Source organism: Hemicordylus capensis, chromosome 8, assembly GCF_027244095.1.
Source record: "Hemicordylus capensis ecotype Gifberg chromosome 8, rHemCap1.1.pri, whole genome shotgun sequence".
Lineage (NCBI taxonomy): Eukaryota > Metazoa > Chordata > Lepidosauria > Squamata > Cordylidae > Hemicordylus > Hemicordylus capensis.
In genome coordinates this window covers 9,451,707-9,522,126 of record NC_069664.1, presented here as the reverse complement: position 1 = coordinate 9,522,126, position 70,420 = coordinate 9,451,707, and the positions used below count along the sequence as shown (strand labels likewise).

Genomic DNA, 70,420 nt, shown 5'->3' with positions numbered 1-70,420 from the left:
CTTCTCTTCTCCCCACCCAGTACCTTTTGCTAACAGCTCCGTACGTTTGGAGGGGTGGCGTAGCTGAGCAGAAGCCACATGTGCTGGACACCTTCAGGTCGGCAATGCTACTCCCTCGTCCGCACGTCCTGTGCCAGTGAGAACTTGTGTACCCCTCTGGGATGCCTGAGGTCCTTGCGGGAGCTGCACTTTGTCCTGCTGAGAACTCTTCTCCCCATCCCTTACTTGGAAGTTTTTCACACGGGGCTTTTAAAGCCCTTTAGCTTGTATCTCCTTCAGAATGGACGAGGGGCACCCGCCTATCGGCCAGATTTCCCTCAAGTCCCTGTGAGTTATCAGGGAGCACTTCACACACAATTTGGGTTCTTCACTGCGCATTAAGAGTGTAGCCCGATTTATTTCCGAGGTTAAAAAATCCACTTTTAGCATCGTTTTTTTGGGACAACTTTGAGTTTGCAGTATAGCCTCCCAATCAACTGCTGTGTGTAAAAGTCCTTGGTCACTCTTCTTCAGATGAGGTGTATTTATACAACCTATCAATGTATTTTACCCTAATTCTTTACTGTCATGTTGACTTTTAAATAAACTGTATTTATTAGGACCGGGGAGATCTGAGTTCAAATCCCCATTCAACCATGAAACTAGCTGGGTGACTCTGGGCCAGTCACTTCTCTCTCAGTCTAACCTACTTCACTCAAAAATGGGGAGATCTCTCACAATATATATATTCATATTCCAAGCAATACTCAAAGGAAACTTATCCCAATTTGTTGATTAGCCAGAGAGACAGTGTGCATGTCAGGGGTGATGTTTGGCTAGGAAGCTTTCCCATTACAAACTGCTGCTTCTTTTTGGTTTGGAGAGAGTGTTGCTAGTATGGAGGAGGAGCCATCCATTCAGTGGGGCTGCCTGAGACGTGGGGGAGAGGAAATGCCATCCTGAGGATCTGCCAAGAAGGACAGCGAATGAGGGTCTGAAGGCAAGCAAAGAAGGAACCTCGCTGAAGCTCAGCCCTGCATGGGACTCTGAGCACTGGGCACAGAAAGGGTGTGAGAGGAAAATGTACTATATAATCCTACTTTGCAGTTATACAGTACTTCTCCGGGTGTTCAAGCATTGCACATAGGTGATCTTGCAGTATTCCCTAACACAGCCCCGAATGTTGCTCTGACTCCCATGTTGTGGACGGGGCTGAGGGAATGGTTTCCTGAAGGCCCTCAAGTGAGCCCGGAGCAGGGGTAAGGTTTGAACCCAGGACTTTCTCTTTCAAAGCCTCAGAGCCTTCCATTCAACAGGGGTTTGCTCTCAGTATGCAGGTGGCAACTGGGAGACCTGAAGGCCTCACATGTGGAGCTTCCATTCAAATGCCAATGGGAGGTCCCATCACAAGCTCGCTTTCAAAATGCTTCCTCTTGAAGGTGAAGATGACTGAGGGTTGATGTCTGCAGGCATCCTGAGAAGATGGGTGCTCTACCAGGATGGGTGGCCAGAGTTTCCCATCACTCCAACTCTGGTCTGAGTGGCGGCCAGTGGTCTGATCCTCCTCCTCCTCCCGCCATGACATCATCCTTCATCATCACCTCCTGCTTCCGACATTCTTCTGGCCCCAACCAACAACCCCCAAGGTTACCGTAGCAACAGCTGTAAACAATCCATTCCTTAACGGAAGTTTGGTGGAGTAGGAGAAAATTTTGCTCGTTTTGGAGAAAATTTTCAGGAAGTTTAGTGGTGTTGGAGAGAATCTGGTGTTGTTGGAGAAAATTTTCAGGAGGCGTTGCCCCACTTTGGTTCAGTGCCCACTTCATCATGGCAGGTAGGAAAATGACCTTTGTTCAGGTCAAACATGTGACCAGAGTTAAGGTTACCTCCTTGTGGTTCAAGCGCCGCAAAGTTGTGAAATGGGAAACTGAGGCCGATGCCTTAACAGGCGTGCCCCGACGTGCTCAGTAAAAGATGCTGGGAAACGACACCATTTGTGCTTGCTTCCACTTGCCCTCCAGCACCCACACCTTTCCTTGGTCTTGGAGGCCCATGTCAAGATGGGGATGAGAGAGTGCCGGGCATGAGAAAAGATGCCCCCCAATGCCCTGGCCCCAGATGGCCTCATCGAGCATCTGAGCCTGACTGTATTGCTAGGAAAATCCCCCTGTGAGTTGACTGGTAGCTCTTTGTTGCTTATGTCATTCGTCTGCAGGATGGCTTCCACAGCTGGCAGGGGGTCTCTTCTATTGCCCTTCCTCATCCTGACTCCCCACAGAGGAGGTTTTATGGAGCAAGCCTGCAAATGAGAGCACCTTCCCAAGTGCGTCCTGACTTCAGGGTGAACTGATGCCCCCATACCTGGCTTGCCTCTCTTCTCTCAGGGACTGTAGAGTCAGAAGATGCTAAGAACTGTCCACAGCTCCACAGGCTATAGAGGAGGCTAGAGTCACGAATGTCTTCTATGGCCTGTGGTCCCTTCTGGTTCTGAGAGGACTAGATTGGACTGCTGTGTTTGCCAGCTCAGCTTCCACCGAGAGGTTGCTGAGTTGCCTAGTCAGATATTCCTGAAAGGAACCGTGTCCTGACAGCGGAGATGCCTGAGAAGGCAGGACAGGACCATGACAGTTTGGGGCATCTGTGCTGGTGCCAAGCACTCCATCCTCCCATCTTGAGGTGGGCCTCAAAGACCAGGGGGAAGTGTGGGTACGTGGAGGGCAGGTGGGAAGCGAGCACAATCGGTGACGTTGCACCACATCCTCACTGATCACGTGGCACGTCGGCCAATCGGGTCCAGCCACAATACCAGTCCTTAGGGGGATGCAGCCCCTCCCCCGGTGGCCTTGAAAGGGCTTAAGGAGGGGCAGGGGGAAGGCAGGAGCCAGGCTCTCTGGCTGGATGTGTGACGGGGTCACTGAGGTTTCTTCTTCCAGACATGGCCTCATGCTGTGGTGTATCTGAAGAGCGAATCTGCTTCGCAGCAGATTTGCAGCTGACTAATTTGGGGGATTAAATGGACCGTTCACATAGGGTCGGCTCCTCTCCGCATTCCCTGCGGATCTTTTTCCTGTGTGCGTTCCCACGGCTTCCTCCAGGTTTTTTCTCCAACCAATCACATCCCAGAGAAAGTGTAAGACCTTTTCCTTGTGAGTTTGACTGTCGACGTTCTGCAAGCTTGACTAGTCGCACAACAGAACGCTGTTCACCAGCAGGTGGGGCTCCTCTACTTCTTTTCCTTGGCTGCCTGCTGAAGCTTTCATGAGCCCTGGTTCGTTTCCTAGATCACATGATGGATTTACTGAGGAGCGCGGGAGTGGCTGCTGCTTTGACATTGGCATGCTGCTGATTTAGCTGCACTCTGTGTTGCCAGAAGGACTACTCTGCGCAAGGGGGCACCATTCCCTTTCTCCCCATTGTTCAACCCATCACTTCTGTGGATCCCTGTCCTTTCTGGGTTTCTGCCCATGGCTCCATTAGCCTTTGTGATACAGTGGCTAATGCCCTCTTTGGACTCTCCCTCCCACATTGCCCTGTGATGTTGCTGAACTACAACTCCCAACAGCCCCTGCTTTAGGAGGGGGAAAGGACACAACCCACCCCAGCCCAGCATTATGATTGCCCAGCAGTGGGCTTGAGTGAGGGGGAGAAGAGAGTTCGTATATCTCCCCCTTGCCATCCTCCCCACCACCACCCACTCCCGGTTTGTTTCCATGCCAGAATTTTATTTGCTGATGAGAGAAGCCTGTTCCCCCAGAGGGACCATTAGCACCTGGGAATCTCTTTGGCCTCACCTGCACAACTCCCATAGAGAAGGGGACTTGGTGGGTTTGGGGCTGGATGCATAAAAAGGAGGAGAAATGGAAGTGCTCTTAGAACCCAAACCGCCTCATCCTGTATTCCGTACTCAGAAGTGATTCTCGGTGGCTGACAGCCAGACTCAGTTACTCCTGAGCCCTCTTATTGAAACCAAGTATTCCTTATTATTTACATTTCTCGCCCGCCCTGTACCCCAAGGGCTCAGAGCAGGTTACAATCCAACCAATCTAAAACATAATTAAAACACAACATCATGAATTCAAAAATACAGTCAAGAGAATACTTGTTAAAAATGTTTTTAAAAATGTTAAAAAAATAATAAAATAATAATAATAAAATAAAAAATAATAAAAATAAAAATAAAAATAATTAAAAAAAAACATAATTAAAACACAACACCATAAAATGAAAAATACAGTCAAGAGAATACAGGGCCTGAGAGGGGAAGAACCGCTCCATCTTGACATTCAGAGGCTCTCCTGAGTAGCACTCTTCCGCAAGTGATTCTGGATGTCAGACACTGTGCTGAAGGGCACTTAGTCCATCTGTCACAAACCCTTCTCACCCCCTCCGCCACCCTGCAACGCTCACAATTGCAAATAGCTCCAAAGAGCATCAGGGCATATCAGGGGGAGGGAAAAAAGCCCCAGAAAATAGAGGATATTTTAACCCTGGACATAATTCGGGTTAAGCTAGGATGCACAGCACTAATTGGGGGGAAACCAGAATCGTATGTGAACTGGTCCCTGATAGCTCACTGCCACTTGGGGGGTAAATCCGGCTGAGATGTGAACTTGCACCCTCCAGGAGATGCAGGCTCAAAGCCGTGTGTGTCAAAGTCCCTGGGTCAAAGGATCCGAGGCTAGTTAGCCCTGGGAAGCCACAAGCTGGGGGTCTCCCTCCCTCATCGTCCATCGTCAACAACAAACTCCGCTCTGAAATGCCAAGGTTGGCTTTGGTCCAAAGGGGTCACGTCAGCCACCCAGAGATGTGAGACTGGGCAGCATATCGAGATGTGAAATCAATCCAAACAACGTCTCTTTCCTTTCCTTTCCAGGAGCAGAGGAGGGGAGACCTGGTGGGAGGAAGGCCATCACCTCCAGCAGCCGCGATGTGGCCCGGAAGCTGCTGCTGCCTCCCCTGGTGCCTCGGGCCACCCGTTCCCTTGATGGCCCAGCCCCTGTGGCTGGACCACCAACGGAACGGGTGAGGCCTCCAAAAAGAACTAAGAGGCCTCCCCAGGAAGCCCAAAGCACCCAGGGGGAGCCGGCACGGGAGGGCAGCCCACCAGCCCTCCCGCAGAGGATCAGGGCCACTCGGCGGGGGACCAAGGCCCCGGGTGGGAGCGTGCCTTCTGGGGAGAAACCCCTTCCCCACCTGGGGGAGGGGAGTCTCCCCAGAAGGAGGCTGGAGGCGGCGGCGGCAGCAGAGCGGGCAACAATACTCCAGCCCATCCCCAGGAGGAACCTGGACCTTGGGGAGCCTGGGAAGGACTTCTTCCCACTGGGGAAGGGCCGTCCTTCTGGCTTGTCCGGGGAGACGGTTCCTCCCCAGACTTCTTTAAAAAACCACCCCCGGAAGAAGGCCCTGACCGCGATGGGCCGGACTCTGCTGAAGCCCTTACCATCATCCTGGCATCCGCCAGAGGCTCAGCAGAGGCCCGACCTGTTGCCAGCGCTATCTATCCAAGCGCTGAGGCTCCCCAGGGCAGAGCCAGCCCCTTCCTCCTGGGGGACTCCGCCGCTCCCCTCCAGCTCTGTGGCCCGTCCACCGCCACCACGCTCCTGCCCAAAGACACGCCCTGGGGGAGAGAGACCACCACATGCTCCTCCCCTGGGGTCGTGTCTTATGGTGTGAGGCCTCGCCCTCGGCCTGATCCTCCGGTGCCGGGCAGCAGCGGTGGAAGGGTCCCACCAAATACACCCTTCGCGCTGCTGGAGGGGGCCTTCCACTAGGTCTCTCCAACACTCCCTGCCATGATGAAGGGGCCTGGCCAAAAATGAAGCCTCATCAGCTGATGGTTGAAGGTAAGCCCTTGAAAAAAATGGTTTCCTTTGCAGTACTATGGTCTTCTATCCTTCTTTTGCTATCATGCAACACAAAGACTATTTGGACTTCTCTCCTCTCCTCTCTGTCCTGCAGGTTAATCTTGCTTTCCTCTTTTCCGGCTTCTTTCTTCTTCTCCCTCTTCACTCCTCATCTTGGACTCCACTTCAGTGCCGCTGGCTTTGGAATCTTCTTTCTTCTTCTTCTCAGCCTCTTATATCCAGTGCTTGTTGTTTCCAATAGAGAAGAGAATGGTGCCTTCTTTTCTCTTACTCGGATTATAATCAACCCTATTTGTCTCCACTGTATCTATAACTGGTTTCCATACTTGCTTAAAATCATATCTGTTTAGGTTTTGTCGCATATTATTACAGCGAACTAAAATGTGTTCTTCAAGCATATATTCCCATATTATTTTATACCAATTACTGATCTGAAGATTTTCAGCAGTTTTCCAATTACAAACAATTAATGCTTAAGCTGCTAATATGAAAGTGTGTTGAGGCCCCGTTAGCCAAATCCCTGGCCCTCGTGGACGTGGGCCACTGAGCCAGGGTGGTGCAGTGGACCATGCAGCTGGGAAGCAACAGCAAGAGAGAGAATTTCATGGCTGTCTCCTTTCTTGCTTTTACTTCCGTCGTTCCCATGGAGGAACACCAGCCGTTTCACAGGATTGGAACGGGAAATGTATCCAAGGGACTTGGACATTGACCTGGTCTCTTCCAAGAGGTAATATCTTGGGGTTTCTGCTCCAAATTGGCTCCTTCGCTTCCCCACTACTGACCAGCAGCGCTCTTACCTCTGGACTTCGGGGTTGAAGTCCGGGCCTCCACACCTCCTGGGGGCCCCCAAATCCTCTTTAGTCTGTCTAGGGTGATGTGGTTTGTGCCCCCGAGAACCTACATGTTAAAAATGATGCTTAACTTGTGGGGGGAGGGGGGGCCTCCAAAGACCTTTAGGTCCAGGCTCCGAAATGACCTAGGTGCACCTCTGCTGCGGACTGAATGAACCGCTGCAGGGGATGTCAAAGTGGATGGGTGTGGCCAGCAGATCCAAGCGGAAACCCCTCCGGAGGCCCTTGAAGTAACAGTGCAATGAGCCAGCAATTAAATAAGGTATTTAGGCAGTCCCCACTGATGGCGATGACTCTCTCATTCCTCTATCAGGGGTCATTTCTGCAGGTCCCCTACTTGACACTGATGCCAGGTGCAGCCACATCTAATGGAGATGGGTTTTTCCTCCCTCTTGTTGCAGACTCTCCAGTAAGATCTCCAGTGACTCTCTGGGAGAAGACCTGATTGCTGCTGGAAGGTGGGACAGTCTATGGGTGGCCCTGCCCACAAAGCAATGGGACAGATCAGACTGTGGATCTTCCCAAGGCTCTGAGTGTTGTGATCCTAGCATTTCATTCTGAGGATCATCAATGGCACCGTTTGTGAAGAGAAGTCCTAAGGAACTGTGGCTCACATCAGGACAAGAAGAAGAGGAGAGACGTAGCACAGCCTCCAGACAATGGTCGGATATTGGAGGAGGATCAGGATCAGGCAGTTGCTGTTCCCAAAGGCGTAAGGCTGGGGGCTCTGGCCGTGAATGGCAGGCAAGAAGTTGTATTCCAAGAGACCTAAGGAGGCGCTCCAGAGGTCCGTCTGGTGGCGTGTTGGGTGGTGCCCTTCCACTGCTTCTTCCTTTCCTCTCAAGAGGGCATGTATGGCTTGTAGCCAAAACAAGAGCAGCCCGGATGGTGTTGTTGGGAGCTTCCATCATTCCCACCTCTCCCCCAAGGGGGCACCACCAGAAGATCAACTGGTTGGCGTAGGCCTCGCTCCGTAAGCCACAGCCCTAGGGAAGGAGCAGCTGGGTGCTGTTCCCAAGGGCGTAAAGCTGGGGTCTTCTTGCGGCTGGCAAGAAGCTGAACACTGCTCTGTTCTGAGAGACCGAAGGGGGGCACTCCAGTGGTCGGCATGATGGTGTGTTGGGTGGTGCCCTTCCACTGCTGCTGCCTCCTTTTCCCCCCGGAGTGACCCCTAGAGGATCAGCTGGTCTACTTACGGCTTGGACCCGAAGCAGCAGCAAATGGCTGCTGTTCAGATGGCTGGTGTTCCTAAGCAGTTGGCTTGGGGGGGCAGTATGTTGGCCATGGTTTGGCCACAGAGTTGGAGGCTAGTGGTGCATTTCCCCAGGAGGAAGGGGAATTTCCCCATGACTCTGGCTTGGGGATTGCCTCCTGAAAAGAAAGGATTATGAAGAGTAGCAGTGGAACAGAGCCTCTGCTTAGTAGATGGGGGCTGCCATGAAGAGGGCAATGACTTTGGCAGAGGTTTTCCCATTGGGGTTGCCAGCAGAAGTTCAGCTGGTTGGCCTAGGCCTTGCACCTGAAGCCACATCCCTAGACAAGGAGCAGGGGGTGGTGTCTCCTCAAGGGCGTGGCTTTGGGTGTCAGCAGCAGGGTGGTGGTGGTGGTGGGTCCACTGAGCCGGAGGGGAGCAGTGGATTCCCCCAGGAGGAAGGGTCTTTTCCTTGAAGAGGCCCAGCCCTTTGATGGTCCTCTCTGGCAATGAACTGAGCCTGTACCGAATCTCTGGTGGTTGCCAGGAAGTTGGAAGTGGCTTCACTAGGGGTTGGCCCATTGGGGTCAGGGTTGTATTCTGTGGGTTGTTATTTTAAGTACTCCGTGGAAGAACCATCTCGCTGGTCATGCCAGTATTTCCTGATGGGGAAGAGGATAAGGCAAAGGATAGGTTCTTGTGGTGGAGGCATAAGACCAAGTTCCGCCTGGGGATGGGCTGCAATAATTTGGCCCTCTTCACTCCTCCTCCAGCATCCTTCTGTGGAGTGTCCTTCGTAAGGGGTTTCTCCCCAGAAGACCCGCTCCCACCTGGTGCTTTGGCTGCACGCCGAGCAGCCTTGATCTTCCCTGGGAGGGCTGGTGGGCTGCCCTCCTGAGGTGGCTTCCCCTCGGTGCTGGCTTCTGGCTGGGGCGGCCTCTCTCATCTTTTGGGAATCCTCACTTGTTCTGCTGATGGTCCAGCCACAGACTGCTGGAGGTGATGGACCTGGTTCCACCAGATCTCTCCTCCTATGCTACTGAAAAGAAAGGAAATGTTTTTGTTTTGTTTTTAATTTCTGGGTCTGGCTCTGCCTTGGGAGGCCCAGAGCCTGGATGGTCAGCTCTGGCAAGGGGTCGATCCTCTGCTGAACTGATGGCAGTTGCCAAGATCATCGGGATCAGGGTCTTCTTCCTCGGGATGGTATTTGAAGAGGACTGGAGAGGAACCTTCTCCCTGGAAGGATGGTCCTGCCCCTCTGGGAAGAAGCCCCACCCAGGCTTCCTAACATGTGATATACCTTGATTAAGTTAGCGGGGTGGGGCAGGGTCAGAGTTCTAATCTTTGGACCATGCTATGCCTGTGGCACCCTTGCTGAACTCTCTTTGCTACTCCTCTTAGCTGTAGAGGGGCAGTTCCATGCGCCCTTGATCCCCTTCCCTAGCCATGACCCATTCAAACTTGCCTGGCTTCAAAGCCTTGCAAATAAATGGAGAGGACATTTTCCTAGCTGCCAAGATGAAGGAGAACTGGTCCAAATGGCGATCGAAGTTGAGGTGCTTCCTGGCAACTTGACCAAATGTTAATCATGTTCTGGAAGCTTCAGAGTGAAGCTAATCTGCTTCACTCATAACTGATTGCCACCCGCCATGAGATGTGGCCGTCCCATCGGGGTCAGGGTCTCCTTCCTCTGGATGGCTGTTGAAGAAGCCCCAGGAGGAGCCGGCTCCCTGGACAGGCCAGGAGGGCGGTCCTGCCCCATTGGGAAGAAGTCCCGCCCAGGCTCCCCGAGGTCCAGGTTCCTCCTGGGGATGGGCTCTAATATCTTGGCACGATCCACCGCAGCCTCCAGCCTCCTTCTATGGAGTCTCCCCTCCCCCAGGCAGAGAAAAGGAGACTCACGAAGAAAGGAAAGACATGTTATTTCTAGGGGTTTCCCAGCTTTATATGCTGCCAAAATGCACATCTCCAGGAGGTTTACATGATAAAAGAAATCTCTAGGTGGTTTACATAAACGCTGTGCATTTACTTGGACAAAAGCAAGCCTCAGAATTTCAGAACTGCAAATGTTAAGTAAGTTAACCATGAAAGATGGTGGCGCAGGGACGGGGGTGGGTGGGTGGGAGACAGCTTGTGGCTGTCCAGGACTAGCTCTTCTTGGGATGTTTGGTTGTAATGCAGTACAGATGGAATTGAACTGTATGGAATATATTTGTGCTCTTGACTAATTTATATTTATTTATTTTTGATTGATACTTCTGTTTGTTGTTATGTCTGAGAAAATAAATGTGGGTTAAAACATTTAATTTTTGCTTTGATCGATTACAACTTCCCAGTGGCACAAAGAGATGTAATTTGGTCCATAAACTTTGGAGGTCTAGATAATATGTGTTTAAATAGGCTTGGAACAATAATCCTGTTTGGAAGAGCATGGTTGTTTGTGCTCCTTGTCCGAATACTGGGCTCCAATCTGATTAGGAAAATTCCTGCTCTGGGTCTTTTGCCCCCTCCAAAAATGGGAGTGAGAGTCAGATTTGTTTTGGCCCTGGATCTGATATGTAACTTACTGCAGCAGGCCTGGAGGCCTCATTCAAAAGATTTGGTACTGCTGCTGCTCAGATTGTTCAGCCAAAATAACACTTTTCATTTTGAATACTTTTTCCAGTTATTCCTGGGTTTCCATTGTGCACAATGTGGGCGCTTTTGTGTCTGTGTGGAGAGTGACTGATGGACTGCAATCACGTCCAGTGCAGAGACGCAGCAGAATTGTCCACCACCGGGGGGGGGGGGCGCTACTTGAGAAAGGGCAAACCCAGAGCAGTGACTCAAGCAGAGTTGCAACACAGAGGCAGCCTCCTCTGTGGGTGGCTCTCTTGGGCTCACATGACCGGATAGGAGACCGTTTGGACACTTGTGCTCTGCAGAGCTTCAGCACCAATTCCCGGTGCCCTCTTCCAGCTAGATCCTATTCCAGATGTTTTACTGAGAGCAGAATTGCACATTCCTATGACAAACATGTGTGGCCAAATCTGTGTTTGATGAGGCAGCGAAAAATGTGGGCGTAGAGGAGGCATGTGTGGGGGAGAACTGGCAGGAGGGGACACTTCTTGCTTTGCAGGACTTCTCTGCTGCCTTCCTGCCCCAATATGGGGTGCTCTGCATGGCTCCTAATGGACCACAGTATTTCCTGCTGAATAAAAACCTCCCCCCCACCACCAAATAAGCAGCCAGTTCAATTCTTTCTGTACCAGCAATTCTCCCTTGTAAATGACTCTAAAGGGCAGTTCCTTCTGGACTGACTTCTGGTTTTTCAGTCCAGCTATGGGGCAGGGGGAGAAATGTATCCCAATGGGCCTGCGGAGCAGCACATCCAGGGAGACCTGGGCCAACGAAGGAGATCCTGAGGATCTCTTTGTATGGAAGGAGGGACAATTCAGCACCCTGGAGAGCTCCAGAGCAAGGCAGCCTTGGAACACAGGACCCTGCACCACTCCTCTTGTTGACTGGCCTCCTCGTAGATACTGGGGACAATTCCTAGATCAGGGACAGAGCAAAAAGCCAAACGCCCCTGGTGTCCCCCCCTGAGCGTCCTATGCAGTCATCTCCCTGCTGGCTCTCTCAAGGAGAGGAGAGCTGGTCTTGTGGTAGCAAGCATGACTTGTCCCATAGCTAAGCAGGGTCTGCCGGGGTTGCATATGAATGGGAGACTTGATATGTGAGCACTGCAAGATATTCCCCTCAGGGGATGAAGCCGCTCTGGGAAGAGCAGAAGGTCTCAAGTTCCCTCTCTGGCGGCATCTCCAAGTTAGGGCTGAGAGAGATTCCTGCCTGCAGCCTTGGAGAAGCCACTGCCAGTCTGTGAAGACAATACTGAGCTAGATAGACCAATGGTCTGACTCAGTATATGGCAGTTTCCTATGTTCCTATGTTCCTATTAAACCCCTTGGTAATCCTTCGGAAATAAAAAAACACGACAACAGCCACCAATATACTCATCTACCCCTTGACTGGCAGTCCACTGCTGATAACTTTCTTCCACATTCCCTTCATGCTCCTGTTCCTTCAGAACGGTTGGGTGGTAAGTCTTGACTTGGCAGGTCAAATCCGAGGGCAGTTCTCACAGTCATCATTAGGGTGAAAGAAGCCTCCTGTCCTATTTTGGGAGCTGGGCACTCTCCTGATTTCTGCTTGTGCGTTCGATGAAAACGAGGTCAGAGGCAAGTCCCACCTGGGCAGGACATGCATCCTACTAAGGTTCTGGCCGCATCTTCTGAACAAGGTAGGTGGGGAAATTGGGCTGCCCACCTGGGGTTTAGCTCACCATCAGGCTGCCCACCTCCAACCTTGTTTGTATCTAACACATGATCGAAAACTCAGGAGTGTGCCCAGAACTTTGGTTGAAGAACAGTATATAAATATTAGTGAACAAGGGGGAGGAGAAGGAGAAGGAGGAGGAAGAAGAGGAGGAGGAGGAGGAGGAGGAGGAGGAGGAGGAGGAGGAGGAGGAGAAAGAGAAGGAGAAGGAGGAGGAGGAGGAGGAGGAGGAGGAGGAGAAGGAGGGTCGGGCACAGAACATCTGCGCCTCTAATTCTCCCCCTCCTCCCCCTCCCGCTTGGTTTTCCCTCTGTTCTCAGCCCCCCCCCATTTTCCATCCCCACCCACCCATCCACCGCTGGGTACGCCACATATCTATATCTATATTTATCTGTCCGTGTTGATTGTATGGACTGCCCTGCTTTCTCCCTTCCTGCCAGTTCTTTGAAGTCCTCTCGTTCAGGGTTTCCCAGCCTGTGGTCCTCCAGATGTTGCTGAACTACAACTCCCAACAGACACAATTGTGGCAGGGGATGATGGAAGTTGTAGCTCAGCAACATCTGGCGGACCGCAGGCTGGGAACCTCTGCTCTAGTTAAAGCTCAGATTGTGTTGTGTGCACGGAGGAATGCCAGCCTCATGCAAGCATACCTGAGCATTAGTGATATAATTCAATTCAATTCAATCAATCAATCAATCCAGATTTTATTACATATGGCTAAAAGCCTTGGCAAACTACAGAATGCATATACAACTGGATTTTAAAAGAGGGAGAAATCAGTTGAACAAAAGTCCTTTGCAGTTTACAGCGACGTTTTCCAAAACAGAAGCATGAATGGGTGTAATTAACATTACCATAAAATGGACACACCTATAAGCAATCTTCTACTCCAGGGCTGTGTCAGCTTCGACCCTCCTGCAGATGTTGGCCTACAACTCCCATAATCCCTGGCTATTGGCCACTGTGTCTAGGGATTATGGGAAGTGCAGTCCAAAAAAAGCTGGGGGGGGCCTAGGTTGAGCAGGCCTGTGCTACTCTGTACAAATTATTCTGGGTCTCCCTTGTCTGAATAAATTCAAGAGCTTTGCAAAAGTCTACCAATTTCAGCTACCGTGGCTGGGGATGATGAGAGTTGTAGTTTAACAACAGCTGGAGAGCCAAGGTTGCCCACCAAGGCGAGCTGCTGTCCCTGCTGGTGCCAATGAGGTGTGTGTGAAACATAGGAAGCGGCCGCCTACTGAGTCAGGCCTTTGGTCCCTCTAGCTCAGAGACGGGCTCAGCACTGACTGGCAGTGGCTCTCCAAGGTTTCAGGCCTACCTGGAGATGCAGGCAGAGACTGAACCACCTGGCCCCTTTGGTGTGCAAAACAGATGCTCTGTCACTGAACTGTCTCCCCATCCACATAGGGGAGTCTTCCCCAGGCCTATCCAGAGACACGGCCAGGAATTGAACCCGAGACCTTCTGCATGCAACCAGAGAGCTATGGCCCCATCCCTGTATGTGGGGGCAAGCACCTTCCCGCCAAGAGATTTGCTCCCCCCGCTGCCCCCTCTTTTATTTATTTGTTGGTTTGTTCATTTGTTCATTTCTCTTTCGAATTTGTAAAGTTGTGCCATCAAGTCGGTGTCGACTCCAGAGCCCTGTGGTTGTCTTTGGTAGAATACAGGAGGGGTTGACCATTACCTCCTCCCGTGCAGTATGAGATGATGCCTTTCAGCATCTTCCTGTATTGCTGCTGCCCAATCTGGTGTTTCCCATAGTCTGGGAAACATACCAGTGGGGATTCGAACCGGCAACCTCTGGCTTCCTAGTCAAGTCATTTCCCCGCTGTGCCATTAGGTGGCTTTGTAGACCGCCCCAAACTTCCATCTTTGGGTGGTTGACAACATATGTGGTTAACTTGAAGAAAAGACACTTTTCACATGGAGTACTTTTCTTTAATATCTCATAGAGAACTGTTCCCCATGGACTCACTTCCATCCGTTGGTAACAGGATTGGGCTGGGTAAGAGTTCTTTTTGCACCACCAAAACCAAAAGGACGTCCTTCCTGTTGAGGATGGGAGCATAAATGTGAAATGCAGCATTAGGAACATTGGAAGCTGCCACATGCTGAGTCAGACCATTGGTCCATCTAGCTCAGTATTGTCTGCCCAGACTGGCAGCGGCTTCTCCAAGGTTGCAGGCAGGAGTCTCTCTCAGCCCTATCGTGGAGATGCTGCCAAGGAGCATCTGCTGCCTTGCTCTCCCCATCACATCACCTGCTGATCACACTGGCAGAGGACGCAGGAACTAACAAGATTTGAATTCCATTACGCAAGCACAGGAAATCCTGGTGACTTGATCCAGATTAATGGCCCTCTAAAGATGGAGCTAAGGACGGCACACAAACCCAAGAGGGTCATTTCGGGGAACAATATTATTCATTTATATATCACTAGTGAGGCCTGTCATTGACCGGGCAAAGTCATTTTGCATAGATTACACAGGAAAGTTCAAGAAAATAAATATATGTCATAGAATTTTGTATTAATATGCTTGCAAAAGGAAAGTAAAATAACAGTTTTAAATTTGTAAGATTTCAGCTTCAAACATTATTCATTTTATTGAATAATTACCATACATAGTAAATGTGCATCACCGTAAAGCTGAATCGGAGAAAGATCTTCTGCTTCTCTTGGACATGATGTCATTTTTGAATTATTGATTACTGAGTGTTAAAAATCTGCTGAGAACAATGATAGTTAAAATATGATTGTTCTGTTCAGAGTTTCTTCTAAAAAAAACCCCACCAAAACCAACCAACTAATCAAACAATGCTGCCATTTAAAGTAGTCACCCAGCATATTCCATTGGAAAAAGTAGTGCATTCAGCTACTTTAAATGGTTTATGCAAAAGTTAGTTGGTTTTGGCAGAGGCGTAACTATAGGGGGGGCAGGGGGGGCACGTGCCCCGGGCACCATCTTTTCTGGTCACATGGGGGGCGCCGACATGACAAAAAAATTTTTTTTTAATTATTTAAATTTTTTTTGTTAATACAAATGTTTCCTGCTCAGTGCAGCAGCGCTGCAGCAGTCAAGGGAGCGTGTAGGCAGCCCATCCCCCCCGAGCGGTCCCTTCCGCGCCCCCCACGCCCCCCCCCCCCATTGCTTTGCTGGCGCCTGGCGGCCAGTCAGTGGCCTGGCTTGGCGGCGGCGACGGGCGCTTGTGAGGAAAAACCTAAGTATAATGTAGTATGTTGTGGCGCGGGGGGGCGCGGGGGGTGCCATTTCAGTGCTTGCCCCGGGCGCCATTTTCCCTAGTTACGCCTCTGGGTTTTGGTATTTTTTTAGAAGAAACTCTAAATATGCAAAATTTGGTATCTGCAGGGAATTGGGAAGTGTGACTTTAATTTGCAGAAACCTATCCAAAAACTTTTCAAATTATATAATAGATTATAGGGCTTGACAAATCACCTAGAAATGTAAACGTTGGGGGACAGGGATCCATTGTATTTATTTATTATTTCTCTATGTAAACCGCTTTGGAAACTTTTGTTGAAAAGTGGTATATAAATATTTGTTGTAGTAGTTGTAGACTAGGATTTTCAGAGGGGGGGGGATCTAATAAAAATCTTTATTTATCCCAGGCAGACCTGTATCTGTAAAGGCCATTAATCTTGTAAAGGCCATTAATCTGGATCAAAGAGAAGGCCATGTACACTCTCTCCACAATGTCTGTCACCAAGTCCAGCAATTTTGGCAAGCGGCTATTGTCTGGCTCCTAAATTTTTGGGCTGATTCTTAGATCCAAAGAAAATGTGTCAATGTCTGTATTATTATTCCATTACTGCCTTTACCTGCACCATTTGCTTTGCTGAAGTTGTGCAGTTCTGTCTTAGGGCCTCCAAATCTCTGCATTCCCTAAGTAATTCCACCAACAAGCTTGGGAAGACGTTATTGCTATTGCAATATGGGCTGCCAAGGGTGAAAGAGGCTCAAACCTGGGGTCCCCAGATGCGGTTAGACTACAACTCCCATCATCCCCCAGTGGTGGAGGATGATGGGAGTTGTAGTCCAACCACATCGGGGGACCCTGCTGTAGTGAGTTCACTGCAGAGTTGATACTTGGACCAAGCTCTCCATAGGCTGAAGCCCAGTCTCTGCTAGAGCTGGTCTTGTGGTAGCAAGCGTGACTTGTCCCCTTAGCTAAGCAGGGTCCGCCCTGGTTGCATATGAAAGGGAGACTTGATGTGGGAGCACTGGAAGATATTCCCCTTAGGGGATGGAGCCGCTCTGGGAAGAGCAGAAGGTTCCAAGTTCCCTCCCTGGCAGCATCTCCAAGATAGGGCTGGGAGAGACTCCTGCCTGCTACCTTGGAGAAGCTGCTGCCAGTCTGTGAAGACAATACTGAGCTAGATAGACCCATGGTCTGACTCAGTAAATGGCAGCTTCCTATGTTCCTATCGCAGCATTGAGAGCATATCCTGATAAAAATGAGCTCCCATGGACCTCTTCTCATGTAACCTTTCAACGACAGCAGAATAACCAGAAGCCCAAACCCTTCCCTCGTTCTTCTGCATCGGCACACCACAGCACCGTGCATCTCGAGACTGCTGGACGGCCACCGTCTCTGGATTGCCGCCCGCTCTCCTTCCTTGTGAAGCTCAGGAGCTGACGGATGCATGACAAATTGAAGAGGACCCACATGTGTCTTGCCAAGTGTCAGCTCGGCACATGGCATCTGCCCTGAAGAGTCACTGCCGGAGCCATGAGGAGGGCCCCAAGCCGGAAAGACCAGGAGTTAATCCGAGAGAGTGCAAGGTCCCGATCCCTAGTGCTCCTACCAGTACGCTCGGCTGTCTGAACGCCGCCAGGTCTGCAAGCGAGAGAGGACCAGGGCTGCTGCTCGGGAGCTGCCCAGGGGTTCTCCAGCCCTCACGGTGCTCTTTGCGAGCCGGGAGAGTGCGCCAGGAGCCACCAACTGGCGTATCGGATAGTTCTTCCCGTGGTTGTTGTCCCAGTACACTTTCTGGCCACAGTGAAACGAGATGCAGAACTCAATGGCCCCGCAAGGAGCTGGCGCTTTGGGGAGGACCACGTCGAAGGAGAAGACATCTGTGTCGGTGTAGCCGTACGTGCTGTGCATATAGTGGCAACCGACATCCCGGAAGCTTCTCCAGGAGTCAAAGGTGATGCGGACGTACACTTTCTTCTCGTAACCGACGTTTCTCACCTTGACGGTCCCCGAGAGGGACTTCTCCTGGATCAGGCAGTTCTCTAAAGCCACAAAGTGACTGTGCAGATGGTGGCGGAAAGCTAAGTAGTCAGCAGAAGGCTGGGGGAAGCCCAGGACGTATTTTCTCGCCTCGGAAGAGGAGCCTCTCAGCTTGTTCCGGAAGCCGGTCAGGTTAGAGAGCGCCTGGTGGAGGTCGCAGAGGTCCTCCTCGATCTTTGAGAAGATCCGGACCGCTGTTAGTGAGAAGCCCTTCATGTCCGCAAAGACCACCTTCTTCTTCTTGCCGCGGCACCCTTTGGAGCTGTCTGGCCTCTCCGGGCCGAAGTAGGGCTTGTGATTGAGGCACGAGCGCAAGGGCTGGTGGCCCAGGCCTTCACGCAGCTCCTCGTAGGAGTCCAGCAGCTTGCGGATGGGAGGCGAGTGGCTCAGGCACAACCTCACCGCCAGGTCTCCCGGGGTGGCACGGGGCACGACGGCCCGGGTGCTGAACACCTGGAAAAGGCTGAAAGCAGAAGATGGGGTTAGGAGGAGCAACGTTCCCTGTGAAAGGGAGTCCCCGATGTTCTTGACTACAACTCCCATAATCCCCAGCGGCAATGGTCTTTGGCTGGGGATTATGGGAGTTGAGTTGTAGAGGATTATGGGAGTTGTTCAATTGTTTTGTATTGTATTTTGTGGTTTTTTTCCCCCCTCCCCCCTTTTTTGGTCTGTTATGATTTAACATGTTGTGCGTGTTTTATCTCACATTTTGAAGTTGTGTATCCAGGAACCAGCCAGTTATTTATCGTCACTCTCTTTACCCAGCCATCAGAGAGTGTTCCTTAGAGCAAGATATGATGCCTTACCATCGGCAGTTTTTTAATGGAAAATTTCTGAAAATTCCCCTGGCCAGTCAGATCTGCCCTTGTGGTTCAGGTGAGGTTGAATCTATATTGTTCCTTTTATAATGACAGTTGATGTGATCTTATTACTCTTTTGCTATTACATTACCCCAGACGAACTGATGAATTTTACATCACCTTTCTCCTTGCAGACAAGAAAGATTTCTTTCTCCTATTACACACAAGATTGCTAAATTTTGGGCGGCTGCTGTTAAGATCCGCCAACAATCAATTCCTACACTTTTAGATCTTACCATGAAATGTTTGCTTTTTGGTGTATTGTAAGATAGATTTCTTATCTGAATCTTCTGTAATTTGTTGTGTTCATGTCTGATCTATGATCGTAATAAAGCTATTGATTCAAAGTTGTGTGCCTTTTTTTAGCTGTGTTGTCAGCTGCCCAGAGAACAATTTGTTATGGGGCGGATAACAAATAAAGTTTATTATTATTTTTATTAGTCAGCAACATCTGGGAATCCCTTTTACAGGGAACACTGGTTAGGAGCCAGCCTGGAAGTATCCTGTCAACCAGAAGGGGTGGGAGCAAGAGTGGGCAGTTCCCCCCCTCCCCACAATTGAGCCAGTCCCATTAAATTCAATGGGGCTTGCTCACAGATTGATGAGTCTAGGATTGCAGCCTCTCCCCCCGCCCCCGGCCATGTGACTTCAGACTGCTTCACATGCATTTTAGTTCTCCTCAATGCAGGGATTATGCATCAGGAAAAAACCCAACACATATAGCAAAATATATATTGGAAAGAAGTGACAGAAGACAAAACAATGAAGAGCCAGCGTGGTGTAGTGGTTAGAGTGCTGGACTAGGACCGGGGAGAACCGGGTTCAAATCCCCATTCAGCCATGAGACTTGCTGGTTAACCAGCCGCGGAGCAAGGCTGGCGGCGGCCTGTGTTCGGCCACCACGGCCCCTGGCCCAACCCATGCATCGGACATCAGACGCGCTCGGCTAGCCACGCCCCTGCATCTGATGTCAGATAAGGGGGCGTGGTTTCCCATGTGGTCCCATTTGGGAGAGAGATCGGCCCCGCAGCATTGGCATCGAGGCCAGGAGTGTCTCTCCCTGCCTTTAAAGGACCAATTTCATTCCCAAATGGCGCCACGTGGCCCCGTTTGGAAGTGAAATAACACCCCCACCGTGTCTGACGTCAGATACGGGTGTGTGTGTGTCGGGGCTGCAAGGTGTGGCCCCTGATTGGCAATGGCCCGGGTTCTTTGAACCCGTTCACCCAATGGTGCCTCCACCCCTGTGAGTGACTCTGAGCCAGTCACTTCTCTCTCAGCCTAACCTACTTCACAGGATTGTTGTGAGGAGAAACTTAACTATGTACACCGCTCTGGGCTCCTTGGAGGAAGAGAAGAATATAAATGTTTTTTAAAAGGGCATACATTATAGGGAAGGTATACAGATGGTATAGAGAGCCACCTAATGGCGCAGTGGGGAAATGACTTGCTTAGTGAGCAAGAGGTTGCCGGTTCAAATCCCCGCTGGTATGTTTCCCAGACTATGAGAAACACCTATAGCAATAGCTAGGTGTTTATATACCGCTCTATAGCCGGAGCTCTCTAAGCGGTTTACAATGATTTTAGCATATTGCCCCCAACATTCTGGGTACTCATTTTACCGACCTCGGAAGGATGGAAGGCTGAGTCAACCTGAGTCAAATATCGGCAGCAGTGATATAAGAAGATGCTGAAAGGCATCATCTCATACTGTGTGGGAGGAGGCAATGGTCAACCCCTCCTGTACTCTACCAAAGACAACCACAGGGCTCTCTGGGCACCAGGGGCATAGCAAGGTTGGAGTGGGCCCAGAGACAAGATTTTAAAATGGACCCCCCCTCAATGAAGCTTAGCTTATGAAGCAAAGAAATCTTTAATGAAGCTGAATAGTGGTAACAAAAAGCACACACACACACACACATACCCTAATAGAACATCATCCTAAATTATTTTTAAAAAGGTTTTTTAGATTGTGGACGACGCAATTCATTGAATGGTCCTAGAGAAAGACATGCAGTTCTGGTAGCTCCAGGTCTTAACACACATCAATTTCGGAGGATGAATACAACTGAAGAAAGCCTGGGCGGGTGCGTGGCTGGGGGAGTCAGTCATGTGACTTGCCTCTGGGGGGGCCCCTAAGGCAGTGGGCCCCCAGACAAGTGTCTCCCCTTGCCCTATTATAGTTACGCCCCTGGTGGGCACCAGGAGTCGACACCAACTTGATGGCACAATTTTATCTTTGTACAGAAGGTATACACTACAGCAGGGGTTCTCGAACTTGGGTCTCCAGAAGTTATTGGACTACAACTCCCATCGCCCCAGTTGGCTTCTGTGGCTAGGGATGATGGGAGCTTTAGTCCAACAAACATCTGTTGAGCCAAGGTTAGAACTTCTGCATCAGGTGTGCACAATTTCGGGCCCCCTGCTGTTGCTGGATTACAACCACCATCCACGGGTGGGGACAATAGTTGGGGATGATGGGAATTGTAGTTAAACAGCTTGAGGGCCAGAGTTGTACAGCCTTGCCCTACATTTCCGGATAACATTACATCCTTTTCACCTTCGCTTTACTTTTGGGCTGTATCAGAGATTATACTTTAAAGGAAACAGAGGTTAATCTATATAGAGGTCTAGTGGTAATCTACTCTTTACTGCATACATGTTGATAATCAAATACAGGAAAATGTATTGGGGTCTGTAATTGAGCAGAATAGATTAAAATTCATGACATGCTACGCTTCAAAATACTTTAACAGCTTATTGGGATTTTTGGAAGGCAGATTTGAAAGTGGTCTCTTCATTCCAAGAGCCTTCGTCCGTTTGTCTTTGGTGCTGGACATTAGAAATAATCAGGCAACTGTTGCTGTAAAATGAGACGTCTCTGTGCATTTATTTAAATTTAACCATTTAATTATATACTGTATTTACCTTACTAGAAGACTCCTCTGAATTTAAGATGACACCCTTAAACAATACAGGAGAAATACCTGTATTTATCCAAAAGGAAGAGGACTGAATTTAAGATGATCCTGGCCGGGGCGGGGCGGGAGACCTCGTCTTGGATTCAGATAAATATGGTATGAATTTCTAGATCGTCAGATCTCTTCAGGAAACCTGATTGTAACTTCATTTCATTTGGTTTTTCTTTGATATATTCTCTCATACTGACAAAACACGCACACTGCAAGCAAAATTCATTTCACTCCAAATATCTATTTCGGTTGACTGATTCACACAAGGGCTTTGCAATGCATGCAAATGTTGATGGATTTTAACTCTCGGTTTAGCTGATCATCCTGCAAGGACCCATTTTAGCTGGTGAATCTGCAAATTAAGGGCAGGCTTGTTCCTTTCGGGAAACTAGTTTGGTTCCAGTGGGTCACTCTGTTGGAGAATGATCGAGGAATAGCCTTGCCTTCTTAAAACTGAGTGGGGGCTTTGGGTTATTACTTTACATATTACATATTAGTACCTTAAAGGTAAAGGTAAAGTGTGCTGTCGAATCGGTGTCGACTCCTGGCGACCACAGAGCCCTGTGGTTTTCTTTGGTAGAATACAGGAGGGTTGACCATTGCTTCCTCCCGCGCAGCATGAGATGATGCCTTTCAGCATCTTCCTATATTGCTGCTGCCTGATATAGTAACAGTGGGGATTCGAACCAGCAACCTTCTGCTTGTTAGTCAAGCATTTCCATGCTGTACCACTTAAGGTGACTGTACTAATATCTCAGAGGCGCCAATATTGAAGTTTCAATAAAAATGAAATCCAGCTGATGCATTGATTAAAAAGCAGCGGAATGAATATTTATACTGACAGTGGCAACATTACAAAAATAAGTATCCAGGGCAGGTCTCCTCCAGGGTTCCTGGGTAGTCTACTCCCTCCTATTTCAGGCCTGACCCCAAATTTATACTAGGCAGGTAAGTTTCCCCCGTGACACTCTATGGATGTGAAAGCTGGACTTTAAAGAAGCAAGATAGAAAAAGCATTGACTCTTTTGAACTTGGGTGCTGGAGAAGACTTTTGAGGATACCAGCGACAGCCAGGAAAACAAACCAATGGATCATAAAACAAATCAATCCAGAATTCTCACTCGAGGCACAAATGACCAGGCTCAGTCTATCATACTTCGGACACATTACAGGAAGACCCAGCTCCCTTGAGAAGTCCATAATGCTGGGGAAAGTTGAAGGAAAGAGAAGAAGAGGACGACCAGCAGCAGGGTGGATGGACTTGATTATGGCAGCAATGAATGCACCACCGAGAGAGACGTAGAAGGCCAAGTTGAAGACAGATCATCCTGGAGAGAATCTGGTCTTGTTAAGCAGGGTTTGCACTTGGATGGGTGACTACAGGTGAGCACTGTCTGCTGTAAGATATGCCCCTTAGGGGATGGGGCCATAGCTCAGGGGGAGAGGATCTGCTGGCATGCAGGTCCCAGGTCCAATCCCTCAAGCATCTACAGGTAGGGCGAGAGCAGAGCTGCTTGCCAGTCAGTGTAGACAATGCTGAGTTGGATGGACCAAGGGTCCAGCTCATAGGAAGATAGGCAGCTGCCATATACTGCATCAGACCACAGGTCCTAGCTCAGTATTGTCTACCCAGACTGGCAGCAGCTTCTCCAAGCTTGCAGGCAGGAATCTCTCTCAGCCCTATCTTGGAAAAGCCAGGGAGGGAACTTGAAACCTTCTGCTCTTTGCAGAGCGGCTCCATCCCCTGAGGGGAATATCTTCCAATGCTCACACATCAAGTCTCCCATTCATATGCAACCAGGGTGGACCCTGCTTAGCTAAAGGGACAAGTCATGCTTGCTGCCAGCTCTCTTCGGAGACGCCTTATTAGGCACATCCATAGCTCAGAAGTAAAGCATCTGCTTTGCATGCAGAAAGTCCCAGGTGCAATCCCTGAGAATGGCCCTGTCTGAAACCCTGGAGCGCCACTGCCAGTCTGTGTTGACAGTACTGAGCAGGATGGCCCAAGGCTCTGACTCGACATAAAGCAGCTTCCTGTGTTCCTATGTAGTCCGGCACTTTACATGGAAGGAAAGGGAAAGTCCCTGCCCCAAAGAGCTCACACTCTGACATGAATTGGTCTCTAGTACCCGGCAAGGTGAAAGGGAGGGGAGAGGTTGCAGGAGTCTCCCATGCAATTGCCCCCCCCCCCTTTGCAAGCACACCCCCTTTCCACGAGCAACCCCAGGTACTCACTCTCCACAGCTCATCCTGCAAGCCGCCAGGGATCCTCAAGTTCTTCTCTTGGTTCCACAGATGAATGAAGGGCAGCCAGGGAGAAAGGACGGGGCGGGGCCTCCACACGCCCACGCCAGCAGCCAACCAGCAGCAGGGCCCCACCCCTGCTAAAGCCTCCCTGCCTTGGCTCTACTCCCAGGCTCAATCCAACTCCACCTAGGACAAGGAATCCGCCCTGCTTTGGAGTCAGTGGGCAAGGCAAGGGCTTCATGTTTCAGAGCATGTACAGAGTGCATTTCTTAGGACTCTGAAGAACTGCAATATGGGAACGGAGAAAAGGGAGGGGAAGAGTGGCTTCTAAAATACCCACTCTCCGGGGGATACAGCCCCTCGACATAGGATAGGACCATAGGCAACTGCTGTATACTGAGTCAAGACACTGGTCCATCTCGCTCAGCATCGTCTGCACTGACTGGCAGCAGCTCTCCAAGGTTTTAGGCAGGCGCTTCCCAGCCCGACCTGGAGATGCTGCCAGGGATTGAACCGGGGACCTTCTGCATGCAAAGCAGATGCTCCACCACTGAGCTATGGATCCACCCCCCACCTTACAGTGCTCACATGTAGTTGCCCTTCCGAATAAAAACCAAGACAAGCCCTGCTTAGCAAAGGGGACCATTCCTGCTCACGGCCACAAGACCGCCAGGGAATCTGGTGTGCCCTGGGATCTCACGCCACAGAAATAATCTCCTCCTCTTCCAGGTATCGAATGAAGTCGGTGGGTGTCGAATGAAGCATTTGCTGGTGGCTGGGAGAACAGAACACTCCCCCGCCCCAAGTAGACATACACACCCCATGGCCTTTGGAACATTTCCCGTTCTCAGCCTCAGTTCTCCCATCTGTAAAACGGACGCCAGAGTGCTGCACTGCCTCGCAAGGTTGTTGTGAGAAAACACAGCACCCCCCACCAATCCACATAGGAGCAGTTTACCTCCCCTGTGTCGCCACTACGTCTCCGCCAGGCAGACAGAGTGCCAAAGCTGCTTCCAACCCAGAGCCCTTTCCCTGCTGCCCGATTAGAATTAATCCTCCCGGGAAGGAGACGGGCTTCTAAAAACAGCCTCCTGTAATGCGCCTGCCACTGCCTCCTTAATGAGCTCCGTAGCCAGCCAGTGATGGTCACTCAGGGGTCAGGGAGCCTGCCCAGGCTAGCCTGAAGAATCTGCCCGGCAGTGGTTTGCTAAGCAGGCCTGCCCCAGTTTGCATTTGGATGGGCAATGACACACAAGCCTTGTGCTGTAAGATTGTCCCCTTAAGGCAGGGGTTCCCAACCTGGGGTACTCCAGATGTTGCTGAACTACAACTCCCATCATCCCCAGTGACAATTTATTGTGGCTAGGGATGATGGGAATTGTAGTTCAGGAACGTCTAGGTTGAGAACCCCTGGCTTAGGGGATGGGGTCATAGTTCAGTGGAAGAGCATCTGCTTGCAAGCAGACGGTCCCAAGTTCAATCCCTGGCAGCATCTCCAGGTAGGGCTGAGAATAGGAACATAGGGACATAGGAAGCTGCCATAGACTGAGTCAGACCCTTGGTCCATCTAGCTCAGTATTGTCTTCACAGACTGGCAGCGGCTTCTCCAAGGTTGCAGGCAGGAATCTCTCCCAGCCCTGTCTTGGAGATGCTGCCAGGGAGGGAACTTGGAACCTAGATGCTCTTCCCAGAGCGGCTCCATCCCCTGAGGGGAATCTCTTCCAGTGCTCACCCTTCTAGTCTCCCTTTCATATGCAACCAGGGCAGACTCTGCTTAGCTAAGAAGTCATGCTTGCTACCACAAGACCAGCTCTCCTCTCCTAAAATTATTTTTATTTCAAGTGCCGGAGCGGGGAGTTGAACTCTCAACCTTCGGCTTCCCAAGCAGCAGCCTACTAACCCCAGAGAAGCCGCTGCCAGTCTGTGTTGACAGTACTGAGCTTGATGGAGCAAGGGTCTGGCTCAGTGTATTATTTAATTTAATTTAATTTAATTTAATTTAATTTAATTATTTATTTGTTTGTTTATTTATTGATTCAGTTTCTATTCCGCCCTTCCAAAAATGGCTCAGGGCAGTTTACACAGAGAAATAATAAATAAATAAGATGGACCCCTGTCCCCAAAGAGCTCACAATCTAACAAAGAGACAGAAGACAGACACCAGCAACAGTCACTGGAGGTACTGTGCTGGGGACAGATAGGGTCAGTTCCTCTCCCCCTGCTAAATACAGAGAACCACCACATTAAAAGGTGCCTCTTTGCCCAGTTAGCAAGGGTGCTAACTGTAAGTGTAAGGCGGCTTCCTATGTTTCTCTTGTACTGCGGCCTCCCCATCCCAAATGGGAATGTCTGTGCTTCTGGGACATGCTCTCATTTGCAGACAGGAGTGGGGTAGAGAGAACAAGCCTTACAAGAAATAGGCAACAGTGCTTTCTTCTCCTGGTATCTCCTCCACCCCACCCACCCCCATGTAGGCTAGGGGTGTACACAAAACCAGCTGGCCCAGTTCGGTTCGAGTCCAAACTGGACCCAATTGAACCCCCCCCCCCGAATGGTGGGGATGGTGGCATTCGGTCTGGGGTTGGACCGAACAGGAGGTGGTTCAGTTTGACCCTGAGTTGTCGAACTGAACTGGTTCAATGACAAACCTGTGTGCACATCCCTGGGGGTTGGCTGGAAGTCCTTGACCAGTGCCTGACTTAGAATCCCCCGACTCTGTTCCTGTGACCATCTCAAAAAGAGGTGGGCTACAGTGTACCCTAACAGGGATTTATTTTTAAAGGGAGGCTGAATTAGCTTAGCTAAACACAGTCCACCCTGGTTTGCATTTGAATGGGAGACTCCATGAGTGAGCACTGGAAGATATTCCCCTTAGGGGATGGGGAATTTCTGGGAAGAGCATTTGCATGCAGAAGGTCGCAGGTTTCCTCCCTGGCATTATCTGGACAGGGCTGAGAGAGACTCCTGCCTGCAACCTTGGAGAAGCTGCTGCCAGTCTGTGCAGACAATACTGAGTTAGATGGCCCAACAGTCTGACTCAGTAGAAAGCAGCTTCCTAGGTTCTATAATTGTCAAATGATGTTGACGACAACTTCATAAGAACAGCCCTGCTGGATCAGGCCCAAGGCCCATCTAGTCCAGCATCCTGTTTCACACAGTGGCCCCCCAGATGCCTCTGGGTTGCCCACAGGCAAGAGGTATGTGCATGCCCTCTCTCCTTCTGTTGCTCCCCTGCAACTGGGATTGAGAGGCATCTTGACTCTGAGGCTGGAGATGGCCCACAGCCACCAGACTAGTAGCCATCGATAGACCTATCCTCCATGAAATTGTCTAAGCCCGTTTTAAAGCCATCCAAGCTGGTGGCCATCACCACATCCCGTGGCAAAGAATTCCATAGATGAATTATGTGCTGTGTGAAAAAGTCCTTCCTCTTGTCGGTCCTAAATTTCCCAATCTCCAATGACTGCAACAGCCTTTGGGTGGGGATGATGGGATTTGGAGCCAACAACATCTGGGAATCCCTGTTACAGGGGAGATGCTAGTGTGACATGAAAGAGACTCCACGAAGCAAAGAACAGGAGAGAAGAGGAAGCCAGGGTGGTTATAGGGCCAGAGGTTGAAACCATCCCCCTAACAGCTATGCAGCAGCAAACAAGGGCTACTATTATAAATATTTATATCGTGCTTACCTGAGGCTACCATATGGAAAATAGGACAAGTCTTGTCCCTTTCAGAGATGCACAGAAGGAGGAATTTCAGCAGGTGCAGCTTTTCTTCCCCCCTTCGTGGCAAGCTGCAGCTGCTGAAATGTCCTCTTTTGTGTATCTCTGGAAAGGACAGAAGAGCCGTCCACTTTTCCATATAGTAGCCCAACGCTGACTGACAAAAGTTCTCAAAGTAATTTACACCGGGAAACCGACAAGAAAGAAGATGGCGCCCTGTCCAAGAAACATAAGATAGACACCAGCAGTGTTCCCTCTAAGAGGGATTCTCGGATGTTGTTGACTACAACTCCCAGAAGCCCCAGCAGCAATGGCTTTTGCTTGGGGATTCTGGAAGTTGTAGTCTCAATGGCATCTGGGAATCCATTACACTGGACACCACACCAGCAACAGCCACTGCTGGGTTTCTGTGCTGGGGGGTGACGTGGGACAGTTGCTCTCCGAAAGACACCTCCAGGGGTTACTGCAGATGCAGATGCTCTTCCATCCTCTTCCATGAAGTCTCCTCTCCTTGCTGCTGAAATGAACAGGATTCTTGCAGCAGGCGGGGTGAGAGGGTGGGGAAAGGAATGGGAATAGAGAAACCATCTCCTTTGCTGCTACTGCCGCCAGACCACTCAGAGGAGGATGCAGTCTCTGAGCTGCAAACCGCCAACCCTGCAGAGTGGGAGGAGGGCAGTGCTGGTATTCAAGGAGCGCGAGGCTCAAACAACAGCAAGCTATTAAAGGTTGTCAGAGGAGTGGCAAGCCTTCTTTGTAGTCGCTCCGGGGCCAGGGAACACACTAGGGATGTGCACGAACTGATTTGTGCACTCCTTGGAGGCGGGGTGTGTGTGTGTGTCCTTCAAGGGGCAGGGAGAGAGCCCTTACCTGCCCCGTTGATTTCTCCAAGCCATCGCTCTCCCCAAATCTGTTGGTGCAAAAGTGTGTCAGCCATTTCTGGTACGACGCTGACCAGAGCTGCAGGGAAGTACGCTGCAGCCTTGCACCAGCTGTTTTGGGGAGAGTCCCGGCAGGGGGAAAGGGGTGGGACAGAAAAGGGCACTCTCCCTGCCCCGTAAAAAGGACCCCCCGCCTCTGAATCGACTCGAACACTGGACTTTCAAACCGTTTTGGCACTCCAGAAAAAGAGCACCGAACTGGTTCGTGCACATCCCTAGAACACACTCCTTGTTGAAGTTAGAGCTGCTCTGTCCCTGCTGGCTTTTTTTGGGGGGGAAAGGAAGATGCACCCAAAATTCAGCTGAATTTTTACTGAGTTACTGTATTAAATTGAATGTTGCTTATGTTTATTTTTAATTTTTGGCCTGTTTGGTTTGTGAATTGCCTTAAGACTTTCGTAATAGGCAGTATATAAAACATTAAATTAAAAAAAAAGGAGCCTTTAAACAGCATCATCCTATATTTTCATCCTTGTACATAATTTGGCTACTGTTTCTCATCCTCTAAAGTCACGGATAGCGTTGTTTGTTGTTAGACTGAAGACACCCTAGTGTCCGTCGTCCGATATGTCCCTTCAGAGGTTATACAGCCACCCAGGTAGCTGCTGCAGCCATGTTCAGGGGCAAGGAATGACAACACATTGCATATGCACACTTCACAAAAACGCACCTTACAGCCATTAAGTGCTTGGTTCAGAAGACAGAACTTGGCAACCACAACAGCACCACCTGCTGCACATGCAAGGGAACAGCTATGCTTCTTCTGTGCATTCTCTGCCCACCTGTTGTCCCAGGAAAAAACATTCCCAGACGTTGTTGAATACAACGCCCATCATCCCCAGGCAAAGGCCATTGAAGCTGGGCATGATGGGAGTTATAGTCAAGAACATCTGTGAATCCCTGTTTACAGGAAACACTGCCCCACACCCCAAATCCAGAATTGTGTCGTCCCACAAGCAAGTGGAGCTGAGTTCTCAAGGCAGGCAGGGATGGTGCATCTGGGCACACGGAGTGACCTCAGTGTTAAGCAACAAATCCTCCGCCCGGCAGCTGCAAAAAGTGCATCTCCGAGCTGCTTAGATGAGCTGAACGGCACCTGAAGCCACCAAGGGAGCGATGGTTTTGTACCGGATCAGATGCTGAGAGCCTTTCTCCAGGTCAATCGCATATTCGCTGAAAGAGACAAGATGATCAGAACACATATCATAGGTGCAATCCTAGCCTGCCAACTTGGGAGGAAGCCCCACTGAACATAGACAGGCTTTCTCCCAAGGAAACAGCAGCAGTGTGTGTTCCTGGGAACTGATTTAACTTAAATAACCCTGCCTTTCTACCTGGGACCAGCTTGCAGCCCCCAGCCAGGAGAACACAGGAAGCTGCCGTAAACTGAGTCAGACCATTGGTCTATCTAGCTCAGTATTGTCTGCACAGACTGGCAGCAGCTTCTCCAAGGTGGCAGGCAGGAATCTCTCTCAGCCCTATCTTGGAGATGCCAGGGAAGGAACTTGAAGTCTCAGATGCTCTTCCCAGAGCGGCTCCATCCCCTAAGGGGAATATCTTACAGTGCTCACACTTCTAGTCTCCCATTCATATGCAACCAGGGTGGACCCTGCTCAGCTAAGAGGACAAGTCATGCTTGCTATCACAAGACCAGCTCTCTTCCTAAAAATGGTAAGGCTGAAGTGGAACACAGGAACATAGGAAGCTGCCATATACTGAGTCAGACCCTTGATCCATCTAGCTCAGTATTGTCTACCCAGACTGGCAGCAGCTTCTCCAAGGCAGGAATCTCTCTCAGCCCTATCTTGGAGATGCCACCAGGAAGGGAACTTGGAACCTCAGAGATGTTCTTCCCAGAGCGGCTCCATTCCCTGAGGGTAATATAGCTTACATGTGGTCTCTCATTCAAATACAACCAGGGTGGGCCCTGCTTAGCTAGGGAGACAAGTCATGTTTGCTACCACAAAACCAGCTCTCCTCTCTGGGGATGATGGGAGTTGTAGTCCAACAATTTCTGGGGACCCAAGTTTGAGCACCCCTTCATTAATATGCACTTGTGTTCCTGCTGACAGTACTGTGTTGATTTTATTATTAATGATTTTTCTTGGATTGGAATATTTGGTATCCTTTGTCCACTGCCGTGTTTTGTTTTTTTTAAAAATGAAAGATGGTATGTATAGAAATTAAATCTAAATAAAACATGGGAAACAAATGAGCGGCAATCATCATGAGGGGGAAAGACTTTTTTGCTCTAAGAGAGGCTATGTGCAGATCAGCACCGGGTTGCCAACTCTTTTATTGCCCCATCTCCTGTGTCCTCAGGAGGAACCTGCCTGTTCCAGCCCTTTCCTACCTCTGCTCGTCAGTTTCCGGCTCCACCAGGATATTCTCTTGCCTCTCCTTCACCCGCAGGAAAACAAAGGCATCCAGGTTTGGTTTGGGAACTGCAAGGACACACACACAGGAAAAAGTCTTTTCACCCAAAGAGCTGATCTCATATATGTTTGACTCAAACACAGTCAGGCTCTCTTCCGTTTCATGACCTCTTGGTCCCACTGTTTAATTCCCCCCTTTTACCAATGAGTGAGTGAACGTACATACCTACATCTGCCAAAGAAGGATAACACTTTTGGCCCATTCACATGGTGTGTTCAACACTCGTACATGAGTGTACGGTGTACACTGTCACAGATCTGTGCACAGGTACATTCATTCACATGTTAGGTTGGACGCAGGCACAGAAGTACACTTCCTATCTGTACCATGCATTCAAAGAGCCTGTATCCAGGTTCATTTTTGAAATGAACCCAGGTACAGACATTCACACAAACACATGTACAGCATAATCTCTAAACTGGGCTTTTGTGTATATCATGAAGGAAATCCTTTCCATGAAGGCTTAAGTCAGGGGTTCCCAACCCCTGGAATGTTGCTGGACTGTGGCTCCCATTGTAGCTGGGGATGATGGGAGTTGTAGTCCAGCACTGCTGGCAACCGCTATGTCTCGGGACGAAGTACATTTATTTATTTATACATACCTTTATATCTCACTTTTCCTCCAAGGAGCTCAGTACACGGTTATGCTTATCACAACAACCCTGTGAGGTAGGTTCATCTGAGAGAGACATGACTGGCCCAGAATCACCCAGTGAGTTTCATAGTTGAATGGAGACTGGAACTCGGGTCTTCCCGGTCCTAGTCCAACAATCTAACCACTACGCTAGGCTGGCTCTCATTTAAAAACAATGAGAATTTTTAAGAACAATTTTTAATATGGTGCTGGTAATTACCTATGAAGCCCTAAACAGCTTAGGCCCAGGGTATTTAGGAGCACACCTTCTTCTGTATGAGCCCTACCGCTCATAAAGATCATCTGGGGAGGTCTGCCTGAAGTTGACGCCTGGTGGCAACTCAGAGTTGAGCCTTCTCTGTGATGCTCTCCCTGTTGGACTCAACATCTCTGACCGCTTTTTAAAAAGCCTTGAAAACGAACCTGTTTAACCGGGCTCTTGGGTAGGTTTTAAACTCTTTCAATTGTTCTGAATTATTTCATTTGGACTCATCACCACCTATTTCTAAATGAAACCTGAAGATCATCTTGCTTACTTGAGCCTCCTATATCTGCTTTAATTGGTTCCTAAATTGGTTTTTGGGGCCTGCCGCTTTGACTACTGTTTGTTTTTATTGTTATCTAATGCGGTGATATTTAAGGATTGTTGTTGGCTGTTTTGAGCTCCTTTGAGAAGATTTCGTGGGATATAAATTTCTTAAATAAACAAATGCCTTAACATTTATACTCCATATTTACTGTCAGCGCTGGAGACGCAGTGTTCCCTCTAAGAGGGATCCCCAGATGTTGTGGACTACAACTCCCAGAATCCCCAGCTGCAATGGCTTTTACTTGGGGATTCTGGGAGTTGTCAGCAACAGCTGGGAATCCCTGTGAGAGGCAATACTGCTGGAGAGCAGAGATGATCTTTTTTGTTTCCGCAGCTCTGCCGGACAGGGCGGCATCACGGCAGGCATTGCTCACCTGCCTTCAGGAGATCCACCTTCTGCAGGTTGGGAGGCATATGCTTCAAAGCCACATTTCGGAAATGGGCCTCCGTGTTCGCCATGAACCTGCAAAGAAAGCAGTGGCTGCGCTCTTTAACCAAGAAGGTGACAGAACCGGAGGCAGAGCAGACCATGTATGACAGTCCCGAGAATGTGGGAAACCAACCCGGACTCTGAGAGAAGCTTAGTTATTACATGGGATGGGGCCTTCTTGGTTGTTGCCTCCAGACTTTGGAATGCTTGTTCTCTGCCCTCCTTTGGGGGAGAAAACCTGCCCTTGTGGTAGAGATGATGAACGGTCCCCTTTGCTAAGCAGGATCCTCTTTGATTTGTATTTGGATGGGTAAGTACATGGGAATGCTGTAAGATATCCCCCCTAAGGGGATCGGGCTGTAGCTCAGTGAAAGGGTATTTGCATGTTGGCATGCAGAAGGTCCTAGGTTCAATATCGGAAACCTCCTGGAAGGGCTGGGAAAGGCTTCTCCTGTCTGAAACCCTGGCGAGCCAGTGCCAATCAGTGTGGATCTAGTCAATTTGCAGAGGTAGAAGCTCCAAAAAGATCTCTCCAAACTGGGGGAGTGGGCAACAAAATGGCAAATGCGGTTCAGTGTAAGCAAGTGTAGAGTGATGCATATTGAGGCAAAAAAACCACCCACAACTTCACATATACACTGATGGGGTCTGAGCTGTCGGTAACTGACCCGTATTGCGTACAGTTCGGGTCACCATATCTTAAGAAGGATATTGCAGAACTAGGAAAGGTGCAGAAGAGGGCAGCCAAGCTGATCAAGGGCCTGGAGCACCTTCCTTATGAGACGAGGCTACAGCATCTGGGGCTCATTTCCTTGGAAAAGAGGCGAATAAGGAGAGACATGATTGAGGTGTATAAAATTATGCACAGAATGAAGAAGGTGGACAGAGATAAATTTTTCTCCCTCTCTCACAACACTAGGACCAGGGGTCACCCCATTAAACTAAAGGTCGGGAAATTTAGGACTGACAAGAGGAAGTACTTTTTCACACAGCAAATAATTGATCTATGGAATTTTTTGCTATGGGATGTGGTGACAGCCAAAAGCCTGAATGGCTTTAAAAGGGGCTTAGACAGATTCATGGAGGGCAGGTCTATCAATTGGCTACTAGTCTGGTGGCTGTGGGCCACTTTCAGCCTCTGAGGCACAATGCCTCTCAATACAAATTGCAGGGGAGCAACAACAGGAGAGAGGACATGCTGCCACCTCTTGCCTGTGGGTTTCTCAGAGGCATTTGGGTCTGCTGCGGATTGTAAGAGAAGGTAATGCGGGGGCACGAAAGTCTGCAAGGTAAAGCCGTATCCATTTTTCATCAATGGGTACATGGCAATGAAGCCATTCTAAGGCTTTCTGCTAACTTGGCAAAGAGGCACCTTTTAACATGCTGATTCTCTTTATTTAGCAGGGGGAGAGTAAATGGCCCTATCCACCCCCAGCACAATACTCTTCCAGTGACTGTTGCTGGTGTCTATCTTATGTTTCTTTTTAGATTGTGAGCCCTTTGGGGACAGGGATCCATCTTATTGATTTGTTATTCCTCTGTGTAAACCGCCCTGAGCCATTTTTGGAAGGGCGGTATAGAAATTGAATGAATGAATGAATGGATTTGTTCACCCAGGCTTTTAATTAGATACTGTTTTAATAGTTTGATGGTTTTTAATAGTTTTAATATTGTTTTACATTTTAAATTGTTGTAATGTTTTAATCTTTTTATTTGTTGTTTTTATTGTATTGTAAACTGCCCAGAGACTTGGATGGTATATAAATATGTCAAACAAACAAACAAACAAGCTAAAATCAGACCACAACAGAAACCAGACACTAGGGTTGCCCCCTACTCACTCTTTGGCAAAGGCAAACTCTTCTGGAGACAGGATCGATTGCTCCCCCTCGGCCCGTGTCTTCTCCTTCTCTAGGATGTGAGGAAAATACTTCTCAATCTTCACGAGGAAATAGAAGAAGAAATGCAACACATTGGGTATGCTGTAGAAGAGCTCTAGAGCTTGCAGTCACCACAGAACATCTAAAGATTTCAGTGCATAGATACAGCTGCCTTTGTACCAGGCGTCTCCAAAGTTTCAGGCAGGAGTCTTTCCCAGCTCTACTTGGAGATGCTGCCAGAGATCTGAACCTGGGACCTTCTGCATGGAAAGCAGATGCTCTACCACTGAGCTATCACCCCATCCCCAAAAGATTTGGTGGTTCTTTGTGGGAACATCATCAGCTGCCATACTGAGTCAGACCACAGGCCCACATAGCTCAGCACAGTCATCACTGGCCAGCAGCAGCAATCCAGGGTTTCGGGCAAGAGCCGTTGCCTCTCCTACCTGGAGCTGCTGCCAAGGATTGAACCTTGGACCTCCTGCCTGCAAAGCAGATGCTCCACCCCTGAGCTACAGCTCCTGCCCTTTCTAACCTCGGGTCCCTCGGTGGTGGTGGTGGAGTATAGGTCTCAACATCACCAGCCACAATGGCCAGAGGGAGATGTAGTCCCAACATTATGTGGGGACCCAAGTTGCGAAGGACCACAGCTCAGGGGCAGAACATCCGCTTGGCATGCAGGAGGCTGGAGCCTCAGTCCCCGGCATCTCCAGGTAAGACAGGGAAAAGATCCTTGCCTGGAAGTTGGTTAGGGGAGCCCCTGCCCTAGAAAGATCCTCTCCGCAGTCTTCCCGTAGAGGGTACCCCTTCCACACCTCCGGACTGGGCACCAAAGGCCATTACCTTCCGGAGCCGGCAGCGTAGGTAGCTACTAAGGACGTAGCGGATGCGCTCCACCTCCATGCGGTGAATGCCGACTTTGAGGTCACCTCTCTTGGCCCGCTTCAGATTCTCCTCCTGTGGCAGGAAAACCGTTGGCAGGGTTAGTGGAAACCCGTCTTTTGGTGCAGAACTGAACAGACATCCGCTAACTAGGGATGTGTGAAAAGGTTTGATGGTCCGACATCGAACCAACGCCCCCCCCCCCGGTTCAGTATCGGACCGAAACACACACATCCCGGGCCGTTCAGGGGCGGGGGGTCACAATCTTTTTATTTTTATTTTTATTTTTGTACTCACCCCCGGGGGCGGGGGGGGGGCTTCTCCAAGGCTCCAGAGGTTCCCCCTCTCCGGAGGTTCCCCCTCCCCCTGCCGGCTTCCATTATATGGCTAATCGCCCTGTTCAGGTGGCCTTCAGTCCGTTCCGGGCCTCACCCCTGTCACAGCAGCCATTTTGGAGGCTGCTACGCATACCAAATGGGCCTCTGTGTGGCTGAAGACCGCCCGAACAGGGTGATTTGCTGCATAATGGAGGCCAGAGGGGGGGTGGGGGGAGAGCCTCCGGAGACACACACACCCTCGCAGCCTCAGGAAAGGCCCCCAGAGGGAGCAAGTACAATTAAAAAAAAAAAAAAATCACCCCCCCGCTCCGAACTGAACTGAGTTTGAGTGGGTGCTCAAATTGTGGCAAGGGGTGATGGGATTTGTAGTCAGCCTGCTGACCCCAGTTTGAGAACCCCCTGCATTGAAGGCTTTCTTGAGGAGTCATTCCCAGAATAAAGGTGGTAGGGCTGGAAAGGGCCCCCCTGCTCCCCACCATTCGGTACCATATGCTCCAGCTGTTCTATGACGCACTCAACAACTTCTGACTTGCTCTCCAGGAGTTCTGGGGAAAACTTCTCGTTCATCCAAGCCTGTTGGCCCAAAGCAGACACCGGTCATCCAGTTTGGCAGGACATGCAAGCCCTTTCCCTGTCCTTGAAGATTTCTGAACACTCTACACCAGGTTCCCAAGTGGGGTTCCTCCAGATGTTGCTGAACTACAACTCCCATCATTCCCAACTACAATCTATTGTGGCTGGAGGTGATGGGAGTTGTAGTTCAGCAACATCTGCAGCAACCCTGGTTGGAGCCACTGCTCTATCTACACTGAGGACCAAACCCAGCAACCAAAGTTCCAAGCTCACGACATCCTAGGATTCTAAACAGTGTTCCCTCTCACAGGGATTCCCAGATGTTGTTGACTACCACTCCCAGAATTCTCCAGCTGCAATAGCTTTTGCTGGGGGATTGTGGGAGTTGTAGTCAACATCTGGGAATCCCTGTTAAGAGGGAACACTGACTCTAAAGTTCTACTCTGAACCTCTAAATCAGGCCTGCTCAATTTAGGCCTCCCCCCGCTGTTTTTGGACTACAACTCCCATAATCTCCAGCCACAGTGGCCAATAGCCAGGGATCATGGGAGCTGTAGGCCAACATCTGCAGGAGGGTCGAAGTTGAGCAGCCCTGCTCTAAATCATTCCAGAAAAGTAGAGTATGGAACATCTTGCCACAAGAAGTGAAAGACAGGAATCTTCCCGCATTCCACCAAGGATTTAGGGCATCTGGTTCTCAAGCTTTTGGTCAGGGCTGCACAACTTTGGCCCTCCAGCTGTTGTTGGACTACAACTCCCATCAGCCCCAGCAACAGTGCCCAACAGTTGATTCTACAGCTGCGTCCATTCCTCAATGAGAACGATCTCAAAACAGTGGTGCATCAGCTTGTAACCTCCAGGCTTGACTACTGCAATGCACTCTATGTGGGGTTGCCTTTGAACAGTTAGTTCAAAGTGCAACAGCCAGACTGGTCTCTGGGGTAACCCGGAGAGATCATATTATGCCTGTTTTACAACAGTTACACTGGCTGCCGATATGTTTCTGGGCAAAATACACAGTGCTGGTTATTACCTTTAAAGCCCTGAACCGGCATGGGTTCGGGCTACCTTAGAAAGCGCCTTCCTCTGTATGATTCCCATTGCACATTGAGGTCATCAGAAGAGGTCTGTCTCCGGTTACCACCAGTATGTCTGGTGGTGACTCAGAGCTGGGCCTTCTCTGTAGCTGCTCCTGGCCTATGGAATGCACTCCCAGCAGATATCCACAGTTTAGGCTCGCTGTCGGCCTTTAAGGGAGCCCAAAAACGTACTTGTTTGGCCTGGCCTTCCAAGGTTTTTACAGTTGTTTTTTAAGAATTTTAATCAATCAATCAATCAATCAATCAATGGTGCAGCAGTGAAGTGACTTGACTAGCAAGACAGAGATTGTCGGTTCAAATCCCCGCTGGGATGTTTCCCAGACTATGGGAAACTCCTATATCGGGCAGCAGCGATAAAGGAAGATGCTGAAAGGCATCATCTCACACTGTGCGGGAGATGGCAATGGTCAACCCCTCCTGTATTCTACCAAAGCCAACCACAGGGCTTTGTGGGCGCCAGGAGTCAACACCAACTCAAGGGCACATTTACTTACTTCTGTTTATATGCCTTTAGTGTTCTTTTTTCTAATTTTTTTTTAAAGCCCCAAATGTCATAGGAAGGTGCTCCAGTCCCCTTGATCCTCTGGGCTGCCCTCTTCTGCACCTCCTCCTTCTCCAGTTCTACCATGTCAGTTCTTCAGACAGGGTGGCCAGAACTGCACGCAGCATGCTCGCCACCACAGATGCGCACATGGGCACGATGCTTCAAAGCCACGCTGTGGCGGGCGAGGGAGCGGAGCTCACCTCCAGCACTTGCTTTAATCCCCACCAATTTAGGCATCCCCCTCCCCGCCGCAGCCCTAGGAGGGTCCCCAGGCCTCCCGCTGCCTGGCCTGACCTGCTCCAGGCTGCGGATGAGCTGGGCCGGGGTCAGCAGCACGACCTCCTCACTGCTCGCATCGGAGTCTCCATCCAGCTCCGAGCCAGGCTGCAGCTGCGGTTCTTCTCCTTCTGCCGCCGCCATCGCCTGGGAACCCCCGACGATTTCCCGCCACTACTTCCAAGCCGGGAGTGACGTCACCGCCGCGCGCGAACCCGCCCCTCATGAATATGCAAGAGAAAACCCCCTGTCTTCGTTCTCCTGCCCCGCCTCTTAAAGGGGCCGCGCCGCGCGCTCGGGTTTGAGTCAGGCGTCGGCCAGCTGGGCTCTCCGGGTGTTGAACTACAACTCCCATCACCCCTACCCACGATTGATTGTGGCTGGGGGATGATGGGAGTTGTAGTTCCACTGCCGGCTGGAGAGTCCTCCCTGGCTAGGGGGATACTAGAGTTGCAAGCTCGAAGAGTTATGGAAAAGCATCCCCACTCATTCTTTACCCTGTTGCAAAGTTCCGGTGCTTTTGTTTAAGAGCCGCACGGCAAGCTCAACTCAGCACTGAATTTGCAAGGTGGAGGGAAACTGGTCCTCCCTCTAACTAACAGATCTCAAGTCAACTAGAAAGCTTTCGACGGCTGTTTGGCAGGTAGGAATCCAACGGGGGGGGGGTTGGTTTGTCACATGCGGTTCTACCCCACTGCGATTGTCAGCTTGCTACAGGCAACAATGCTATTTCTTGAGCACAGGAAGGAAGCCCATGCCCAGTATCCCACCCAAGGTGTTCTCAGCCCTGGGGTCCCAGATGCTGTCAGACATAGCCCCTACCATAACGGCCATTGCGACTGGGGCTGTAGTCCGACAATACTGAGCTAGGTAGACCAAGGGGCCTGACTCAGTATATGGCAGCTCCCTCGGTTCCTAATATCTGGGCCCCCAAGGTTGAAACCCTCCATGGACTCCTGTTCACAATCTGAAAAAATCTGCACCAGTTTCTCTTGCAGCGAGGATGGAAGGCTACAAGGCCTATTCCCATTTCTCCAGCAACATTGCAAGGGTCATGGCGCACCTCTCCCCAATTTGACCCGGGGACTGATGTGCTTCATCAGGACTGACCCTCGGCAGATTTTGCTGCGCTCAGCTACTGCCTGGGTAAATGATGCAACACAGTCAGGAGCTCTGCCTAGAATAGAACAGAAGCTGCTGCCCCCTACACAGGTCTCTGCACGTCAGCTTGTCAGGGGGAGCACCCCCACTCCTTAGCAAGCTCTTATGCAGCAGAGTCACACCACCCTTCATGTGTCTGCTGGAATGATTCTATGATCCCAGGTGCGCTGTGCAATGGAATTTTTGACTATGCATAGGAAGAACACAGGAAGCGGCCTTCGACTGAGTCAGACCCTTGGTCCATCTAGCTCAGAACTGTCTACACTGACTGGCAGCAGCTCTCCAAGGTTTCAGGCAGGGGTCATTCCCAGCCCTCCGCCAAGATGTTGCCAGGGATCGAACCTGGGGCCTGCTGCATGCAAAGCAGATGCTCTACCACTGAGAAGTTACTGGTTGCATTTTTGTACCACCTTTCTGCCTTGACCAAGGCACCCGAAGCAGTTTCCAATATTAATATGCATAAGATTTACAAAGCTGTGATGCCTCAGGGCATCAATGGTCTTTTTAGGAACCGAGGTCCCAGGTCAGTCTCTACAGGAGTGAATATTATGCCCTCCCCTAGCCTGGGCACTTCCTGTCTTGCCTTCCTCTCCGGGAACACTTGTTTCCCCAATTAGTACTTTGCATGTATGCATTTTTAGTCTTCTCCTTTCCCAAGAATGGAAGAGACACTGACTCCACAAAGGCTCGATGACCTTTGCCTGCCCATATCAAAGGGTATATTCATATTCAAGGATACCCTATTCAAGGATACCAGATCCACTCAGACCATTAGAGTCTGTAAAATATGTACAACAAACCTTTTATAAAAGTAATAAAACCAGAGGTTCTAACAGTGCACCCAGTTACTGATGTGTTCAGTCCTACTTTTGTCGAACACACACACTGCATTCAGGTCAGTGCTAGCAAATGACAAGCAGTTTATTTAAGAAAAAAACTACTAATCCATTAATATTTCTGGAAAAAACTGATTGTAGGGTGCAAAAGGCAAGAACACTGTTACAGATTAGAAAACCTTTAAAATATTAGAATACAGTTAAAATATTAAACAGACTTCTAGAGGGGAGGATAAAGAAACCAGCAAGGAGCAGAAACTGAAGACACATCCGTCTACAGAGCTTGATCCGCTGTTGGAATTTACTGTGATCACTCAAAAGTCAAATGTTCCATCTGTTTAGAAAAGTGGTCTCAACTGGTTAAATCTCTCTGGGCCCAGGAGAGAGGGACATTTCAAAAAGCAGAGCAACTCTTCCAACAGATCCTGAAGCTCACACACCAAAGAACTCATTGCGATTAAGTGAGAAGGAATTACACAGCAAGATATGAAGCCCACTTGATTCGGCTGAAGGTATTTACTTAAAAGTTTCCTGTTTTCACAAGCACTGTCAAGAGGAATGTTGATGCACGTGAAATACGACGTGAAGACAGCAGCGAGAAACCTGTCAGCAGTTTGCAGGAGGAAGACGACGATGACAAGAGACGAAGGCTCCATCGCAACCACAATTTCTAATCAAGTCACTGGCTTGCCCTAGAAGTTTTAATGCATAACAAACTGGGGAAATCATTTTATTACCTAGCTCACATATTCAACACTTTTAAAAGGGGGTTGAGAGCAGGGGTGGGTGGTGGTGGTGGTCACATTTATTGGTACAGCATCCATTTTGTCGTCACAAAATTCTGAATGTTGCGAGCAGTTTACTGGCTCCTTTCGAGTTTGGGGGAAAGATCTCCACGCCCCAGAGCCTACACCAACTCTTGGCGAAGGAGTAGAAATCAAACCCTTGGCAACAACAAATAATGCAAAGGGACTCTTAGACTCAAGAGGATGTGTGTCTTACGTCGCTTTTGGCAGGTGGAGGCGGGCCACGTGCCAATTCACACACATGGGTCCCGTTTTCAAGAACTCAGCCACCCAGGACACACCATTTGCCATTTTCTGGAAGGTGGACAGAAACGCTGCATCTGCCAAGGCACCGCACCACGACAACTGTACAACTTCCCCTTGGAAGCCAGCCACCTGGGCAACAGCATTGCTTAAGGCCTACCATGATGACACAAAATAGATACTGGCTGGCTCCGAGAGGAGCAGGATGTTGAGAAGTGAGTCCTTGTGGGAGATGGCACCCTGGATTTGGCGGTGGCAGAGAGGAATGGTGCTTACGGGAGAGGAAGTACAGGAAATTTCTGGAACAAAACAAGCTGGACCCTAGGAAGCAAAAGAGAGCTGTGAACAGATTTTAAAGAAACTGATGTGCACCTTTTAAAACACCTCTGTTCCACCCACTCAGAGAGCAGTCGAAAGGTGGCAGGCAATCAATTCCATGAAACTGATTGCCAGGAACTGACAAAAAGAAGTACTTCTTCACAGAAGGCATAATTAACCTATGGAATTATTTGATACAGGATATGGTGATGGACACCAGCTTGGCTTTAAGCAGGGCTCAGACAAATTCCTGGAGGATACGTCTAGCAAGGGCTACTAGTCCTGATGGCTAGAGGCCATCTCCAGGTTCAGAAGCAGGATGTCTCCGAGTACCAGTTCAAGGGAAGCAACCGCAGGGGCGCAGGCATGCCTTCATCTCCTGTTTGCATGGCTTGTTAACCCCTCCTGTTAACCCCTGCTAACTTGGCAAAGAGGCACCTTTTAACGTGGTGATTCTCTTTCTTTAGCAGGGGGAGAGTAACTGGCCCTCTCCACCCCCAGCACAATACCCCTCCAGTGACTGTTGCTGGTGTCTATCTTATGTTTCATTTTAGAATGTGAGCCCTTTGGGGACAGGGAGCCATCTTATTTATTTATTATTTCTCTGTGTAAACTGCCCTGAGACATTTTTGGAAGAGCGGTATAGAAAACGAATGAATGAATGAATCTCGTAGGCCACTGTGGGAAACAGCAGATAGGCCTCGGGCGGGATCCAGCAAGGCTGCTCTTATGCATTTGTTGTTCAAAGATACTTCCATCGGTGAGACTATTCTGCAAGCAAATGAACCTACCCCCTGCCACCGTTTTAAGCAGAGTTATCCTTAGCACTGACGGTGAAAATACAGAGCCAATCCCTCTCCGATTGTTCCATTGGAGAAAGAGGATTATGGGAAGCAGCAACAGTGAAGGGTACAGCTCTCGAGAGCTCACCGTGAGCGGCTGGCCCTCAAATGAAAGGATCCAAACCTTGGAAAGAACACTTCTAGCTTCTGCGCCCATCTGTGGCACTATCTGAGCAAAGTCCCAACAATCTCTTCAAATAACTGCAACAACTAAACTCTGCACTCTACTTGGTAACTGGAGTGGGTAGCTTCTTTTGGCGCTTTGCTAAATCATCACGAACCCCAACAAAATGACCCTTCCAATGCCTATGATCTACGGCAAATGGCATTGCCTGAGGTCTAATCCAGACAGGAAGGCACTGAAAAAGGAACTTCGGCACCCTGATTTATTGTTCCCCACCTGCACGCCCCACTGTGACGAAATGCCTAGGCCAGAGATCTCCACTCTTTCTCAAGAGGGGGCCACTCTGGCAAAAAACCTTCCATCCGAGAGTCATCTCCCGCTGTGCGGACCTCTACACAGCACCGTGCTTTTCGCAGTGCTGGGAGGGCCCTTTAAAACAGATGGAGCCCTCTCTTTAGAGCCCTAGGAGGAAAGCCCAGGGGAGGACTACACTTCCTGCCACTCTGGGCACAGCTTCCAAGATGGTGGAGGGGCTCCAAAGGGCTCAGTTTCCCTTAAAGGAGCCGCCCTCTCCGGCACTGGGTAAAGCGTAGCACTTCACAGCGGAAATGGTCGCCTTCGCATGGTGCCAGGGGGACTGCGCAGAGTATTCCGCTTTGGCCAAAGCTTCACACAGGCCCAATTCACAACTAGTCAAAGAGTTGCACTTGAGGTTGATGGGGGCCTTAAAGTAAAGAACACCAGCCTAGATGGTTGTGAAGACTTCTTAATGGTGGGAATAGGAGTGAAGCTGAGGGTGGGTCTTGGAGGACAGGGTGGGGTGGGGGCTTCTCCCAACTCCCCAGATTTCAAATATTGTGCTGACCAAAGATAAAATCTTCATGGTTCAAGCAATCTAGTTTCTAGGAACATAGGAAACTGCCATATACTGAGTCAGACCATTGGTCTATCGAGCTCAGTATTGTCTTCACAGACTGGCAGCAGCTTCTCCAAGGTTGCAGGCAGGAATCTCTCTCAGCCCTTTCTTGGAGATGCTGCCAGGGAGGGAACTTGGAACCTTCTGCTCTTCCCAGAGCGGCTCCATCCCCTGAGGGAATATCTTGCAGTGCTCACACATCAAGTCTCCCATTCAGATGCAACCAGGGCAGGCCCTGCTTAGCTATGGGGACAAGTCATGCTTGCTACCACAAGACCAGCTCTCCTCTCCTAGTCCACCTCTCTCCTGTACAGAAATTCCAGGGCTGGCCACCGAGAACGCAGTTGCTCTGCATGGGCAGAATCCCCACAGGACATTCTGATTAGCACTTGCAGCTGACAAATGAGTCATATTTTATGGATGGTGCCAAACCGATGTAGCAGCAAGAAGGCAGAGCGTGTGTGTGTGTGTGTGTGGGGGGTGCATTTCAGCTGTGAAAAACAAAAGCCATAGCTTGCTTTTCTCCTTTAGTGTGAATAGGTCTGCTGGACCCTTTAATCGGCCGGCTGCTCCAAGATCACTTAAGAAGTGTGCTAGCCGAAAGATTTTATCGTATTTGTACCCCACCCCAAGAGCCACCTAGTGGGGAAATGACCTGACGAGCAAGCCAGAGGCTGCCGGTTCGAACCCCCACTGGTATGTTTCCCAGCCTATGGGAAACGCCTCTGTCAGGTAGCAGCAATCTATGAAGATGCTGAAAGGCATCAGCACTGCATGGGAGGAGGCAATGGTCAACCCCTCCTATATTCTACCAAAGACAAGCTCTGTGGGCGCCAGGAGTCGACACCGACTCAATGGCATATTTTACTTTACATCACTCCAAACATCCATTCCTGGGCAGTTTGCAGCAATGTAAACAAATAAAAAAAGAAATTAAAACCACAAAACAATTTAAAACCACAAGTCTAGTTAAAAATCAGGGTGAATAAAGAAAGAGGGCAGGAAACGCAACCCCCATGGAACAGCCTTTGCCAGAGAACATCAGGGTTGGATGGGGCAGTTGACTAAGCAGTGTGTCAGATGGAAAGATAAAGGCGACTTTTCCTGGATGTGGAGAAGCAGGTGACGGACCCAGGATCTACGATCACAAGGTTACCTTGGACTTCATGGACTTATCTTCCACTGCTCACACCTCTGTCTTCATAAATGGTAATTTCAATCTACACAGCAGGATTAAGAAAACAGACTAGAGAAGAGGAAGTTAAAAGAGCAAGACGACAGAGCACGGGATCTTACAGAGCACATCTATTTTAAGGAGTCAATCTTTGCTTTCTAAGGGCCAGGTCATATTAATAGGAACATAGGCAGCTGTCACATACTGAGTCAGACCGTTGGTCCATTTAGCTCAGTACTGTCTACACTGACTGGCAGCAGCTCTCCAAGGTCTCAGGCAGGAGTCTCTCCCAGCGTATACCACTGAGCTATGGCCCCATCCCCGAAGGGGAATATTTTAGGGCACTCGCCTGTAGTCAAATATCCAAATGCAAAGCAGGGCAGGCTCTGCTTAGCAAAAGGGACAATTCATGCTTGCTATTACAAGACCAGCTCTCTGCCATGCTTCAGAGGGCAGAACAACAAAAGTGATCAACGTGACAGAAAAGGATACAACTCTTAACCCTCTCTCAATGGGATCGGTCAGGAGGAGGCCCTGTGGGGCGTAGATCTTCTCATTCTGTTCCTGAATATACTTGGTAATTTTCTTCAGAACCTAGAGCGGAGGTGGGGGGAAAGGGGACAGGCAAGATAATTCAACATTTGCATCAATTCCAATAACACCCCAACGGCAGTCAGTCATTTTAATAATGTTTTCAAGAAGCCAAATGCTTAAAAAAACCCCTTGTGTCCATCAAAGTATTTGCTCCCTTTATATATAGTTCAGAGAAACCGAGGCTGAAAGATAAACAACCAGACCAAAGCCTCCTCCACTCTCAGCAGTATGTAAACCCAATATTTTATATAGCTTGATCCAGCTAAGGATTCATTTTATGAAGTCAGTCAACTGCTTCAGGGCCTATTTACCGTTTCTTGCACTGCTGGAATTTAGACCGTTTTGAGGGCACAGACCAGTCTGTCTATGAAGCTTGTGCAGCTCGTTTTAAAAAGATGTATAGCAGAGAAGAGCCAGGCTTGTTCCTGGTTCAAAATCTTGATTGATTAATGAAGTGCTGTCAAGTCGGTGTCGACTCTTAGCGACCACATAGCTAGATTCTCTCCAGGATGATCTGACTTCATCTTGTCCTTTCAGGTCTCTCAGTGGTGCATTCATTGCTGTCGTAATTGTGTCCATCCACCTTGCTGCTGGTCGTCCTCTTCTTCTCTTTCCTTCCACTTTCCCCAGCATTACGGACAAGGGAGCTGGGTCTTCGTATGTGTCCAAAGTGTGATAGTTTGAGCCTGGTCATTTGTGCCTCAAGTGAAAATTCTGGATTGATTTGTTCCATGATTTGATTTGTTCTATGATCCTTGATGATCTTACCTCGCCCTTAACTCAACAGCTGGCTTTAGCGAAGCCACTAGCAACCAACCCATTCAGCTTCAGTCCCTCATCTCCAACATGGAGATAATAATAATGGCTAACGTTGCAGATTGCTGGCTAGGTTACCACGATCGCAGATGTGGAGGGCTTGGAATGTTTATCGTAAACACATTGCCATGATTTATATTCTTCAGCTAAGAAGTGAAGCTTATCTGCAGCTATTAGAATGAGATTTAAGAAACCCTTGGAACTCTCAGCGATATTGAAACCCGATTATTTTATACTGCTTGATCCAGCTAAGGATTCATTTTATGAAGTCAGTCAGGTGCTTCAGGGCCTATTTACAGCCAATGCCAGTGGAAAGTCTGAAAGGTTCTTCTTTACAGGTGAGCAGACCAAGCTTATTCAGATAGCTTGCTGCACAGAAGATTTATCATTCTGCTCTGAAGTGTTAGTAAAAGGTTCTATTCATATAAAGGGGAGAAAGCAGCAGACACAGATGTGGTCTCTGGAAAGTGCGTTTTCACTCCAAATCAGGAATGGCAGATTTTAAAAGCCATCTTGGCTATCTACTTGCTAGGATCTAAATACTTCCAGTCTCCTCTCTCTGAAATTTAGAGTTATAATTGCACTTGTGTGTGTCTTGAAGGCAGCAAGGAGCTGGCAACATCCCCAGACTGTGCAGCTCAGGACCACGAGCCTAATGCGGGAAGCGTATCGTGTTGATTTACAAGGAAGTGAAGATCTCCGTTACTGTCTGGCCAGCCAACTTCTAGAAAGCTTTTACAAGGCTAGGAAAGTGGTCTTGAAAAGAGGAATTCCCTCTCTCTTGATATAAGAGCCTTCAATAAAGTCAGCATTGGACCAAAAAGCCAACTGGAAGGTTAGGGCGTGTCTGTCAATGCACTGTGGAATGGAAGGAAGTTTCTGCTAGCACTCAGTCATCCTGGGAAGGGCAATTTCTTTGCCATATGTACGTGGACGATGAGTGGAACCACAAAGCGCCTTACTCTAGGTCAGGGGTAGGCAACGCTGGCCCTCCAGCAGTTGCTGAACTACAACTCCCATCATCCCCAGCAACACTGTTGCCTACCCTTGACCTAGGAAGTCGTAGTGTGCAGCTTCCACAGCCCAGCCGTGTGCTAACAGGCCAGCTCTGTGGCAGTAGCACAGATGGATTTCTGGTCCACAGGCTCACCACAGGCACATTTCACAAAGTGCTCCAGGAGAGCTGATCTTGTGGTAAAGGTAAAGCGTGCCGTTGAGTCAGTGTCAACTCCTGGCGACCACAGCGCCCCGTGGTTGTCTTTGGTGGAATACAGGAGGGGTTGACTATTGCCTCCTCCTGTGCAGTGTGAGATGATGCCTTTCAGCATCTTCCTATATCGCAGCTGCCTGATATAGGTGTTTCCCATAGTGGGAAACATACCAGTGGGGATTCAAGCTGGCAACCTCTGGCTTGCTAGTCAAGTCATTTCCCGCTGCACCATTAGGTGGCTGGTCTTCGGGTAGCAAGCATGAATTATCCCCTTTGCTAAGCAGGGTCTGCCCTGGTTGCATTTGAATACGAGACTATATGTGAACACTGTAAGAAATTCCCCTTAGGGGATGGGGCTGCTCTGGGAAGAGCAGAAGGTTCCAAGTTCCCTCCCTGGCATCTCCAAGACAGGGCTGAGAGAGATTCCTGCTTGCAACCTTGGAGAAGCCGCTGCCAGTCTGTGTAGACAATACTGAGCTAGACGGACCAAAGGTCTGACTCGGTATATGGCAGCTTCCTATGTTCCTACTTTAGCCACGAGGAGGACAACAACATGCTGGTGGTAATTTATTTATGTGGGTAGTTTATTCAGTTGTTGATGCCCTTCCTTCTCTGAAGTTTTCAAGTTGTAGCTGGACAGGGTTACTGCCAGTTGATACTTTCAAGGCGTGGCACATCCTCTTTTAGAGCACAGGACTGGGACAGAAAAGGCACAGCTGTTCCTTTCCAGTTCTATTAACAAGACCCCTGCTAACTGAGCAAAGAAGCACTTTTTAAAGTGGCAATCCTGTTCTATTTAGCAGGGGGACAGCAACTGGCCCTATCCCTCCGGTGGCTGCTGCTGGTGTTTATTTTCCTACCTAAACCATTTTGAGTATGTTTGCTGAATAATTTACAAAGCTAGGCAATGGGTCAGGGCTCAGTTTCAGTGTATGAATCTGGGATGTTTAACAAAACAAAACACAATCAGATTAGGAGTTGGGGAACGTTCCACTTCATGCCGTCCATCAGACAACCCATTCCTCGACAACAGACACTGCACATGATTAATGCCACACTCGCTCCCGGGAAACTAGTACATTGATGGAACGCTTGCCCAACAAAAGATTTCCTCCAAATAGCAGAACAGTTGGCAGGAAGATGGGTTCGATCCTCTCTGAGACGTTAAGTTCCTATGCACAGCGCACGTATCTGTCTGGAAGTACTACTACTACTACAACAAATATTTTATATACTGCTCTTCAACCAACGTTCTCAAAGCAGTTTACATAGAAAAACAAATAATACATAACTGTCACTTTTCTTCTCCCATTGCTAAGCAAGTTCCCGGCACATTCAAGACAATTCTACAGCTTTCTGTTACTTTCCTTGCCATTACACATAGTGCTGCCAAGTTCTGTACGGCTGCGGTCGGCTTCCATAGAAGGATGATAGGCTGTGAGCCCCCTTCATCTGATTCTTGATGACTGTGGATTGACCTTTCACTTGCCCACACCTCCATAACTATTGTTTTATTGCATTGTACTGCATTTCATTGTTTTTCCTTCCTCCCCCACTTTTTATTGCTTTTTATAATTTTAAATCTGGACTTTTACAATTTTATACTCCCCTTTTTATTTTTTTCTGGGCATTTCTATAATAGAAACTGTATTATATTTTATCTCTTTTAGCTTTAGTAATTTTAGGTTTTTAGCTTATTTGGTTTTAACGAATATATTCTATCTATTTTACTTTTCAAAATGCAATCATTCTAAGTTTTAGCCTTTTGATGATATGTACTAATAGGTATTTTAACTTGCCTTTTAAAACTGCAATCATCCTTAATTTTAGATTTGTCAAGATATGTACCATCGTATCATCATAACAACATCACATAACATGTAATTTTTAACCTGTATCAATTTTATGCTGGTCTCTGATTGTAATAAAGGATTTATTATTATTATTATTATTATTATTATTATTATTATTATTATTATTATTCATAAATAAGATGGTCCCCTGTTCCCAAAGGGCTCACAATCTAAAGAGAAACATAAGGTTGACACCAGCAACAGCCACTGGAGGGATGTTGTGCTGGGGTTGGATAGGGCCAGTTGCTCTCCTTCGGCTAAACACAGCAGAATCACCACTTTAAAAAGTGCCTCTTTGCTCAGTTAGCAGGGGTTAACTTTGCTCAGCAGGGAATAACTCAGTCACATGAGCCCCGATCTGGAGTCTTAAGAGGCCCAGCCCAAATGCAAGCTTATTATTGGGGCCAATTCCTACTGATGCCAAAGAGAGACAAGAACGAAGAGGCCATCAGGAAGCTAGACAGAAAAGCTTATTCTTCGGCTCACGAGGGAAGCAGGCAGCCCAGACCTCTCTGGGTTGCAATCTGTGTTCCCTGTAATGGGGATTCCAAGATGTCATTAACTATAACTCCCAGAATCCCCAGCCAAAGGCCCAGCGGAGGCAACGGCCGGGAGTTGCAATCCATACCTAGGAATCCTCGTTCCAAGGAACACTGGTTGCAATACTGTATATCTGCTAATATTTAAGGTAGCTCAGGACTCTCCCTTTGCTGGAAGAAACCAACAAGGCTCCTTCCTGCCCTTGGCACCAACATACCTTTAATCTTTAATACCATGATCTGTTCTGTACCAACATACCTTTTCATAATGTGTCTCCATGCATAAGAATATAGTGTAGGCAGTCAAGCAGGCCAGACACCCTTCGAGGTAAGACTGGCTCCCCAGCTTCTCTGCTTCTGCATAAAGGTTGTTTAGAGTTCGCACTGTCTCTTCAAACTGCTGCCTGTCCACCTGGAAAAAAGGCAGTAGGTCAGCCAAGGTCACGTAGTCTGGCTTACGTAGCCGCCTCCAGGACAGTGTTCCCTCGAAGGCGTGCGCTCACACGCTTTTGGATGTCTGCTCAGTTAATTTTAGATCCCGCTCAGGCTGAATCAGGACCGTCCCACTCTGAATGCAGGTGCACGCACATTGCCTTGATACTGTCACCCAGAACAGAACTCAATCTGCACACAGATGGGGAAAAGAGAGAGAGCGAACACTGCTCCAGGATGCACTCACTGACCGCTTACTGTGAGCTGGGGAGGTGGATGGGTGAAACGCATGTTGCTGGCACCATCTCTTTCAAAACAAACAGGCGCTTATAATATAGAGACCTACATTAAACGTTTCAGAAGAAGTATCCAAACAGAATACGATTCGACTCAGAAAAGCATTGCAAAGTTGCCTTTGAGAACTAATCAGCTGCCACCAACATTCTGCTGTATGGCCATCTACTGCATTTCATGGCCTGGGGGTCAGGAGCAGCCCCCACAAACCTAAAGTGTGGCTTCCTAGTTGTGAGGCAAAATACTCTGCGTAGCCCCCATGGAACCGCATGGTCCGCTCCCACAGCACGGTGCTGTGATTTGCCCAGCATCAGTGGGCTTTCTTTACCTCCAGCACCATCTCGGGAGGTGCTGGGAACCCTGGGAAGTGTAGTCCTTCCCACTGCTATCCCCATAGAGCACTAGAGGGAAAGGTTGGGGAGGACTACATTTCCCAGCACTCTGTGCACGCCTTCCAAGAGGGCGCTGGGGCTCGAGAGAGAGCTTAAGGATGCTCACCTCCTGCTTCACAGTGTAGGGGGAAATGCAGCATGGCAAGGTCAGGAAAGGTTGTGCCGTCAAGTTGGTGTCGACTCCCGGCACCCACAGAGCCCTGTGCTTGTCTATGGTGGAATACAGGAGGGGTTTGCCATTGCCTCCTCCTGAGCAAAGTCATCTTAAGTGGCGCAGCGGGGAAATACTTGACTGACAAGCAGAAGGTTGCGGTTCGAATATCCGCTGGTACTATATTGGGCAGCAGCAATATAGGAAGATGTTGAAAGGCACCATCTCATACTGCACGGGAGGAGGCAATGGGAAACCCCTCCTGTATTCTACCAAAGACAACCACAGGGCTCTGTGGGCGCCAGGAGTCGAAATCGACTCGATGGCACACTTTTTACCTCCCTCGCAGTATCAGATGATGCCTTTCAGCATCTTCCTATATTGCTGCTGCCCGATATAGGTGTTCCCCATAGTCTGAGAAATAAAACCAGCAGGGATTTGAACCGTCACCCTCCTGCTCTAGGCAGGTTACTTCTCTGCTGCGCCATGAGGCGGATCGCAAGGAGGTCTGCACAGTGGGAAATTGCAATTGCTGCTCAATGGAGTTGCTTATTAGAACGTTAAGGGGTGTGTGTGTAATTATGTTTGCAACATGCATGATCATTTATTTGCTCCTTCAGTTAGAAAAGAAGCCATTGCACTGAAGTTTGCCAAGTACGAATTGGCCAGTAGTAGAAGCATGAAGACATGAGTGGTCTCTGAGAAGCACCAGATCCCAACAGCTGGTGGCAACTGCACGGTGTGGCAACAAAGGCTTCATTATTCCCACAGCAATGGAAGAAGACGCTACTGCCGGATCTAGGGAGAGTGTGCCCTGTGCTTCAGCTAGCCGGAGACTTTTAGAGAAAGGGGAACACAACACTGTGCACTCTAAGGCGTGCGCATGTGTGTGTGGTCACACAGTTTCTGATGTCCACTGTTCATTTTAGATCCCGCTCAGGTTGAATCCGGAAGGCCTCACTCTGAATGCACATGCACACACACTTCCTTGATACTGCCACCCAGAACAAAACTCATTCCGCACACATGTCGTAAATAGCTGGGAGTACCCAGCTCACTTCTCACCTTGGCCACATACTCACTGGCAGCCCTGGAAAGTCACTTGTCTGGCCTCCCACCCCTCTGCAATTTGAGGACAGAGGCAAAACATGCCTACTTTAAAGGATCCTTGGAAGGATGACCGCAACCATATATACAAAACTTTGAACAACTGAAATGCATTACAGAAAGGCCAAATATTGCTATTATGCCTGTAGCACAGGGGTGGGCAAATGAGGCCCTCCAGCTGTTACATAGGAACATAAGAAGCTGCCATATACTGAGTCAGACCATTGGTCTATCTAGCTCAGTATTGTCTTCACAGACTGGCAGCGGCTTCTCCAAGGTTGCAGGCTGGAATCTCTCTCAGCCCTAGCTTGGAGATGCCAGAGAAGGACCTTGGAGCCTAGATGCTCTTCCTAGAGTGGCTCCATCCCCTGAGGGGAATATCTTGCAGTGCTCACACATCAAGTCTCCCATTCAGATGCAACCAGGGCAGACCCTGCTTAGCTAAGGGGACAAGTCATGCTTGCTACCACAAGACCAGCTCTCCCATCAACCCCTGCCACAATTTATTGCCCACTTTAGCATCAATTCTCAGTCTTCATCTAATGGAATCCTCTAAACCCAAGTATGTGTGATTGAAATAAATGCAGATTTTCCTCCTCAAATATACTTTACAAAATGCAAGGCAGGCAGGTTCTTGCCTCAAGGGTAGTGCTCCCTGGAGCAGGGAATCCCAGATGTTGTGGACTACAACATCTTAGTCTCCCTGCTACAAGGAACACTGCCCTGGAAACAGGGGCCTGCCTGCTATGAACTTCATAAAATACTACAGGTCACATCCAGACTTGTCAGTCATGACTAAACACCATTAAAATCAACTAGACAAGCCAGTAATGCAGGGTTTCTCAAACTTGGATCCCCAGATTATGTTGGACTACAACTTCCATCACCCCCTGCCACAATGGCCCTCAACCATTGTGGCAGGGGATGATAAGCAATAATAGATGATACCATTGACCATGGTATCCTGCAGGGTTGCTAGTAGGAGGTGGGATTGGGTGGCACAGTTTTACCGTGGTTTCGTTCCTGCCTCTCTGGCAGATTCCAGATGCTGTCACTTGGAGACTGTTGCTCTTAAAAATGAGAGCTAAAGTGTGGTGTTCCACAGGGCTCCATACTGTCTCCAATGCTCTTTAACATCTATATGAAACCGCTGGGAGAGATCGTCAAGAAGTTTGGTCTGGGATGCTATCAATATGCTGATGACACCCAAATCTATTTTTCCATACCAACTTCATCAGGAAATGGCATGATCCCCTTAAGTACCTGGCTGGAGGCGATATTGGGCTGGATGAGGGATAACAGGCTGAAGTCGAATCCAAACAAGACGGAGGTTCTGTCTGTAGGGGGTTAGGTTCCAAGAGATGGTTTAGATCTGCCTGTTCTAGATGGGGTTACACTACCCCTAGAGGATCAGGTTCATAGTCTGGGAGTGCTCCTGGATCCCAAACTCTCCCTGGTCTCTCAGGTTGAGGCAGTGGCTAAGAGTGCTTTTTATCAGCTTTGGCTGATACGCCAGATACATCCATTTCTGGAGATAAGTAATGGTGGTACATATGCTGGTAACCTCTAGGCTCGACTACTGTAATGCACTCTACATGGGGCTGCCTTTGTACATAGTTTGGAAAACTACAATTGGTACAGAAAGCAGCAGCCAGATTGGTCTCTGGGTTTACCCGAAGGGACCATATAACACCGATTCTAAAATAACTGCACGGGCTGCCAATATGTTTCCGAATGAAATACAAAGTGCTGCTTCTTACCTATTAAGCCCTTAATGGCTTAGGTCCAGAGTACTTAGGTCCAGAGTCGTGAACCCAGTCGCCTATTAAGACCATTTGGAGAGGTCCGGTTACAGTTGCCGCCAACTCGGGACCGGGCCTTCTCTGTGGCTGCCCCAGGGCTTTGGAACGCACTCTCTGCTGAAATAAGAGCATCTCCTTCTCTCTTTGTTTTTAGGAGGACCCTGATTGACATATCTATTTTCGCAGGCCTTCAACTGAGTCTAAACTTTTAAATTTTAATGTGTTTTTATCTATTTTTATCTTTTTATGAATTTTAATGTTTTATTATATTTTGTTTTAATTCTGTACACCGCCTTGAGATTTTTATACTAGGCGGCATATAAATTCAACCAATCAATCAATAGTCTAACATCTGGGGACCGAAGCTTGAGAAACCCTGCATTACTAACGTAAACCTCATTAATTTCAACAGAACTTAGTCATGCGTAAGGTAGTCTAGATGCTGCCTGTCGTTAATATATAACAATGTGTATTGCGTGTACTACATGTGTAATGATGTGCACTTAATACATATGCACTCCTGCCTGATTGTCATTTTGTGTTAAAAGGTTTCAGTGTTCTTCACAGTCACTTAAAGCAACAGGCAAAAGATACCCACAGTTTTAAGGCAACTTCTACTCCCAGGATTTAATAGCATTCAGAAATGATTTCAATACTTTCTACCTCCAAGGAACTCTTTCCACATTAATTTGTCCATCAAGAAACTCCTGCATTCGAGGCATATTCTAGGGCACATTCTGTCTACCTGGGGCACTGGCCAGACGTGTTGGACTGGACCATCACCTGGCATCACTCAAGAGGACGCCCTCAGCCACACCCAACACTTCCTGCTGACACACAGAGAGACAGGGAAAAGCTTCTCATCCACAGAACCACATTCTCCCCACCAAGAATTCATCCATCACATTTATAAGCTAGAATGTAGTGCAGAAGACCGTTCTGTTTTGATGTCCCTGCTGTTAGTGGTCCAACAGAGAGCTGTACTGCCTAATACTACTACTACTAGTAATAGTAGTAGTAATAGTAATAGGCACCCTAGGTGCAATTCCAAAACACCTTGAAGAGGACCTCCACACCACAGGGGGCACAGAAATCACTACCAGCCAATTACAAAAAGCAACTTTACTGGGAACAGCCTATATTCTGTGACGATATCCATAATAATAACAGCAACAACACTGATAATAAAATTCAGCCATCCCAGGTCCTTGGGAAGGACTCGATGTCTGAATAAAACAAACCAGTCAATAACAGCTGTCTGACTGTGTAAACAACAACAATAATGATAATATTTCTATACCACCCTTCTAAAAATGGCTCAGGGTGGTTTACATAGAGAAATAATAAATAAACAAGATGCATCCCTGTCTCCAAAGGGCTCACAATCTAAAAAGAAACATAAAATAGATACCAGCAACAGTCACTGGAGGGGTACTGTGCTGGGGGTAGATAGGGCCAGTTACTCTCCCCCTGCTAAATAAAGAGAATCAGCACGTTAAAAGGTGCCTCTTTGCCCAGTTAGCAGAAAGCCTTAGAATGGCTTCATTGCCATGTACCCACTGATGAAAAATGGATACGGCTTTACCTTGGAGGCTTTCGTGCACCTGCAATACCTTCTCTTACAATCTGCAGCAGACCCAAATGCTGAATCAGAAGCTGCATCCCGACCAGTGTTCTCTCTCATTTTTCCCCCGGAGTGAATGTGTGGAGTGAATTTTGTTCTTGGGTGGCAGTATCAAGGCAGTGTGTGTGCACATGTGCATTCAGAATGGGACCTTCCCGATTCAGCCTGAGAGGGATCTAAAATTAACTGAGCAGACATTAAAAAAACTTGTCTGCGCAGGCTGATCCCGACAATTGTCAATACAACCAGAATAGAATCTCCTCGGGCCTGAAAGCAATTGCTCCTGCTTTAGTCAGCTTCTGTAATGAAGACACGCCTGTGCAGGAGTGACACCAGAAACACTCAGCTACTTTTAATTACCAAGGCCTCAGCATTCGGCAGGATCGACCAGTTTAACATACATATGAACAGGAAGGCGAGAGCCACGAGGCTGTGAAAAGATACTCAAGAACTCAACGCTCATTTGGTATCTCAAGTTAGTTTCTATAGTAGCAGCTTATATACAAGGGAGGGTGACTAACCCTAAGTAGTCAATAACAGCCACCAAATGTATTGGCAGTTACTTGAGCCAAATCCTGCCCACAGGAGTTTGCAAACTGGCAATGCCTTTTTCCTCAACAGGATCTGCTGCTTTCTCAAAGGGGATCAGAAAGATTTCCAACAACAGATTTAAAATAGAGATAAATAGATAGATAGGATACAATATATTATAATATTAGAGAAGAAAGCTGGTCTTGTGGTAGTAAGCATGACTTGTCCCTTAGCCAAGCAGGGTGCACCCTGGTTGCATCTGAATGGGAGACTTGATATGTGAGCACTGCAAGATATTCCCCTCAGGGGATGGAGCCGCTCTGGGAAGAACAGAAGGTTCCAAGTTCCCTCCCTGGCAGCATCTCCATGATAGGGCTGAGAGAGATTCCTGTCTGCAACCTTGGAGGAGCTGCTGGCAGTCTGTGAAGACAATACTGAGCTAGATAGACCAATGGTCTGACTCAGTATATGGCAGCTTCCTATGTTCCTAACCTCAATTTAAATGAACTATGGGTATGCAGAACATGGACTGTTCCCTACTAAAGTAACATATAAGAGTCACAATGGTTTTTTTAAAAAAGTTCAAGGCCCACAAGCACAGTGCAAAGATGCAGGTTAAGAATATGCACATTCATCTGGCATTAGAGAGCACTGCTACTGACTCTTATCATTAAAAGACAACACAATAATTGTAAGTGAAAAGGCAATCTATCTGCTTTGGAACTGAATGCCATTCAAGTTTTTCTTCTCTCATCAAATTTGGTGGAGGAAAGAGGAAGCCAGCACATCTGTACAGCCTCTGGGCTCTTCAAGAGTCCCAGATCTTGGTCATCCCACAGATTGAATTTTTTTTGCCTGCCTATAAGAGCCTGCACCCCACCAGAAATGGACTTTTTTTTTTTTTTGCTGTCCTGTTGGTTACGTGGATTGCACCATTATGAGTACTTGACTTTGCAGATTCACAGCATGACTCCACAGCCCTCTGGCTATCATGCACTGAAATGTGAAATTGCTAGATAATCATTTCAGTACACTGACTTTCCATAATGTCAAGTTATCAAGCATATCAGAACTGAAACCTTCTCATCTCTCCTCTTAGTTTTGCCATACAGACTGTTTTAATATTACCAGATCGAAGGAAAACAGAATACATTTTCCTTTAAACACGGGCACATGTATAGCCACAAAACTGGTAGACCACAGAACTGAGCTGACTGGATTTCACATTTCAGAATGGTTTGCAGTTAACGTGTGTCATTTAGGAGCTGGTGGTCTTACCTTACAAAGTTAAAACAATTTAAGCATGGAAATCAAGGATATGCTTCATAAAAGCAACCAACAGTAACAGCACTCTCTCTCTCCTCTACATAACCAGCTAGGCTCTTAAACACCAGCTAAAACCTAAGGTAGAAGTATTTCCATAGGGAAGGGCTTGACAAATCCCAGGGACCCCTGAGTTCAGGAGCCACCCCCACTTTGCTTCAAGTTGTACCCCAAAAGGCACTTGACAAAAAAAGCTTGCAACAGCCAAGTAGAACTTTCAGAGAAGGAACAAATAACTCAGTACATGCCTCACACCCATCTTCCATCTCTGACACTCCCAGGTGAAACCCTGGATAGCGTGTGTGTCAGTCACTCTCCCACTGTAGAGGAGAGCTGGTCTTGTGGTAGCAAGTGTGACTTGTCCCCTTAGCTAAGCAGGGTCTGCCCTGGTTGCATTTGAATGGGAGACTAGAAGTGTGAGCACTGGAAGATATTCCCCTCAGGGGATGGAGCCGCTGCTCTGGGAAGAGCAGAAGGTTCCAAGTTCCCTGCCTGGCAGCATCTCCAAGACAGGGCTGAGAGAGAGATTCCTGACTGCAGCCTTGGAGAAGCTGCTGCCAGTCTGTGAAGACAATACTGAGGTAGACAGACCAATGGTCTGGCTCAGTATATGGCAGCTTCCTAGGTTGCAGAATGTCATCCCTCCAGCTGTTACCAAACTACAGTCTCCATCACCCCCAGCCACAGTGGCCAGTAGTCGGGGATGATGGGAGTAGTAGTCCAACATACGAAGTCAGACCATTGGTCCACTTCGCTCAGTACTGTCTACACTGACTGACAGTGGCTCTCCAGGGTTTCAGGTCGGAGGGAGTTTCTCCCAGAGCTTTCTGGAGATGCCAAGCACTGATTCTGGATACAAAGTAGAGGCTCTTCCACTGAGCTATGGCCTCATTTCCCAAGGGCTCTTATAGTGCTCACATGTAGTCGCCAATGCAATGCAAACCAAGGCAAGCCCTGCTTAGCAAAGACGACAAAACACACCAGCTCCAACAAGCCCTCCACCTGCAGTCCTGCTGTAGACGATACTGACAGGTGAACCAGTGATCAGCAGAAGGCAGCTTCATGTGTTGGAGCAAAGTGCAATACTATGGCAAGCGCATCAGATACTTCTGAGCAGCTCAGCTCTCCCCTCATTGTGCCAGATAATCAGGCGCAAAGATGAAAGCAAACGAGGGCTTACCCGGTTCTCCAGCTCTGGAGGGAACTTGGTCTGAAACTGGCACCGGGTGCCGCTGCTGTAGTCCCGCTGGACAAAGACCTTGCTGGCGACAGGTGGCTGCTGCGGCCTCATCTCGCAGCTTGATCTGGCCAGTCTGGGGGTGGGGTGGGGGAATGGAACACACAGACACATGGCTGGGTTTTGACATGCACTCTATCTCACCCCACAATCTAGGGCTCATTTCTTCCCATCACAGCCCACCAAACCTGACTTCCTAATAGAGTTCCCTCTAACAGGGATTCCCACATGTTGTTGATGACAACTCCCAGAATCCCCAGCTGCCGTGGCTTTTGCTTGGGGATTCTGGGAGTTGTCGTCAACAACATCTGGGACTCCCTGTTAGAGGGAGCACCGGCTAGAACTCCCATAAGAGATGTGCACGAATCAAGATTCATGCACCGATTCAAAGCTCAGTCCAGGCACCTTTAAAGGTGAGGAGAACAGGTCCATACTTGCTTCTCCGCCTCTTGCCGCAGCTTCCTGCTGCAGCGCGCGCATGCATGGTGGCCATTTATGTGTCCAGGATGCTGGCCACACAAAATGTCTGCTGCAAGTGTGCGGAGGCCATGTGTGTGCCACCATGGCCATGCAAGGGATGCTGGCGGGGTTTGTGTGTGTGTGGCCCTGCCCACCTCACTTTTTAAAAGGTGCCCAGGCTAAGCTTTGAATCAGTGAATGGATCTGGATTCATGCACATCCCTAACTACAAGGAACCCCAGCTTCAAGGGCCTTTGGCTGGGGAGGGTGGGAGTTGTAGTCAACAGTAGGGATGTGCACGAACTGGCGCTCAGCTGGTTCAGCGGTCAGTGCGTGTGCACATGAACAGCGCTGGCGGGGGAAATGTGGCGGAGGAAGGGATGAACACCCTCCCTGCTCCTCAAAGGTAAACCTCCCTCCCCGCCGCCAAACCAGCCTGAACTCCGGACCTCCAAACCAGTTTGTAGACAAAAGCCATTGCAGCTGGGGAATCTGGGAATTGTAGCCAACAACATCTGGGAATCCCTGTTAGAGGGAACAATGCCCACAACCCCAAAATATCTCCCCATTACATTGCCACCAGTCACCCCCTAAACCTGCCATTTCAAACTGTCCTTTTCTCTCTCCCTCTGCTTCAAATGGTCTCTCCCCACAACCCAAACTGCAAGAGAAAGAGTGACTGAGATTCTGTCCCCAGTTCAAGTCCCATGGGGTGGGGTGGGGGCACCGTAGGCAAGCTGCTCAGCTTAAGCCACCCCATGGGCCTACGTAGGGCAGGGAGTCATGGCCAGGGCCAGGTGAAAGTGTTTAATGGGACTGTGGCATCCCAGGGCAGGGGTAAGCACAATCTTGGCTCTCCAGATGTGGGACTTCAGCTCCCATCAACCACCATAATCTGCGGCCAGGGGTAATGGGAGCTGTAGTCCAACAACATCCAGAGCAGGGCTGAGCAAACTTGGCCCTCCAGCCATTTAGGGGTGTGTGTGTGTGACGGGAGCTGTAGTCCAACAACAGCTGGAGGGCAAAGGCAGCCTGACTCTGCCTACACCCTCGTGCTCCCCCCCCACGCCCCCCCAACCAGTGTTCCCTCTGTGTTCAGGGATTCCCAGATCTTGTTGACTACAGCTCCCAGCATGCCCAGTTGCCATGGCTCTTGCTTGCGGATTCTGGGAGTTGTAGTCCACAACATCTGGGACTCTCTCTTAGATGGAACATTGTGCCTGACCCAGCCCTAAACCCTCCTCTTCCCCCCACGGCCCCAACTCAAGCTGCCCCCTAACCCTTATAAGACACCCCAAATATTCGCCCCCTCCCCAACCCAGCCCATTCCTCATTAAAAGAAACACAATTCCGGCTGCCTCCCCATCCCAACCCCGCACCTTTGGAGGGGCCAGCCCTCCTGAGCCCCACAGCCGCCGCCCCCCAATCGCCCCCCTCGGTCTCCCTTACGGGCAGAGCCGGAGCTCCTCCTCCGCCACCGCCGCCTCCTCGACTTCCAGCTTCTGTCGCGCCCGCTCAGCGCCTTCACTTACGGCTGCCGCAAAACCCTCGCCCCCTCCTCCTCTCCCCGCCGCACGGAAGGCGCCTCAGCAGCCGTTGAGCGCCGGCGCATGCGCCATTCCAGAAAAAAGGAGAGAAGGAGGACAGAGGCGAAGAAGAACGTAAAGAAACTTGGGGAAGATGCGCGCAGGCGCATAAGGGAGTTTGCGCGCTAGCGCATGCGCCAAGGCTCCCCCTACTTGTTCTTTCTCCCGTCTCGCCGCTTCCTGCCTCGTCTCTGCTTGGGGGAGAGCGAGCGCCCCCTATCGGGAAAAAGCGGAAGTGGCTGGCATGGCCGCTGGCATCCTCCTAAGTGTATTTAGCTGGGAGCTGCCCCGTTGAATTCAGTGGGATTGCTTGTTTCAAGGAAAAGTCAATGCATGTATTCGGTCTGCAGGGGGTCAGTCCTGTGCGGGCTTCTCTGGGAGCACCAATGGGCCTAAAATGCCTATTATTATGGTGCTGCAGTCCTATGCAGACTTACCTGGGCATAAACAATATGGCAGGCAGGGGTTCTTTCTCCCCCTTGAGTCCCCCACTCCCCAGGTGTGGGGTAGGCCGTTGCAGCTGGGGATAATGGGAGTTGTAATATTTGGGGACCAGGGTGTAGCTATAATTGAACAGGGGTGGGGAACAGAGCATGTCCCTGGGTCTCTGAGCAAGCGGGGAGTAGGGATGGGCATGAAACGCGCATGCGCAGAAGCCGTGTGTGCCGCTGGTGTGCGCGCTGATATGCCAGACATGATATGAGTGCCAGGGCAGCAGGTAACCCCTGCTAACTGAGCAGAGATACCTTTTCAAAGTGGTGATTCTCTCATTTAGCAGGGGGAGAGCGACTGACCTTATCCAACCCCAGCAGCACAGCATCCCTCCAGTGGCTGTTGCTGGTATCTGCCTTATGTGTCTTTTTAGATTGTGAGCCCTATGGGGACAGGGGACCATCTTACTTATGTATTACTTTATTTTTCTATGTAAACTGCTTTGAGAACTTTGGTTGAAAACTGGTATATAAATATTCGTAGTAGTAGTAGTAGTACACCGGAACATAGGAAGCTGCTATATACTGAGTCAGGCCATTGGTCCATCGTGCTCAGTATTGTCTTCACAGACTGGCAGCAGCTTCTCCAAGGTTGCAGACAGGAATCTCTCTCGGCCCTATCTTGGAGATGCTTCCAGGGAAGGAACCTTCTGCTCTCCCCAGAGCGGCTCCATCCCCTGAGGGGAATCTCTTCCAGGGCTCACACTTCTAGTCTCCCATTCATATGCAAACAGAGTGGACCCTGCTTAGCTAAGGGGAGAAGTCATGCTTGCTACCACAAGAGCAGCTCCTCCTCTCTCCTCCAGTATGGACCTGCTCTCCATGTTAAAGGGGATGTGGGATGTCCCCCTGTTTTAAAGGGATGTGGCATGATTCAGATTCTGAATTGCGTTTCGTGCACATCTCTGGCTCGGAGCGTGGGCTCACTCTTTGCTCTTCCCAGCAAAGATCCCAGGGCTGGAGTAACGAAGACGAGTGGCCCATTGTCACTTTTTGTCTCAGGGGGTCCCACTCTGACCTGCTATGCCCCTGTTGTTGGTAACCCTTGCTGTAGGTATTTGCTCTGGGTAAGCATTCATATGATTACAGGAACATAGGAAGCTGCCATATACTGAGTCAGACCATTGGTCCACCTAGCTCAGTATTGTCTACCCAGACTGGCAGCGGCTTCTCCAAGGTTGCAGGCAGGAACCTCTCCCAGCCCTATCTTGGAGATGCTGCCAGGGAGGGAACTTGGGACCTTCTGCATGCAGATGCTCTTCCCAGAGCGGCCCCATCCCCTCAGGGGAAGCTCTTACAGTGCTCACATCAGGGGTGTAGCAAGGTTGGAGTGGGCCCAGAGACAAGATTTTAAAATGCCCCCCCCCAAGCTCCGCTCATGAAGTAAAGAAATCTTAAATGAGGCTGAATAGTGGTAACAAAAAGCATAGTAACATGTGTATATATAGAAACCTATGTGCCACAATAGAACATCATCCTAAATTATTTTTTTAAAGGTTTTGTAAATTGTGGACGATGCAAGTCATTTGATGGTACTAGAGAAAGACATGCTGTTCTGGTAGCTCCAGGTCGTAATACTCACATCAATTTCAGAGGATGAATACAACTGAAGGAAGCCCGGGCGGGTGCGCAGCTGGGGGAGTCAGTCATGTGACTTGCCTCTGGGGTGGGACCCCCAAGGCAGTGGGCCCCCAGACAACTGTCTCCCCTTGCCCTATTATAGTTACGCCCCTGGCTCACATGGAGTCTCCCATCTAAATGCAAACCAAGGCATACCCTGCTTAGCAAAGAAGACAATTCATGCTTGCCACCACAAGGCCAGCTTCAGTCCTGTGCAGGCTTATGTGGGAGTATGAAATGTCAGTTTTGCTTTAGAGGGCGGGACAAGGGCCAACCGGTTGACTTTACAAGAGGGAAGCAGATTCAGGCTAGACATTAGGGGGATGGTTGGACAGTGGAACAGTCTGCCTCATGCAGTGGCGTGCTCTCCTTCACTGGAGGTTTTTAAACACCCATCTGCCAGGGATGCAGTAACAGATTCCTTCACTAGCCACAGTCACTGGAGAGTGGTTGTCCTGGGCGGAATAGGGACAGTTGTCCTCCCCCTGCTTTACAGGAGAGCACCCTCACTTGAAAGGTGCCTCACAGCCCAGTTAGTGAGAGTGAGACAAAATGCCAAGCCAGATAGACCTTGATATGGACCAGGAAGGCATTTCTTGTGTTCGATCCCAGATTTGGGCCATCTTTTGCTCTCTTGTGGGTGCCAGCTTTAGATCGAGCTGTGAATGCTCCATTCAGACTAAAGCCTTTGTTGGTTTCAAGCAGGAAAGTGTGTGATTGGAACAAAAGGCTTTAAAACCTAATTCCCTTCAGGCTGTTTGTATCCAGTATTTGCCCGATTTCTGTTTTTAGCCAGGAAGCTTTTCACACGGGGCTTTTGAAGCCCTTTAACTCACATCTCCTCCGGAATGTGGCATTCACATATCTGCCAGATTTACCCCAAACTCCCTGCGAGCTATCAGGGAGCAGTTCACACACAATTCAGGTTTTTCACTGTGCGTTAGAATGTAGCCTGATTTATATCCGGGTTTTTAAAAATCCACTATTTGTGTTGGGTTTTTTGGACAACTTCGTTCACAGTAAAGCTTCCGCATAAACTTGTGGTAAAACCTGCCGTGCGTAAAAACCTCAGCTGGAACCTGTTCATGTTTTTGCAATAAAAACCCTGTTCAGCTGCACTACTGTGAACCAGTGCATTTGTGTGTATTTGTTTTATCTCAAGGCTGGAAGTTAATATTCAGATTCCACTGCCGTCAAGACTGCTCAGTTGCAGCTTTACAAAGACTGTAAGCCAGGGTTCTCACAGGGGATCCCCAGATGTTGTTCGACTACAACTCTCAGCATCGCCTGCCACAATGGCAAGAGATTATAGGAGCTGTAATCCAACAACATCTGGGGACCCCATTTTGCGTTCCCCTGGCATACAGCAAGAGCAGGATTATACCAAGGGCTGTGCCTTTTCTCCATATCTATGAATTACTACTACTAATTATATACCACGTGGTTTACAAAGATCCTAAAGTGGTTCACATATAGAAAAAAAGAAAGATGAATCCTTTCCCCAAAGGACTCACAGTCTTAAAAAAGAAAAGATAAGATAAGAGAGGCAACAGCCACAGGAGGGCTGCATTGTTCCCTCTTAGAGGGGTTCCCAGATGTTGTTGACTACAACTCCCAGAATCCCCAGCTGCATGGCTTTTGCTTGGAGATTATGGGAGTTGTAATCAACTGGGAATCCCTCTTAGTGGGAACACTGGAGGGATGCTGTGCTGGGGCTGGATAGGGCCAGATGCTCTCCCACTGCTCATTAGAAAATTCTTTAGTACCTGACCCCAAAACATAGGAAGCTGCCAGCGTGGTGTAGTGGCTAGAGTGCTGGACTAGGACCGGGGAGACCCGAGTTCAAATCCCCATTCAGCCATGAGACTTGCTGGGTGACTCTGGGCCAGTCACTTCTCTCTCAGCCTAACCTACTTCACAGGGTTGTTGTGAGGAGAAACCTAAGTATGTAGTACACCGCTCTGGGCTCCTTGGAGGAAGAGCGGGATATAAAATGTAAAATAAATAAATAAATAAATAAATATACAGAGTCAGACCATTGGTCCATTTAGCTCAGTATTGTCTTCACTGACTGGCAGCAGTTCTCCAAAATTTCAGGTGGGAATCTCAGCCCTACCTGGAGATGCGGTCAGGGAGTCAGTCTGGCACATAAGAACAGCCCTGCTGGATCAGGCTCAAGGCCCATCTAGACCAGCATCTTGTTTCACACAGTGGCCCACCAGATGCCGCTGGGAATCCCACAGGCAAGTGCACGCCCTCTCTCCTGCCGTTACTCCACTGCAACTCAGAGGCATCCTGCCTTTGAGGCTGGAGGTGGCCTATAGCCCTCCGACTAGTAGCCATCGATAGACTTCTCCTCCATGAAGTTATCCAAACCCTTCTTAAAGCCATCCAGGTTATTGGCTGTCACCACATCTTGTGGCAGAGAATTCCACAAGTGGATTATGCGTTGTGTGGAAAAGTACTTCCGTTTGTTGGTCCTCGATTTCCTGGCAATCCATTTCATGGGATGACCCCTGTTCTAGTGTTATGTGAGAGGGAGAAGAAATTCTCTCTATCCACTTTCTCCACACCATGCATGAAGCCCCAGGTATTGTAGCCTTGCCTCTTAAGAAAGGTACTCTAGGCCCCTGATCATCTTGGTTGCCCTCTTCTGCACCTTTTCCAGTTCTACAATGTCCTTTTTTAGATGTGGTGACCAGAATTGTACGCAGTACTCCAGGAGTGGCTGCACCATCATTTTGTATAAGGGCATTATAATATTAGCCGTTTTATTTTCAACCCTCTTCCTAATGATTCCTAGCATGGAATTGGTTTTTTTCACAGCTGCCGCACATTGAGTCGACACTTTCAACGAGCTGTCCACCACAACCCCAACATCCCTCTCCTGGTCAGTAGGGATGTGCGTTTCATTTCGGATACAAAACGTTTTGTGCACAAAACAGGCCATTTGGGCTGTTTTGTAGCCAAAACAAAACACCCAATGCTCAAAACAGAAAATTTTGTAGCCAAAACAAAATGTCCCTCTTTCGGATACAAAACGTTTTGTTGTTTCGGCTGTTTTGGAGCTCCGTTTTGCAATCACAGAAAGTCTTTCTCCTTCAGTCTCCATTTTCAGTTTTGACATCTCTTTGAATTTCCAGCCCTTCCAGCCTGCAGACTGGCCAGCGAAAGCATGGGCTGATCTGCTGGCAATTGCCTCCTTATTCCTTTAAAGCAAATTTAAGGGTAAATTTTACCCTCATTGGCCAGTGGGGCAGTGTGCATTTCATTGTTGTTGTTTCACACTGTTGTGTGTAGATCAATTGCATTTTGGGCGGGGTGGGGTGGATGTGGATGTGCATGACCTTTGGAAATCTGCCTGATTTTTCCCAAAGCTCTGCTGTTGTTAATGTGTGATGTTGATGTTATTTGGGGTGGATTCGGGGCAGAAAGAGGGCTTTGGGGGCAGAAGAGTGGTTCAGGTGGTAGTGCCCCAATGGGTGCCTGCTGCCACCCAGATTCCAAAGGAATCGGGGAAAGGGATGATTTTTAAAGAATTTCTGAAGTTGACATGTCTTTGGGGCAGATTTGGGGCAGAAAGGGGGCCTGAGGGGCCAAACAGTGGGTTGGGTGGCAGTGCCCCAAGGGGTGCCTGCCACAACCCAGATTCCAAAGGAATAGGGCAAAGGGCTGATTTCTTAGGAATTGTTGAAGTTTACACTTCTTTAAGGTTTCCCCCCCTAGGGAATAATGGAGGTTTCAGCAGACCCATAGCTCCACCTGGGGGGCACTGGGGTGGCCGGGAGCGAGGGGTGGTATAGTGCACATAGGGTGCCAACCACCTTCATGGGTTGCTAACCCATGAGGTGCTGGGTTCTGTTGTTTCTGAGGTGTTCTGAGTGTAGATTCTCTGATAGCATATGAGATTTTCAACAACAAACCATGAATCCACTCTCATGTGCTACCAGAGAATCTGAATCTACACTCAAAACATCTCAGAAACAACAGAACCCAGTACCCCATGGGTTAGCAACCCATGGGGGTGGTTGGCATTCTATGTGCTCTACACAACCACTCACTCTAGGCCACCCTGGTGCCCCCCAAGTGCAGTTATGGGGCAGGAATTATGGAGGCCCATCATTCCCTATGGGGAAGAACTTTACAGATGCGCAAACTCCATTACGTCTTTAAAAATCAGCCCTCTGCCCAATTCCTTTGAAATACTTCTGGCAGCTTCCTTGCCCCCACTGGGCACTACCACCCACCCTACTCTGCTCTGGGCCACCCCTTTCCCCCCAACATGAAGCTATACTTTTGCTGAAACCTCCATTCTTCCCTATGGGAAAAATCTTATACTTCAAAAATTCACCAAAAATCAGCCCTTTGTCCAATTTCTCTGAAATTTGGGTGGTAGTTTCCACGCATTGGGCACTACCACCCCCACCCACTAGTTTTTTCCCCGGGGCCATTTTTAAAAATCCAAAACGTTTTGGATTCGGATTTTGCAATTTCGAACAAAGAACAAAATTGGGGTGTTTCGGATTGGCTGATTTCGAACAAAGAACAAAATGGGGGTGTTTCGAATTCGGGCCAAAAACAAAACACACAACCCTACTGGTCAATGAAGACTGAGGGAGCATTGGCACAAAGGAGATTCAAATGGTTAGCCCTTTATTCAATATGCCGTATAATCGTATCATTACTCAGAAAATGTTGGAGCTGGAAATATGGAAACTTCTTATAGGCCTGCATGCAAGCAGATGCTCCATGGCCCCATCCCCTAAGGTGGGGATTCTCAACCTTAGGTCCCCAGATGTCGTTGGACTTCAACTCCCATGATCCCTGGCCACAAAGGCCTTAATGGGGATTATGGGAGTTGAAGTCCCACAACATCTGGGGACCAAAGTTGAGAACTCCTGCCCTAATGAGAATATCTTACAGCGCTCACATGTCACCCATCCAAATGCAAACCAGGACAGACCCTGCTTAGCAAAGGGGACAGTTCATGCTCTCTAACACAAGACCAGCTCTCCTCTCTATTTCATTTTCCAAGCTAATATCCCTCCCTTCCCTCCTTGCTGCTATCCCATCTTGCTGCTGTTGGGAGGATAGTGCCCCCCCCCTGTCTCAGGCATGTAGCTGTAGGGTATTTCACTCCCCAGGGAGGGGTCGCAGTGTCAAATTGAGCCAATGCAGCTCTCTTCAACCTCCCTGCCCCCACTCGCAGTTGGCAGCAATGCCCCCCCCGATTCTCATTGTTCTGTGCCCCCCCACAGTGTACGGAGCCATCAGAGATCACCTAGTAAGCTGTCAAACGGATCACTTCCAAGAGGATCCATCTGTTTCTAATTAAATGTGGCATTTCTCTCTTTACATCTGAAAAGATTACCCAGGAAATGAAAATGCTGGGATGGAAGCCAAACGGTTACCTGGCAGTCTGTAAAGTCAGTGCGATGGAAGGGAGGGATCAAGAAAAGAAAAAGAATTCGGGGGGGGGACACCCCCCAAAAAGCAAGCAAGCTTCCTAATGGCTTCCAGAATTCTTGAAATAAGATACTTTGATTGATTGATTGATTGTAAGATTTATATACTAAAGGTAAAGTGTGCCGTCGGGTCAGTGTTGACTCCTGGTGACCACAGAGCCCTGTGGTTTTCGTTGGTAGAATACAGGAGGGGTTGACCATTGCCTCCTCCTGCACAGTATGAGATGATACCTTTCAGCATCTTGCTATATCCAGTGTGGTGTAGTGGTTAGAGTGCCGGACTAGGACCGGGGAGACCCGAGTTCAAATCCCCATTCAGCCATGATACTTGCTGGGTGACTCTGGGCCAGCCACTTCTCTCTCAGCCTAACCTACTTCACAGGGTTGTTGTGAGAAGAAACTTAAGTATGTCGTACACCGCTCTGGGCTCCTTGGAGGAAGAGCGGGATATAAAAAGTAATAAATAAATAAATAAATAAATAAATAAATAAGTAGCGCTGCTGCCCGATATAGTAGCAGTGGGGATTTGAACCGGCCACCTTCTGCTTGTTAGTCAAGCATTTCCCCACTGCGGTTGTAGGTATAGGAGAGTCCCCTATTTGGAGAGACTGTGCCCTTGTGGATGTGGGAATACTGAGACAGTTGCCCATGTGCTTCTGTACTGTTCCTTTTATAATGAGCTGTGTTCAGGGGCGTAGCTAGCCCGCCGGCGGCCCATGTGTGGCCGCGGCGGGCGCCCCGATAGCCCCGCCCCCTGCATCTGATGTCAGACGCAGGGGGTAGCCACGCCCCCACGTCTGACATCAGACGCGGGGGGCGTGGTCTGGCTCCCGAACGGAGGCTTGAGGCTCCGTTCGGGAGAAGCAGCTTAACTGCTGAAGGGGCCGCGCGACCCTTTCGGCAGTTAGACAAAGGCTGGTGCTGCGTTGCAAACGCAGCACCAGTCTTGGCTCCTGAAGGGGCCGCGCGGCCCCCGCTCGGGAGCTAAACTACCGCCTCCGCGTCTGACGCCCAACGCGGGGGGCATGTCAGGGCCACGAATGGTGGCTCCTGATTGGGCACGGCCCGGGTTCTTTGAACCCGTTCGCCCAATTATAGCTACGCCCCTGGCTGCGTTCCCAATATATTGCTCCTTTCATTCTTAGATACCCTGACAATTGGGATGAATTTTATATAAACGTATTTCTTTCTGATAAACACACTTCAGTCCCCTGCTAACTAGGCAAAGAGGCACCTTTTAACGTGGTGATTCTCTGTATTTAGCAGAGGGAGAGTGACTGGCCCTCTCCACCCCCAGCACTGGACCTCCAGTGACTGCTGCTGGTGTCTGTCTTATATTTCTTTTTAGATTGTGAGTCCTTTGGGGACAGGGAGCCATTATATTTATTTATCATTTCTCCATGTAAACCGCTTTGGAAACTTTTGTTGAAAAGTGGTACGGTATATAAATATTTGTCATTGTTGTTGTCTCACACTCCGCAACCAAATTCTGTACGGCTGCAATTAAAATCCGCTTGTGGTGTGTCAGAAACAGTCAATTTTAATCGTCCCTCTTTTTTCTTTCTTTTTAATTTTGTCTTATCCTATACTTTTTAAAATCTCAGTCTTCCATGTGACAGATTCTACATGTATATATGCATGTATGTGTTCATATTGATATCTACCCACAAGGTTTTTCTTTTATTTGATCCAGGTTGCGTATCTGATCAAAGATCGCAATAAACTGAACTGATCTGGGGCTGGGGAAACCATACACAATTATTCCTAGGGGGTGGGAGGTATAGTTGAGTTTACTTATAAAAAGGAGGCTGTGGGCCCATAGCCCAAATCTTTAAAGTACCTAGCAAACCCCTGGGTGATGGAGACTCTAACCAAACAAGAGATCTTGAGTGCATACTCAATGAAATTGCCAGCTCTCACGTAAGAACATAAGAGCAGCCCTGCTGGATCAGGCCCAAGGCCTGTCTAGTCCAGCATCCTGTTTCGCACAGCGGCCCACCAGATGCCTCTGGGAAGCCCACAAGCAAGAGTGAAGGGCGTGCCCCCTCTCTCTCCTGCTGTGGCTGCCCTGCAACTGGTCTTCAGAGGCAACACCACACCCACGGCCACAATGGCTTTTGGCCTCCCATGAGGTTGGGAGGTGTCACCCAACAGGATCTGGGCACCCAAGGAAATCAAGGTTGGGAAGCTCTCCAAGGGGAGGAGAGCTGGTCTTGTGGTAGCAAGCGTGAATTGTCCCCTTAGCTAAGCAGAGTCCACCTTGGTTTGCATTTGGATGGGAGACTCCGTGTGAGCACCATCCGTCTGCAGCACAATATTCCCCTTAGGGGATGGGTGGGGACACAGCTCAGTGGTGGAGCAGCTGCTTTGCACGCAGAAGGCCCCAAGTTAAATCTCCCTAGGAACATAGGCAGCTGCCATATACTGAGTCAGACCGTTGGTCCATCTACCTTAGTATCATCTACCCAGACTGGCAGCAGCTTCTCCAAGGTTGCAGGTAGGAATCTCTCTCAGCCCTATTTTGGAGAAGCCAGGGAGGGAACTTGAAACCTTCCTCTCTTCCCAGAGCGGCTCCATCCCCTGAGGGGAAGATC

General features: G+C 49.1%; 3 protein-coding genes across 4 annotated transcripts; all 3 read right to left on the bottom strand.

Moving 5' to 3' along the window:
• Positions 1-17,021: 17,021 nt before the first annotated feature.
• Positions 17,022-17,999, bottom strand: LOC128333818 (protein phosphatase 1 regulatory subunit 3C-like). Its single transcript, XM_053269830.1, has one exon. It carries the CDS (start codon positions 17,997-17,999, stop codon positions 17,022-17,024), a length of 978 nt encoding a protein of 325 aa, XP_053125805.1.
• A 10,641-nt stretch (positions 18,000-28,640) lies between these two features.
• Positions 28,641-38,095, bottom strand: GINS4 (GINS complex subunit 4). Of its 2 annotated transcripts, XM_053269758.1 has the most exons (7): positions 37,899-38,094; positions 35,874-35,960; positions 35,011-35,124; positions 34,129-34,226; positions 32,232-32,320; positions 30,552-30,642; positions 28,641-29,371 (listed from the first exon to the last, which is right to left on the bottom strand). In XM_053269758.1, exons 1-7 carry the CDS (start codon positions 38,022-38,024, stop codon positions 29,275-29,277), a joined length of 702 nt encoding a protein of 233 aa, XP_053125733.1. In that variant the 5' UTR covers positions 38,025-38,094; the 3' UTR covers positions 28,641-29,274. The 2 variants fall into 2 exon arrangements, with proteins under 2 accessions (XP_053125733.1, XP_053125734.1); XM_053269759.1 differs by lacking the exon at positions 35,874-35,960 and having other exon boundaries at positions 37,899-38,095.
• Positions 38,096-39,941: 1,846 nt separating this feature from the next.
• Positions 39,942-60,285, bottom strand: GOLGA7 (golgin A7). The gene is made up of 6 exons (XM_053270159.1): positions 60,114-60,285; positions 58,149-58,281; positions 49,572-49,724; positions 44,793-44,894; positions 44,283-44,346; positions 39,942-41,247 (listed from the first exon to the last, which is right to left on the bottom strand). Exons 2-5 carry the CDS (start codon positions 58,257-58,259, stop codon positions 44,299-44,301), a joined length of 414 nt encoding a protein of 137 aa, XP_053126134.1. The 5' UTR covers positions 58,260-58,281; positions 60,114-60,285; the 3' UTR covers positions 39,942-41,247; positions 44,283-44,298.
• Positions 60,286-70,420: the final 10,135 nt, after the last annotated feature.

Coding starts and splice junctions, on each gene's coding strand:
- GINS4 (XM_053269758.1), bottom strand. CDS start 38,024: ATGGCGGCGGCAGAAGGAGAAGAACCGCAGCTGCAGCCTGGCTCGGAG. Junction 35,125..35,873: donor TAGAACAGCTGGAGCATATG/GTACCGAATGGT, acceptor TTCCTGCCACAG/GAGGAGAATCTGAAGCGGGC. Junction 32,321..34,128: donor GAGTTTGCCTTTGCCAAAGA/GTGAGTAGGGGG, acceptor CTTTCTTTGCAG/GTTCATGGCGAACACGGAGG.
- LOC128333818 (XM_053269830.1), bottom strand. CDS start 17,999: ATGGGAGTTGTAGTCAAGAACATCGGGGACTCCCTTTCACAGGGAACG.
- GOLGA7 (XM_053270159.1), bottom strand. CDS start 58,259: ATGAGGCCGCAGCAGCCACCTGTCGCCAGCAAGGTCTTTGTCCAGCGG. Junction 49,725..58,148: donor CTCCAGAGCTGGAGAACCGG/GTAAGCCCTCGT, acceptor CCTTTTTTCCAG/GTGGACAGGCAGCAGTTTGA. Junction 44,347..44,792: donor TTGAGAGAGGGTTAAGAGTT/GTATCCTTTTCT, acceptor CCTGCTGTGTAG/ATTGAAATTACCATTTATGA.